This window comes from Sebastes umbrosus, chromosome 2, assembly GCF_015220745.1.
Source record: "Sebastes umbrosus isolate fSebUmb1 chromosome 2, fSebUmb1.pri, whole genome shotgun sequence".
In the NCBI taxonomy this organism is placed as follows: Eukaryota; Metazoa; Chordata; class Actinopteri; order Perciformes; family Sebastidae; genus Sebastes; species Sebastes umbrosus.
In genome coordinates, this window is record NC_051270.1 from 27,202,411 (window position 1) to 27,274,499 (window position 72,089).

Sequence of the window (72,089 nt, forward strand, 5' to 3'; positions counted from 1 at the left end):
TATATTTTGACTATAGTGACAAAGGTTCGCTTTCAAGTCGGCACTTTAATTACACAATATATAATATTTATAATATTTACTGGTGCCTTAACATGAACTCAAAAGGAAGGAGACCATAATGAGTTTGCTTTTTTAAAACAATGTCTCCCTCTGGTGCTGGTTTTTGTTACGACAGCGGTGTACATTAAAATCTGTTGTCTTACATGTGAAACAGGGACATGGACAGTTAAACATAAAGCAAGTGAAAGGCTCCATCTACTGTTGATCGGAGGTTTCTGCAGCTAAAGAGTTAAATGGTGCCTCAGTGTACACAAAATCATGTAACACTAGTAAATACTTCAACATGATAATTCTGTTAAATATTTAACTAAAAGTGACAACAAAAGAAGGCAATATCTTTTCAGATTTATTTAACTTCAATATTGCATACATACAAAGTATCTAGAAAGCTACAAAATATCTACTATTATCAAGAAGGCATCATAATTGTTACGGAGCAAAGACAAGACCATAATGCAGAACACAGAGACATAGCAGAGCTTCTTTTCTCTCCTTTGCTCCAACACTTGGATACGAAAAGATATCACACATCATCTGTACCAAGAAAAGCTAAGATATATATCATTTTGTACAAAGCACCTTTTTACAAAAAAACAAGTCTGCACACAAAACCCAAATGTGTGTATGACAACTACATGTGAGCTAAATGTGAAAAATCACTTTAAAGCCACCATCTGAAAATGGTCATAAAACAAAAAGGTACCAGTACCTACTCTTTCGACAGAATTACAAATAACAAGAGCTAAACTGCTGATATGTTTGTAGCATGATTCCTCGACTTTATTTAATTTATTTTTTAATTTTTTTAAATGTGTCCATTTTCTCTTCAAACATTCGTGCCATCGAAGGCATCAGTCCTGCTGTTTTAGTGTTGAAACGACATGTCAAAATGTACCAGCAGTGCAGCAGCAACATCATTACCATCTTATTGGGCTTGCAATATACAGACGATGTCATCACAAAACCAAGTACAACTGTATACAAGTACAATAAGAAAACATCTCACTAAGTAATCAATAAATGTGAACGGATACACAGGGTAAACATAAGGAAACAAAAAAGCCTATTAAAACTCCACAGTGTCCACAGGACTGTGGCAAAATACTGAATGATTGATTGAACTTTATCTGCATCCACCAGAGACATTGTCTGCAATTATTTAGAGCTTCTTCCATTAAAATACTTTAGATGATTATATGCTTTTGTAAGAAACAGTGAGTAGCTATGGTCCTTACGGTGAAAAGTATTAACCTCGACGGCCTCGTCCACACAGTTGTGAAAAATTAGTTTCTGAAACATGTTTTTTTAACCGCATTAAAACGGTTATTTTAGAATTTGTAGCGTAGAATTACTATTAAATAAACGTTCCCTTTTCGTTCTGAAAGATAAATTACGAGTTTGTGTCGTCGACATCACAGCTGTGTCTGCTGCATCATCAAAGGTCACATTGTGATGCTTTCACATCGGGAGAGAGGAAACCATGTTTCCAAAAACCTTTTTTTTTTAAACACTTGAACCTGCAAGTGTGCACGAAGCAAACCGCTGCAGTGTTCATACCGATGAGTTGACATCCTGCATGCAGTCAGAGGCTGTACGTTATCAGCAGGTCTTTGACCTCAAGCAAAGAAATAGGTTTTCTTCAAATACGTCAGTTGTGAAATCAATTTACAATGTGATAAAAATGAATATACTGTATCATTTATTTGTTTATGTTACCGGTTACCAGCTTTCCTCCTGCTGCCATTACAATCCTTTAAAAAGGCAATGTGGTGATTGGTTTCACTTATGTCTTTTTTGGTCTAGCAACATTTAATTTTTAATTTCTGTTTGATCTTTTTGAAGCTGGGAGTTTTAAACCAAAGGCACTTCCTTGCTACCATGCAGGACAGGACAGATGATTGACTGTATCTCATTATTTTTGGTCTTTTTACGACAGGAAAGGCAGTCAGTCTGTGATTATAGTACACTCTTAGAAAAATGGCTGATATTTTAGGAACATATTACAGCATTAGAGAAAAATATAACCTGTGTTATAACTGTTTAAATTTGCAAACTTAATTTAACATAAGTGCCTTTTCATGACAACAAAAACTGTATTTCTAGGAGTGTACCAATTATAAGAAACATAATTTCTCAGGTGTGAAGATGTACCAAGTAATATAGCGGTGAGTTATTTTTGACTGTTTGATCCACAAAACTGATTTTAAAGCAAAGGGTAATGTTAGAGTGTATTCTAAGGCACTGTACATCTACACTTTGGCAGATAGGATTGTGAATTTCTTACACAATGCAAACATATAAAGAGTCTTCCCGTGTAGAGAGATCACAGTTTAAGTGGCATCTTTTGGAGTTCTCACAGCTATAACATGTTTAAGGCTCGGGATCGGCGTAGGCCACAGAAACATGTGAACATAGTGTGAACGTGAAGGCAGCACCACTCTGGAGTTTTTACACCGCGATCCCAGAGGGGAACGATAATCTGAGAGTCTTTCAGGGGGGGCAAAGTCACAGCATACTGAACAAGGCCTGCTGTCTACATGTGATTTATAGTGTTGTGATTATTTAAAGTGTTGCTCTAAAACCACAGATCTAACAGAAAAAAAGTAAGCATCACTAAGGCAAGTCCAGGAAGGGGAGCAAAGTGCTTTTGGACAAGATGAGAGTCTGTTTTGAGTAATTTTTCGCAGAACTTTCACCTGTCTAAAACCTAAAATTTCTCCTATCAGTTGTCACAGAGAAAGCACAGAAATGCTGAGCAGGTGGTAAAACTTCCCACGATTATGGAGCAGATGCAGGCAAAATGTTTGTAGTATTTTCACAGTGCATTCATTCTGTTGTTAGTGTCTAAGACTTGGGAGTGCTTCAACAGGGATAAATATACGACTGAAAGCTGAGTTTTCCTTAAAGTAATAGCAGTAATTCTGCAATATTCATAACCGCTTGCTTCCATTGTCTATGTAGTGTTGTGTTAGTTTAGTTTCTTTGGAAAGTCTATTGGCTGTGGGTGCATGTCTGTATATCTACAGTATGTACGCTCACAAATTATGAATTACAGACACACGAAACACACTCAAACATATTACACAGACCACGTCAGGCCGCTGAAAGAAAAGGTCAGCATCCTTTTTTTTTTTTTCTTAGTCTACATAACAAAGCAGAAGAAGACGACACATATTTCCATTTACCAAATTAATCTAGTAAATTCTTTAAAAACGGCCACATTTATACCCAACGGAGACCAACTCAACATATTTTAAACGAGAATTCCCGTATTTAAACATAAAACAACTGTACCGCAATTCACAGCTGCAGTCAAATAACAAACACTTTATATTAAAACAAATTTTATAACAACTGACTTCACCCGATACCATGACCAAAAAGCATTGTAGGTGTGACTTTCAGGTAGAGGCACTGCCACTTGTCTTGAGGTTGGTAAGTCCATGAAAAGAGGGGGGGACTATTCATTCTTTTACCAGTCTGTAGATATGATGCTGGGCGCCGTGCTCACTGTTTGAAACCTCAAACACACACGCCATACATAGCAGCGTCTCCTGGGTGTCCCTATTCGTCACCACCTGCAACAGAACAGAAAGTCACTTTATAGTACTGAAGTAGACGTATTGAAGGAGTTGCCATATTTTCAAAACAGCAAAGAAAGGTGTAGAAAAAGCTCAGGGTCCTTTCTCCCGATAACAACTAGTCTTAGATGTTTGCAGCATTTTTTTAAGCGCTTTTCTTCAAACGTAAAAAGAATTTCCAATTTCCCAAAGCAGAGACGTTATAGCTGGCCCGAACAAAAACAAACTAAAACTAAATATATAAAAACTTTTCTGAAAAACTGAAACTAACAAACAAACAAAAACAGTAAAGATAAGTTTCACTTTCAGTTCCCTGTCAGAAAATATTTTAAATATAGCGTACACTTAAACGGATATCAATTGTTTTTAGGTGAGCCTTTCTTTTAGGTGGCTAAAATACATTTTGCTGCCGGCCCCGTCCACAGCAGTACATTGCGTTGCTTCCGTGCGGTAACTCCTGTCTGTTTCTCCAAACTGGGGGCGTGCCGACAGTCATCCACTGTATGTAATACACCGACTATGGATAGTACCTCATACAATCCCACTTCAAAACACCCAACTATCCCTTTAAGGTTAGGATCATTATAAATCTTATATATATTTTTAAGCTCAAGATGCTTTTGGGTCCTGGTTGTTATTTTGTGTGCACACCCCCACGTAAAGATCCATGCCTGTCTTTTTATGTATTTTTTTGCTCTCTCTACGTAGCGCTGAATGACTCTTTAAGACCCCATGTGATGGCTAATAACAGGGGTTCCTGCCCCCTCTTATCCTCCCTTTTCCCCTGCAGATAATGAGGCTCCGCACGCTGTGTTTCATCCCCTGTGGAATGAGAGCAATGTAAGAACAACGAGAGGAACTCATCTCAAAGCCCAGTCAACCTCCCCCCCCAGCCCACCAAGACACCCTGACAGCAAAGAGACGAAGAAGAAGAGGAATGAGAGTCCTGGAGAGGGATCTCGCCCTCTCGGGTCAGTGTGGTGATTACCAATAAGATAGTGAAGTTCTCCAGCACGCTGTTCATCATATATTTCTCTGGCAGATGTTTTAGTTTATGGATGAAGTTGATCATGTATTCACACATGGGAGACCGGCTTATCCGGTAGACAAAGCGTCCATTCTCAAACCGTGCATATTCAGTCTGAGGACAAAAGAGAAAAATCATATTAATTAAAGTAGCATGTAACCTAAATATACAGTAAATAGGTATAGTCTAGTGTACATAGTGTGCTCTGATTCACCAGATGAAAAGAGTTCATACCTCAACTTTCTCGACCACCTGCTTGCCAAAGGAGCAGACCTTTGTTGAACACGTAATGGTCATGTTCTCCGAGCTCTCGTACTGACTCGTGACTCCGTAGAAAGATCCAGTATCATCTTGAATGTTGCAGTTCAAGTCCGCCTGGAGCCAGAGAAAAAATATAGATCATTCAGGGGCAATTCATATTTGTATTTACTCAATTTATAGGAATAAACAACACATGCAACCACGGTAAGAGAGGTAAATAAAATGGTGAAATAAAATACGATTAGTGATAATGGTAAGTGACTAATATTTTTGTAAGTTTTGTACACCTGTATACAGTATATATATATATATATATATATATATATATATATATATACAGACAGGTGTACAGGAGAGGCAACACTTAAAATACAACTAAACTAATTATGTTTTGCTACAGCAACCTTTGTTGGATATTTCATATCCCAAGTGACAACAAGTCTGTGTGTATATATAGCAACCAATTCAAAACAATTAATTATCCAAAGGATCACAGAGAACAAATATATTTACAGCCCATTCATGTGAATTATCTGTAATATAACATATCCAATGAAACTTGTAAAATAAGTGTTGATGTCAATTAACCCCAAAACAAGAACAAAATCTGATCCATAGTAGTTGTTTTTGTTGAAAAATAAGCTTGTCAGCGCTCTCTGGTGGACAAACTGTCATGGAGACATTGTTTCCTAGTTATTGGCATTTCTGTTCTGCAGCTTCTTGTTTTGTCGGCTGACATATATACCAATATATATATATCTGCAATAAGACAATTTAAGGCTGTTTTTTTACTCCTATCAAAATGAAATATATTAAGAGTCCTCTAATCCCCCGATTTTTGAATGTGCCATTGATGCACACTATTCTCCCACAATGCAATGGACAAAGGACATAGAGGAGCTGCTTACTACTTTAAAAAATGGTGGTGAAACAACTCAAGGAATATTCCAGAAAACAAAAATCTATCTCAAGGTTTTGAAGAAGATAAATGCTCTTTTTGTTAATCAATAACTGTTTTTTTTCACCACTTGGGGGCAGAAACAACAACATTCATATATCATCACCTTAGGGATTGATATGATGTTATACTGGAAACACACTGGCTCACCGCAATAATAAAATGTTTCTGTGGCCAGGAGGTGTGTTGATGTGTTTCCGGTGGGAAGAAATTCTTTGTAAAACAGGTCAACACGTCACAGGAGTCACAGGATGTGTTTACCGATTGGCTGCGGGTATTCTCTGGCCACAATTTGCCGCCTAAACTATTTCCAACATTTGCAGATCGCTGAGCTCGGAGCGGTCGCCGTAGCTTTCCATAGACACTGCATGGTAGCTCACCCCATGCTGCACTTTGACGCTGCTCTGGTGTGTTTTTGGCGTTTGATTCTGCGGCAAAGTGCGGCCAAACTAAAAGTTGGGAATAGTTTAACTTTTGGCAGCCAACTGGGTCAGAGAGGACCCACAGCCAATCAGTTAACGGAGTTCTGTGACTCCTGTGACATGTTGACCTATGTTACAAAGAATTTCTTCCCGCCTGAAAGACGTGAACACGCCTCCGGGCCGCAGAAACTTCACCGCTGTTTGGTGCGTTTCTGGCGTCCGTGTTAACAGGAGAAAACAGTTTGATAAATATAAGTCCAATATTAACTCTCTTTTAGTTTTTGGTTTCTACCAACTCCTATTTCTTGAATACAAACTAAAAAGACAACACACTATAAAGATTAGTATAGTACATACTGTATGCAGTTAGTATGTAGTATGAAATTGAAATATCTGTACTAGAGGAAGTCAGAATTTGGAACTGGATTAAATGTGGTATCTAAAAATGTTAATATTCTTTGTCATCGTCTAATCAAAAGCTGTCGAGATTATACTTGTATATCCCATATCGGATTAGAAGATCTCGGCCACATCTGAATGAGAATGTGAATGTGTCCATATTGGAAGCGAGACTCTAAAGAGGATTAAATGAAGTTACGTTAAAAGACTGATTTACAAGGTTGAACTGGTCTGCTCCCGGAGGGCAGCCTTTCTATGCCCCGAACATCCTGTTCATTACGGACACAAAAAGAGGAGACATCCTCCTACAACATTCTCCTCCTTCATTAAGCAAAGCAGTTATACATTCATTATTGTGCAGATTCTGTCTTTCATTTGAAATTTAGATTGGTCGGTCACTTCAAAAGGAATTTGAGGGGACTTGGTCCAAGAGCACACGATCCTACTTTGTTGGCTGCCGCTAGTTAGCATTTTGCATCAGGGAGGAAATACATGCAATGTTTAAACAGCCATTAGGAGTGCAACCAGGTCACTCCTTTGTTTGGAGATATTACATTGAATTAGTGAGTGCTTTGATCAAAAGCTCTCCTGCTATGCAAGTCCAAATATAGCAGAGTGCATTCTGCAAACATTAAGAGAGCAATCTTCTCTGTGTAGACTGATTACACCCAATCACTACAGACCAACCTGAGCAGACTGTCACTGATTCTGCCATCAAACATTTCACAATGATATTAATACATAATCCAGCTGTAATATCGTATATGATACAACACTCACCCAGAATTTTATAAGGAAGAAGGAATTCTGGGGACCTTTTCCATACAGCTCCTTCAGTCCTCCTTTCTTTTCTGGGAATTTGTCGTAAATTTGACGAATGTCCACAGACTCCAGCAGGGCGTCACTGTAGGAATGATTCGTCTGTCCGATATGTACAAATAGGTGCTTGTTGTACTGAAAGAGTAAATAAATAGTATTAAAAACACTTAAAATATGGTGCTCTATTTCAGGTTGTATCTAAAATGATCTATAAGTAGACTTGGGGAGTAACGGATTATATGAAACAGAGTTACGTAATTAGGATACACAAAAGGTAACTGTATTCCTTCACTGTTACAGAAAAAAAAGATGTAATCAGATTACAGATACATTTGGTCAAAATGGGGATTACTAGCAGGATTATAATTTTAAACTACATTTAAAATAAAGAAAGATATACTATGCAGATGTGCAGACATTACAACACTTCAGGACATGAGATCAGTGAGGGAGCCGTCAGGTGGAGGTAGGCGGTGTGGCTCCTGTTAGTGGAAAAAAATGCATTCGCGGGGTGTAAATTTCACCATTACTTTGTATGTAAAGCAGAAAAGGGGAACAACATCAGAGTATAGCGCAAGTTATCACAAAGCAGAATGGTTTTTGCGCACTTTCCAGTTCATCAAGATTATTTGTTTTGCCGAGAGGCATCCCAGCGTGAAAAGACGGTTCGTAGGGAATGAGTGAACCGTTTCACATTTCTGGTCCGGCAAATATAAAACTGGACAAATCGGGAAATTTGTAGGGCTGCACCGAACAACACAACGATCAGTCGTCTCTGCATTTGTCTCAGTCCAAAAGTAAAAATTTAGCATCTATAGCAGCAATCTAACAGCACCATAAATTACATTTATATAACCACAATAACACACGGTAAAGCCTTAGAAATCTGCATGTAGGTTAATTTAATTTAATTTCATTGATATGGGTACTGCTGCTGATCCAAGTTAAAATCTGGTAACTAATGTGCCAAATGATTTGAGTTCTTGGATGATGATGATGATGACAGCATTTTCACAGCTGGAAGGCAGAACTTGCAGTGTACTGGGATGTTGTTCCTCTTTTCTGCTTTACATACAAAATAATGGTGACATTTCAGCATTTTTCTTTTCTTATGTCTTTCTTTGCATATCTGGTATTGAGGAAATCCAAAAGTAACGTAAAGTAGTCAGATTACATTACTTTTATATTATGATACTTGGATTCGGTTATTTATTAAATATTTTTAACAGGTAACTAGTAACGTGTCAGATAACACCTTTAAAGTAACCCTTCCAACCCGGTCTATAACATATCAATATCCAGAGAGCCATCAACACAGAAAGGTTGACTGAAACAAAATAAGTCAATTCTGACAAAATAACCACCATAATAAACAAGCCGCAGCGAGAATTAGATCGGAAACAATACACTCTCATGATGATAACCACATGCTACATTGCTTTTTATTTGGCTGTCTGTGTGGTTTTATGATGTACAAATTAGGAAATATCATTCTGCTCCACTAGAACCAAACACAAACTGATCCTCTCATTTGTATTAAACCAAGTCGGGAATGCCAGACTGCTTCACCCAAATACTATGAGCTTATAAATTGTGACTTTATTACAGGAAAGAAAGCTGAGAAACCACAAATCTCAGTCTATCTGACCCACATAGATCTTTCCTATGTGATAAATGAGGCAGACCCGTACAGTAAAATAATTAATTTACTCAAAAGCTAACAGTAGATGAGCATAGTTCAGCCTTCACTCACATGAAAAGCAATATTTCTGCATTAAAGGCAACTAAAAATCAAACTAAATTGACAATATTGAATGAAAGGTGAGTGATTTATTAAAAGAAACATGTTTACTCTATTCCTTCAACTTTTCATCTGAGAATATCTGGATTATACAAATTGGATAAAATTTGTGGTCCGTTAAACCGCAAACCCACGATGCATAGCAAAAAGCAGAAAGAGAAGCGAATCAGAGAGGAACATTTGATTTTCAGAGGTTCGTTGCCCTCGTCGTTCACTTCAGTTTAAAAGCTCACAGAGCAGCTTCTCCTAGCCTTCAGGGCAAATGCAACAATTTCAAGCATCAAGCTGAACATAAGATTAATGGCTGTTGTCATGCAGTAGTGATACCAAAACAAAAGGAAAAATGTGGACAAACGTTAAAAAATTGCTAAAACAAATAAGAAATGTGAGACTTGGAGCCGCTGATTTGTCGACTCACACTCGGTGAGTCTGTGGATCGTCTTGCTGAGCTGAAGTCTGCAGCGTAAATATAGTTTTGGCATGCCTTTTAAGGAACTGATTAATATACAGTCCTTCATTATATCTGCAGGTTTTCATGCTGTGTGTCCCTACAGGCCAGGCTTCGCCCCTCTCAGCTTGTTTTGGCCTCCTCTCAGCTGACTCCCTGCCTGGGAAAATGTCCCAGTGTATTCACAGAGGAAAGGACTGGATGATAAGAGGTGGGAATGAACACCATGAGATAGTGATGTATTTCATGCTTTAGTATAACGCTCCACTCACTGAGTCTGGGTCTCTCTGTTGCTCTAGGAAGGCGGAGAACTCCACCAGTCGGAGTTTAGATGTACCGATGGAGCGGCCCTGCCATGCTGGTGCCGTGGGACCTGGAGCTGCTGTGGTCTCGTAACCTGCAGTTACAGCAGAATAATCAAAGATTCGTTCTGTCTGTGGGTTGTCTTACAGTACAGCAAGAATATGCTCATTTTAAGACACTGCAACAAATACGACTATGTCATATTAGAGGTACTAGGCCTCATGCAGGAAGTGATATATAATAAATTCACCAAGGTGTATTGGTGTATTGTGGTATGTGTATTTTATTGTATTTCCATATTTTTAGTGTATTGTGATTTTACCATACAGAAAGCTGCATATTTTAATGACACTGTACATGTAAAAGTCCAACTAGGTACAAGAATTGAAAATGATCAATAGCTATAAACTCTCTGTGCAGCATCAGTTTCATGCCCTGTATTGGAACTATGTTAAATTGTATCGTCCCTACTAAATAAAAATCAGAAACAGATTTGCTCTTATTACTGTTTGTTGTTTGTTCATGTTTTGTTAATACCCATTGATTTCTGGGATTCAACAATGTTTTCTTATTTTTGCTCTTCTCTAATGGATGGACCACACTAAAACATTTTTCAAATCTTAACAGATGCTGAAAATGTGAGAGACCCCACACATAACGACATGTTATGTTCAATTTAACAGGTTTGTTCCTATAGTGTGTGGTGAGCAACGATTTGGCCAAAACAGCAGAACACACACTAACAGATTCATTCATGAACAACAAGAGTCCCGACTAAAGAAAACGGAAATCTCGCAATCAAACGTGACTTTAGTGTAAACAAACATGGCGGACGACGGTCAGGAAGAATTAGCGATGTTGAACTGCCTGAAAATTCACAAACGTTTTTACTACTTTATGCGTTGCATTTTGCATTAGCCGCGGCCACTAGGACGGCGGTGGTTGCTATTCCGCTTCACTCAGCATGGTTCTCAATTGGCTGTCGTTCTTTCCCATGGGGACCGCGTCATCGGCTGTCCTCGGGGTTCCACACACACACAACAGGATATGCAATCGTAAATATCGAACGTTGTTACGTTCCCCCGTTTACCATCCATGGGATGGAAGGAGTAACAATAAAATTTAAACCCAGAACGGGCAACGGATGTGTGCAAACAAAAAGTTACATTTTTGCGATTTTAAATCGGTGCAGCCAGGATGGACTTCCGAGCCGATCGGGGATGTAAAAAACACTCTTAACATACCTCACACCACAAGAATATCTGGAAAGATAATCTTTAGAACCATCAAAAAATCGGGGCTTTCCTGACCATCGTCAGGCTGGAGGAATCAAGCCCAAAATCGGCTTGATTCTCGTGTAGTGTGTGCCCGGCATTAGGTAAGAGAAAATCTTTTGTTTTTTGTTTTCACAGTCCCCAAGTTGTTTGTCCAATGGAAGAAAAAAATGATTAAAATTTTTTGTGTTTACGTTTTGTCAAAATACCATTTTGAATTAAATATTTTCTTATTCTACAAACTTAAGAAAACATCTTTGTTTGGTACAGATTCACTGAGCTACACTGTAGATAAGGTGGATAATCTGGATAGGTGGGTTCAAAGTATCAAAACCTGCTTTTATTGTTGTTACTATCTCCCTCTCTCTATCAACACATTTGTTTTACAGTGGCAATATTAAAAAGTCAAATTGGTGTGCTGTCCTAGTCTTTCCTTTTATATTATCTACATTAAGGATCCAGCACCTTGTCTTCAAGGTGTAATCGTGAGTTGAGCGCGTTGTCCGAATTTTTACAGCCAGACAATCTGCCAATTCTCACAATAAAATTAAAAGATCACATTTAACAGTGAAGGAGTTTTTTAAATGCTTTGTACTGACGGTTTGTTCTACAGAACCATCTGAGAAGCCGTCCTTGGAAACTGTTTGAAAAAGAGCAGGCACTACAAAATACATGGCAAGTTATTGGATGAACCATGTGTCAAATCAAATCAAACTAACAATAGAGAAACTAACTGAAGGCCACAAACACAGCCTTCAGTGACGTTTTTTGCTTTTCTTTCAATGAAGAAATACTCTCTAGTTCTGATATAACTGATGTTACGCTAACGTCTTCAGGAGCCGCCATCGTTGTTTAGAACGAACCCTCGCCTATGGTCTCACCGGGTCTCACACACCTAAGTCATGTCAGTAGCTCCTCACAGGACGCTGATTGGTCCGTGTTCTGGCGAGCCGGACACAAATGCAATATTTGAAGCCTGACAAGATGGATTTTGTTATGACATTTGATAACCGCGATTCTTGCGTGATTACGTGACATTGCGAGAATCCAGCTGCTGTGCAAGGTTAATGTGGAGATGAAGCGAGCTTGAATACAGTAAATAGTCTGCACATTTTACTATGATGTGCACGTTATTGGACTTTTGTCCAATGGACTTTTGGACTTTTGTCCAATAACCAATTTCAAACTTTTCAAATTTAGCAATTGTATAAAGTGTGATGTACGTTTTGGGTCATTTTCCCTTGATAGTTATTTAATCATGAGGTGAATTCTTACTTGAAATGGATGTTGTGACTGGCTGGATGGGATAGGCTTGCTGGGTGAAAGGCTTAATACTGGAACAGAGAATGACAGACCCATTAAAAAACATTACTATAACATGCTATACTGAATCTATTGCTTAAAGAGAGTTTTTTTTTGTGGATTTAAGTGCTCTTTTTCTGATACTTACTCTTGTGAGGATCCTGGCTGACCAGCAGTTATCATACCCTGCCATAACTGGAGAATTACATGTATTAATGGACAACAAAAAAACAAACAAAAGCAAGCATAGAATTGTGAGCAGCTGTTAGCAACAAGATCAAAATGGATCTTAGCTCCGTGTTCAGTGGATGTAGTTATCTTGACTACCACTCCTTTTGATCATGTGCTTATCTGATAGGGGCAGTTGTGCAAAGCTGTAGTGTGTAATGTGATTTGGCCCGGGCGTCAGCGCGGTTGGCCCCATGGCTGCCCTGGGTGAAGCTGGACAGGATGGATCAATAGTGGGGTGCCGACAAGGCTCTTACCCCTGCTCCAGGGAAGGCTGGACGCGGGATGCCTGGCAGGCCCAGCTTGTTGTGAATAGCCGTGGCAGAGACGATCTGAGCCGAGGACATGGAGGCCATGCTCTGGAGGGCTTTGTCCTTCACGGCTTGGTCCTTTAACAGCAGTCACAAAAGGCTTAGCACTTGCACGGAGGGGGGAGGTGGGGCATGATGCAGAGGTGGCAACAAACAGACTCCAAACAACACACTAAAAGCACCACCGACCTCTTTCACAACCGTAAACTGCAAGCAGGTTAAAAGAAGATGCATGTGCATCACTATTTAAGTATTTTTACAGGAATGTGCCGAACAATGAGAATTGAATTCCAATATACAATGCAATAGCTGTGGTATGCACTTAAACGAAAAAGTTTGCTTGTTGACTAATCCACCAATAAAAAACTCATTCAGCAGCATTTCTATCAAGGCTGGATTTGTCTACATGTCAAAACATCTAAACATTGTAAAGAATGTCTCAAGTAAAAACTGAAGGACACCAATCCCACTTGGTTAAGAGACTTTCATAGCTCCAGTTAGTTCCCTTTTCTTATCAGGATCTATCCAATTATAAATGGTAAATGGCCATGCTTAATTAATGGAATAGTTACACAGAGAGCCGGAAAAAAAGCCTGCAGAAGTGCACCGCACATTGCATTTTGTTTTGGACATAGTCATTTGTTACTGTGCATTCACAAAGATATTTAAAGTCACACTGAATCTGGTAAATTCAGTGTAAATACTACAGCAGAGTGCACACTGGGGCAACCCATACACACTAGCAAACCCATGCAGACTCACTGGTGGCAGAAGCTAAAGGTAGGCATGCTGGCAACAGATGCTGGTGGAGCAGAGTCAAGCTACAGTATGATAATAGCATGATGACACAAAGAGACACCACTAAACAGGGAAAACACTGGGCAGCAGCTACTGGGTCACTATGGCAGGAGCACAAATGCAAAACTAGCAGCTGAAGGATGAGACAGGCTCTAATAAAAGAAGAAGAAATAAAGACTTACCATGCTCGTAACCTAAATGCGAAAACAAACAGGGTTGTATTGTAAATGAATTTATTGTGAGTAATTCATCATTTTTAAACTGTTAATTAAGTCTGCATGAAAAAGTCTCAAACATCAGTAAAAACACACTTTAATTTGAGAGATGTCCAGCCTTCTTCACACAGTACAACACAACACAAATGTGCAACAAACACTTAATAACAAAGGATTATGAAAGTTGTATTTACAAATTATCCTTGGTCTCTGTGGCGAATGTCTTGCTCTCTATAATTTTCACAATCTGATCAGTAGTCATCACTCGAGACAAAACAACAGAGCGGTAACGTAATGACCGTAATTTCACTAAAATGCCACAGACGAGACCAGAAACAGCAGGTTTTCATTGATGCCCTCAGAAATGAAGGGCACACTTGTATTTCTCTTTGCCCCTACACTCTAATTTGCTTTAAATGAGAAAAGACAGGGATTCATACAAAAGCTGTCTGTTTTTCTTCAGACAGCCGTCTGTGCCCTTGAAAGACCAGGCAAAGCTGCCTGTCTCTCAACACACACACACACACACACACACACACACACACACATACTAAAACACACACACACACACAGATTAATGAGGGGTCATTAATTCGTGTTGGAGCAAAGTGTGAAAGTCAAAACGTATAGTCGGCTCCCCAAGAAAAGAAGAAAATGGCACATGGGTGAGAGCGTCCTTTGATATACAAGCATTACATCACAAAATACCTTAAATTACAGGTCAATATTATTCAAGATTACTTCTTTCACAATGCTTTCCTCCCATTTTAATCCGCCATTGTGAAAAGCTTTCCACAGTGATTTTAACAGAATTCACTATTGCTGAAATAAGTGACAAGAAGGCTCTGAAATGACGACATCTGAACTGGGAGGAAGGAAAGCGGCTGACAGCCACGGCATTGTGAGCATCTGGAGTTATCAACAGATTGAAGGGGGAACAAGAAAGCAGAGAGAGCATCTCAGAAAGAGTCAGCCGTCAGAGCGATGTCCTCGGACCTTCAGCTCTCAGCCACTCACCAACAGCCAAGGCTAGCATGCTTCCCAACATTTGTACACTTTGAATGTGTTTTTACTAAATTATTACAAATATGCAGAGAGTAAAAATTTGAGCCTGACAATTAAAATAAACCAGGCCGATATATTGGGAGACGCAAAAAATATATATTTTTGACATTTATTAGAAACAGTGTCATGATAACAGTGTGTAGGGCTGAGTATTGGAAAGAATCTATAGATATGATACATATCATTATACAGAGGTTATGATTCAATATATTGCGATACTGTAAGCAAGGCGATTTATTGCATTTTTTCTAAATCTAATTTTAGGAAAACTGTCATAGTATGAAGAACTGGGGCTGTCAAAGATAACACGATAATAACTAGTTAACGCAAATTCATTTTAACGCCAGTAATATTCTTTGACGCATTAACACAAACAATTTTTCGGAGGTTGTAGTGGGCTCAGTTTTAAAACCTAATGAATCCATTGGTACCAACCATGTCATACTAGCTTGTTGCCAAGGAGGCTAAATTACACTCCAAACTTGGTGAGGAAAAAACTGACATGGCTATTTACAAAGGGGTCCCTTGACCTCTGACCTCAAGATATGTGAATGAAAATGGGTTCTATGGGTACCCACAAGTCTCCCCTTTACAGACATGCCCACTTTATGATAATCACATGGAGTTTGAGGCAAGTCATAGTCAAGTCAGCACACTGACACACTGACAGCTGTTGTTGCCTGTTGGGCTGAAATTTACCCTGTTATGATTTGAGCATATTTTTTATGCTAAATGCAGTACCTGTGAGGGTTTCTGGACAATATGTGTCATTATTTTGTTGTTACATAAAGCAATTATATTTGCCCAGTCCCATCTTGATAAGAGTATTAAATACCTGACAAATATCCCTTTAAGGTATATTTTGAACAGATAAAAATGTGTGATTAATTTGAGATTAATCGCAATTAAATATTTTAATTGATTGACAGCCCTAATATTCTGAAAAGGTTTTGTTTGTCTTTATTTGTAGGAATTTCAAGGAATCACATCATCATGTCAGTTGGCCCATCATTGAGATATCTCAACACATTTTAGATGGATTGCAATAAAATTTGGTAAAAAAAACATTCATGGATGAATCCTCAGAATGAGACTTTTCTTCTGGCGCTAGCGCATGAGGATGACATTTGTGGTTTGAGTGAAATGTCTCAACAACTGTTGGATGTAATGACTTTGGTGATCCCCCGACTTTTCATTTAGCACCATCATCAGGTAAAGTTGTCAATAGTAAACACTATACCTGCTAAACATCAGCATGTTAGCATGCTGATGTTAGCATTTAGTTCAGTTTAGTAAGAAGTACTGCACACTTAAACATGATTTTTGAACTATAAACTAAATGATATGACTGTACTGTGATGTACTGGTGTTAATATGGACATTTCTTACCAAATTTATAAGAATAAAATAAATAAAAATGTGTAAATTCAAATTTAAGCACTACTATTACTGTATTTATGCTTCTATTACTGTTTTTGTCACTGCTTTTATTTATTTATACTTAACTACAATGAAGGAAGCCTGTGAAATGTCATTGCACCTGAGTATAATGACAATAAAGATCATTCTGATTCTTCTGATACTGAATTGGCATTTCATGAGTTAAAAATGGCTCAACACGCCATCTACGGTTTTAAATCAGCCCTGAACCTCACAAGGCCAATGCTGACATAGAGTCGGCAGGTTGGGACTTATCTATGTGATGAAGTTTATCTAAAAAAGAAAATGTTTACGCCCTCTAATCAGAGGCCGGGGGATCACTGAGCAACTCCTGCACCCCAGTTATCCAATTTATTTATCAGCCTCAAAATCAGGCATTGATTAGGCTCTTAAACTACCAGAACCATTCCCAAGAGTGCTGGATATTAATCCATTTTATTATTTTTATAAAAACAAATTCACTATTTTTATACTACGTCATGAATATGATGAGCAAAAGCCCGTAAAGAAAAGAGAATACATGTAGATGAGACCAAGTGGACAGGACAGTGGCAGCATGTCATAGTGAGGGTTAAGAGAGATGGACTGAGAAGGTGGAGGGGGATTAGAAAACGTGATTACAGATTACAGTCAGCAGAAAATTTGGGTTAGCGGGAAATCAGAGCACAAGGCATTCACTCTGTCACCACGGGAAACAGGAAGTTAAGTCGCACAGCAACCAACAAGCCCAAAAGCAGAAAAGCGCATACCTTTAGCTTGGAATGAAACTCACGAGATTTCCTTCTGGCAAGAACCTGAATGTGACTAGACACCTGCGGGGTAGGGGAGGGGAGGAAAACAAAGGAAGAGCCTGTAACCATGGCAATGAAAAGCCCCCTGCAACTGGGCAAAGCCAGACGTACCTTAATGGCAGCTTGGATTTCTCGAACTTTCTTTCTTGCTAAGACCTGTATGTGACTAGACACCTCCATTAAAAAAAAAAAGAGAAAACGGAAAATAAAAAAACAAGAAAAAACAAAAAAGAGTACAAAGTGGATTATACATTTCTTTGTTTAACAGACACTTGAGGGAGAAATGGTGCATAACAGAAGCATCTCTGAACCACACACCAAGCTAACAGCCAATAAAGCGTTATGCTGTGTGTTGTCGTCACTTAAGTGAACTGATTAAGGAGGATGCAGGCCCCTTTAGCACACATTAAGAGCACCCAGATGTGATCCGCTGTGTGCTGAATGAGAATTGGCTAGTCTAGTATTCTTACGGGAGCTTGGCGAGGCATTTCACCGGCCAAGTTTACCCTCCAACGCTAACATGGTGCAAAATTATTTAATATTCTCACATGAAACATTCAGCAGTGCAAGTAGCAGTTAGAAAGAGGAGTAATGTGTGTCTGACATGATTCACCCAAATCACACCAAAGGTGAGTTTTCTAGCAGGAGCGGGGCGATTTAACAAGTTAATTCATATTTACATTATTCATAACATATTTTCTTGCTATTCAGGTTGATACACAAACTTGAGGTGAAACTATTAGGAATTAATAATCAACAGAAAATAAATCAGCAACTATTTTCACCAGTTTTCAAGCAAAACTGTCAAATAATGTGAGGATTTTCTGTATTTTATATCATTATAAATTCAATATCTTTGAGGTTTGGACTGTTGGTCGGACGGAACAAAACATTTAAAGACGCACGTTGGGCCCTGGAAAATTATACTGGCCATTTTTCACTATTTTCTGGCATTTCATAGACAAAACAATCAAGAATATAATCAGCAGATTAACTGATAATGAAGATTAGGGCTGCCGCTAACGACTATTTTCATTTATGATGAAACTGACAATTACGTTGAATTGAAAGAGAAAACTGAAAATACCAAAAAAAATGTCCTAAAGCCCAGGTTGACATATTCATACAGCTTGTTTTGTCCAAAATCCAAAAGTTTTGAGTTTACTATCATGGAAGTCTCAGAAAAGCTGTAAATAGTGAATCGTTGTTGTTGTTTTTAAGCTAATTTGTCAAACGATTATTAGATTATCAACATTGTTGCTGATTAATTTGATCTTGATTGACTTGCCATTTCAGCTCTAATGAAAATACTCGTTAGTTAAACAACACAGCGATTACACACACACACACACACACACACACACACACATACACATCATGCATTTAAACTAACAATAGAAACAGATGTGCGTTTCTTGGTGCAGCTGTAAACAATTCTCTCTTTCTCATTCTGATTCTGTGTCGCGGAGAAGAGAAACCAAACGGCCTCTCTGCTCCAGACTGATCAATTCACACACAGTGATCAAATGTCACTGTAGACACTGGCTTGTTTATCATTGTCATTCAAGTCAGTGGTCATACGGGGGATTTCCTGTTTAGTCAGTGGGTTTCATACTGTTACTGAAGCTCACTATCAGCTAATTTGAATACAAGAATCAACTTTATTCTTTGACTTATTTTAGTACTATAATTCTTATGAGATCTACATATAAGAGAACGATTAAGAGCCCTGAATACTATGTTATTTATATTACATTTACATGACATATTACAGCACAGACTAATAAATTTATCACAGCTTTATTCAGAAATCAGAGCTGGACTCTGTGCACTGCAGACTCAACTCTTAGCACGGTGTGTTGCAGAAGATGAGATGCACTCTCACCGAATACTCTCTTTGATCAGAGATCTATTAAGGCTTCCACCTTCCTATTAATACAGGCTTCCACTCCAACCAAGTGCACGACCTCCATGATTTAGTCATGAGGAGGAATACTTGCACTGTAAGCTACTGTGGCTACTCTTTTGAAATGCTCTCATATGAATTGTACGTAGCTGCTTTACTGAATAAAATGAAAGGCTACATTTTAAGTAGATGTTAGCTTTTAAATCTACAGTTCTTATACAGTTTGTGTACTTATGAGAGACAATTTTGGGAATGTCATAATCCAGGGACATCTGTTCATGCAACACAGCAGTGACGGGGGACTTGTCAGCCTCAGAAGTCCCCTCGACAGCTAAGCATTGTGTTATTCTCTGTCTGGAAACAAAGGCAGCAGTCTGCACGCATTCAGATTTGACAGCCCTCTGACACTCATGCAACAGAGACGTCGCTTCTCTCGTCTTACCTGCTTCCGAGTCCTCGTCTTCCCGGTCCGCAGCTTGATGTATCTGGCTATCAGCTCATTTCGACCTGCGTGAAGAGAAAAATTAGAAATGTGTTGAATGTTTTAAAAGAAAAAGACGAAACATCTACAACAAACAACGTGAAACATTTAGAGATATTAATAATATATTAAATATCAAGTTAGGAGTGGAAATATTTTGCAAGAAAGACGCACAGAAAAAACACATCATGGCCATGATAACGTAGACTCATATAGGCTGTAATGGTTTACATGCTGAGCAACACATCTGAGTTTAGGTTTGACAGCAAACACAAAAATGAAACTAGAGCTGCAACGATTTATCAATTTGATCAATTGTCAACTATTAAATTAATCACCAACTATTTTGATTATTGATTAATCTGTTTGAGTAATTTTGGGCTTTGGGAAACATTTTCACCATTTTCGGAACATTTTATAGATTAAACAACTTATCAATTAATCAAGAAAATAATCAATGATTATTTTCATTGTTGATTAATCTGTTGAATATTTTCTCGATTAATCGATTAGTTGTTTGGTCTATGAAATATCAGAAAATGGTGAAATATGTTGATCAGTGTTTTCCAAAACCCAAGACGACGTCCTCAAATGTCTTGTTTTGTCCACAACTCAAAGATATTCAGTTTACTGTCATAGACGAGAAAATAAACCAGAAAATGTTCACATTTGAGAAGCTGGAATCAAAAAATGTTGACCTTTTTTCTTCTTAAAAAATTACACAAACTGATTAATCAATTATAAAATAGTTGGTGACTGATTTAATTAATTAATTAATGAATCGTTGCAGCTCTAACGTAGACTCATGTAGGCTGTATGCTCATGGTTTTAGTTTATCTACAACGGACAACATGAAACATTTAGAGATGAGGAGGAGTGGAAATACTTTTGCAAGAAAGACATAGAGAAAAACCACATCATGACCATGACCACCTGTTGTTGTTACAAAGACTCATGGTTTTAGTTTTTTAACACTCAAACACAAACACACATGCTGAGCAACACATCTGAGTTTAGGTTTGACAGCAAACACAAAAATGAAACATCAACCACGACCAAAAGAAAATGTAGATTATGTGCTACAGTTAAAGAAACATAATAATGAAGTCATTTTTAACCAAGTCAATAATTTCCTTTGAACCTCTGAACTAGGGGTATAAGACAATATCGAGGATTGCGATATTTTATTTTGTGATACTGTATTGATTCTCAAAAACACTATCGATTTTTGATTAATAGTTTACATCCAAAGATTAACTCAGTCAATACTTTATTTCATTTGCAAAGATATGCTCCCTCTCAAAGTAGAGCTATGATTTTGGGTGTTACAGGGACTGTGATAAATGCAAATACAGATCCCACTGTTCTGATTGCATAAAAAATTAACTTTTTTACTATTTAATAATTTAATATTTGATGCATATGGCGGTGTGTTCTTTAAAGTATGAAAGTTTTCCTAATGAGGTTTAGGTTTTTAAAAAAAATCCCAATACGTCACCTTGATTACAGTATCACATTATATCGCAATATACTGAATCATAACCAGATTCTTGCCCATACACAGCCCTCTGAACATATAAATTGTGAATAATAAATATTTAAAGCTGGCTGACTATGAGTGGCTTTAGTCATAATATGAGTCACATATTCGTTCACAAAGCTACAACTTTTCTAGGAAGTGTTCATAGAATCATACATGAAGCTATATAGCAAACAATAAGGTCTATAACCATATTTCAGGTGCATGCAAATTAGATGTGCATCTCCTAAACAAACCAGATCCGGTTTCCATGTGAGAACCATGTTGGGTGAAAAAAAACTCGCAGCAGCACAGCCTTTCAAATTAATCTAATTCAATCTCATTCTCTTCAAAGCCCGACGCTTTGAAAGGAAACAGACCTAGCTGTTCATACTATTACAGAAAATAATGGCAACTGAATATATTGGGTTTAAAACAGTGCAGCTCTGACTAAATTATAATTAAAGCATAGCTTTGTAGAGATTTCCAATTAACAACGGCTCCAAACATTCTTCTGCCCTCAGCTCTGCTCTAATTGCTGTAGCAATGCACATGACCCCTGCTTAGCCCTTTCATATGGTAATAACATGCCGCCAACCAAAACTATTACACAAATTATAGGTAAGGAGGCACTCTAATTATGTGTCCAGCTGTAGCCAACCAATGCCATGGATCTGCTCTTCTCCTCTATGAAATGCACCCATCCCTCAATATAATGAAACATTTTTCTACATTCACATCATTATCAATTAAAAGGCCTTACTTTTGTTGTGACACAATGGGACCACAACGTACTGCACGTGTGCTAATAAGCCGTATCTTAGGTAATCAGAAGAAAAGGCATTTCCCATGAATGGCAGCACATCACGGATCACAAGAGTGCACCTCAAAGGTAGACAAGAGCAGAATGTAGGAGACATGTTGCATAAATAGACAAGAAAACACTATTAGATGTTTCCATCTGCTTGCTGTTTGTATAATGGAAACAAAAGGTGGTGAGAATGAAGCATCGTCTTGTGATGTTCAGGGCTCTTGTGTTAAATGAAAGACATGACTGATCTGGGTAAAGCAGCTTGAATTACAACCCCCAAAAATCTCATTATGTTCATATAGTAAAGCTGCAACCAACAATTAATCTACTTTAACTGTTTGGTCCGTAAATGTCAGCAAATACTGAAAAATGACAACTTCTCAGAGTCCGTGATGACTTCAAACCTGACACTCAAAAACCCTCAAAAGATCTTCTTTCTGTCAAGATTTCTGTCATAGAAGAAAACCAGAAAATATTTACATTTGAGAGTCTGGAATCTGTGAATTTATGCCACTTCTGCCTAAAATTCGATGATAATCGATTCGATTATCAAAGTTTGTTTTCTTTAGAGCTGCTACGATTAATCGATTAGCTGTCAACTATTTAATTAATCGCTAACTATATCAATATATATATATATATATATATATATATATAACATCAATTAATCGGCTTGAGTAATTTTTTAAGAAAAAATAAGTCAAAATTCTCTGATTCCAGCTTCTTAAATGTGAATATTCTCCGGTTTCTTTACTTCTCTATGACAGTAAACTGAATATCTTGTGGATAGCACGAGACATTTGAGGACGTCGTCTTGGGCTTTAGCTTTCATTTTCTTCGTTGTTCATTTTTTCTTTATCAAATAATCACTTTATCAACTAAATGTTTCAGCTCAAGCAACAGGTGTCCTTCACTCTCTCTTTATTTAAGCTAAAGCTCGATGGATGCACGAAAAGTTTACAAATGAATTTGCATTTTATAGATGCATAATAATGGTTATGCATATAGCTGGAAATATCCATTCATTTTGTTGCTCTATAACTTCACTTGAAACTGTTATATTCATTTTGCAGTAAAGTTCTTAATTAAATGAGAAAATACTCAATCGACCAGCCCTATTCTTGACCAGTAAAAGGTACAATCTGAGTTTAATTAAAAACACAGCGTATAAACTCCTCAACAACATGAGATCTTTGATACCTGCAGCACCTGGCTGCGTGCCACACCTCCATATTATGTTGCTCCACTGAATGAAGAGGGGGGAGGGGTGGGCTTTGACGTCGAGCTGCAGTTTGTTAAAGGTTGACCCCGAAGCTGTTTTCACACTGAATATTTAGGTGAGGCCAGCCTGAGTGAACCCGGCCACGTGACCTCACAGGACAAATAAACAACATCTGGGGATTTACGATGCCAGCCTGCCCGTCCACAGGGCCTGCAGTGTAAACTCTACCAGATGACGCGAGGGCCTGCACTATTTTCAATCATTCACACACTGTGAAAACATAAGATGACAATACAGGCATTCATGCAAACTCCTGATTCCTAGATCAAAGCACACAAATGGCCAGCTGAAAGCTTGCTTACTGTTGAATAATTCATTCTTTTCACCAGGCTGAAAAAAAAAGAAAAGCTCAGTGGGTCCTGGCTGGCTTGCATTTCTTTTTTTCTTGCCTGTGTTTGCACTGCAAAACAACAATTGCTGAAAAAATGTGACCGTCCACATTCAGGACTGAAAACGCTTCTGACCCAACTTTGCTTTTTCCACCTGATGTTCAGAAGGTGCAACATTTTCCCACAAACTAATAAAGAAATTGAAAGAAATTTAAACGTTGATATGCTGATTTTATCATTTACGACATTAACTTTAAATCTGCTTTCCAAAACTTTTAATCAAAACCTGATCAGGAACAATGTTAACAATTTTATTCTTACACGTTTGTCATTTATTCTTGTTTCAAACAAACATTTCAGATTCTGCCATTTTTTTTAATCTCATTCCTCATTCCATGTGCAGTGAGTTCACATGAATTAAGGAAAGTTTGTGCACTCGTCATTTTATCAAATCCGCTGAGTGATTCTGCAGCACCAGCAGCACATACAGTAGCTGTGAACATCTCTTCATGAAAATACTGTTGATGAGTGTCACCAACACTGCTGACATCGGAAACTCATTTAACATCTTACAGTATGTTTGTTGGCTGTTTCTTAGCTGACAAACTAACAGAAATCCAGATTGTTGTCCCAGAGCGGATCCTGGACCTGCAGTCACTAATGTGATTAAAAAAAATAGCACTTTAGTGTAACCTTGTTGAGTACGATTCAACCAAGATATAAGCCTCAGATATTTAATCAAAAACAGAAAAAGTTCCAGATCTTTTTAGTGTCTCCACAAAAACATACATTAAAGAATACAGTGAAACTGTAATAATAATAATAATAATAATAATAATAATAATAATAACAAAAATTTGTGCATTTACAGATAAAAAAAATGCTGCTTTTGAATATTTTGGGATATTTTCGTATCCGAGTTGATCCTAACGTGAGATCTATAAGCTTCTGCACATCATAAAAGGGATTTAAATCCATCTGCAATGGGTATAAAAGACACATTACCTAAAGTTGTTGACATCTGAACACAGCAATAGATTATTATTTATTTAATGTCAGATTCAAAAAAGACAAAGTGATTTCCTTGATTCTTAATGTGAAATATATGGACAGATTAACACACTAAAATGATCGGTGTGTGGAATTAAATGGTAATGTAAAACAATATGACATATGACATACAAATTGACAAACAATTTAAGAAACCATTAATTGCAGTAAGAGATATTTAATAAGAACGTTTTGGTACACAGATCTTCATTAAGTATTTAAGAAGGCAGTGTGCGGGAGTGTTTTGTTCTGTAGTGTCGACCCCTGGTCTTCTCCTACGCCATCCGATCTACCGGTGTGCATAAACTCTGCTCTCTGAAGAAAGCATTAATACGATTTAGTTTAATTCTATAACATTTTCATTGACTAAAACTAGATTAAATTATCTGTAGTTTAGTCAACTAAACCTCGACTGAAGCCGACATTAAGTGACTAAACTAATATTTTTCACCCTTCATATATTTGCTTAAAGATTATACATGAATACATTTGAAACAACTGAAATGCAGTATATTGTATCATTGGTATGATTTCAAGAGGGTTTTTAGAAAAACCTGAAGATCTAAAGTTTGAATTTGAAGAGTTATCTTTCGGTCGATCCCATCTACTTTTTGCCTTGATGGTTTTTCTCGCATTAGTTTTGAACACGACTACAACCGAGTCTGTTTCTGAATGTTAAGTAAAGCCTTGCCTGGAAAGGGCTGAGAAAATTAACTCTTTATGGGGTGTTCCTGTCACTCAAAACAGCAGGAAAAGGATTAAATATTTATATATTTTGACCCCTGAGCAGATTTGTGCTGTTAAGCAGCTGGAGGAACCCTCCACCTGGCCAGACTGAACTCTCCTCTGAATCTCAATGACTCTGGAGGATCTGCGACATGTGAAAGGCACTCCAGCAGCAGCCCCACAAAGAGATGCTGGCTCAACTTTCTCTAGACTGTCCCCAAGTAGCCGATTCCTCATTCAGTCAGAAATCCAATTTGGCCCTCAGCATCCTTCCTCCAAGGAACCTGGGACAGGCTCCCTCTGTTGTGAATAACAATGGAGTGTATTGTCACAGTCCACTGTGGACCAACCTCAGAGATACAACCACACCCAGAAATAGCTTCCCATGCAGTCCCTTAAGACCTCCAGTGTCTAAATCAACTTTTTATGAACTCTACAACCGTGACAACACATACAGCAAGGAGTTTTTCTATTATTCTGCCACCCTGCCACACTTCATCCATTTAAATTTAAACATTAGTTTGCAGTAGTCTCTCACAAGTTGATCAGACTGGAAGAAACATCTGACCTCTCTCTACTTGATCGTAACTGAGCGGCTACGTAAGCCAATAAACAGGTTGCCACATATGACCAATATTTATCATTTGTGTATTACTTCACTCAGGCTGTGTACACACACTTAGTCATGTCTAAGAGGCCCTCTCAGATGACTAGTTCACACTTAATGACTTTAACCCTGATTTTCCACTCGCCAACAGTTTTTTGGAGCTTCCTGACAAAAGCTCCAGATCAGAGGCAAATTGTCGTCGGCTCGGTGCTTGCTGTTCAAAGACGTGAGCTGAGAGGCTCGCTGATAAGTCACCTAGCAGGCTAAATGTCTGACCTGTCGAGGAGCTAACGTGAAAGAAAGTGCAAGACACGGGTTGAGGGGAGACCGGGAAGAGGGGTCACCTGAGGAATTCAACACTAACAGCTAAATTTAGAGCACTTTATTTTACAAAAGAATATAATGTTTTGTTTTCTAACTGTATAAAAGCACTTATTGAAATTTTTTTACAATGTTGTGTTACATCAGATCATTGATATTTATTAAATTTGAATTTTTTGAATTGTATTCATTCACCACATGATTAGAATCTTTTTCTGATGATAAAATGTGTTTCAATCCTAAAACACAGAATTCAGAAAAAATAAAACAAAAAACAAATAATTTGGGAAAAAATAAAACTGAATCTGAATAAAAAAATAAAATGGATTTCATAGGGCCCTATATGAGGATACGTTGCTTCACTTCATACACAGCAATCCCATTCAGACTGTCTTGCTACAATTTGGCTGCATTTTATGTCAATTATCATTCACAATTGTGGGCCACTCAAATAACTTGGCAAAATCCAGGTAATGACACCACGTTTGGACATTTATTGAGTTGGTCCCGAATGAAGACAGCCATCAGAAACACAACAGAATTAGGTTCTCGTCCTTGACTTCTTTCCTTCTTTACTTCCAACTGCAGTTGGAAAAAAGATGCAATCATCTTCTCTACTGATAAATGTGTGATTCAGTGAAGCTATTTGTAAAATGCATTTATACCCTCAAATTCTGGAGCAACTATGTTCAAGCATTAGTCATTTCAACTGTAAGAGCTATTAGAGCCACTACAGGGCTGTTACATTATTTTATTCTCTCTCTCCGTCTTCCTGTGGATGTGAGGACCCTCGCAGCAGAACAGAAATGTAAAAGAAAATATGGATTTTTCCAATAAAGGAAAAGTGTGAGCCACACCGTTTACTCTAAAGACAACATATGTTTGGTTTACATTGCATTCTGGTTTATTGAGGCTTCTCTCAGTGAAGAAATTGGTATATAGTGACATTCCTACAATGGATTACAACCTGTATGAAGCCTTTGCTCCTCAGTTCTGAGGGACTGATACCAAAACGTGACCTTTACTGTTAACTGATAAACGCTCGGTTATCAAGCTCTATTGTTGCTGCGCGTCTCAATCAGCCTCTTATTATTAGCGATGTGGTAATTTACATGAACACACAATTTTTTTTGTCAGATTTGTAAGAATTTTGGTTTCACATGACATAATTCTGCATTTGTGTTTTTGTCTGATGTCACTTATGTGCACTAATAAAAGGATTTAGCAACATTTGAAGTTTCTGGAAAAAAAAGATAATAATAAATATTCCAAGGGACGGGTCTTTTTTTCAATTTAATTGTTTGTTGTTCATTTGGCCATTAATATTGAATGTTGTAGAGAAATACTTAAAATTTTAAGGCAGGTTGTCAGAGGCTTTAACATGGTGTAAAAATACACCCCCAGACAATAACATGTACTCAGTAATACAAAGCATTAGAGCTCCAACCAACGGTTATTTTCATAATCCATTCATCTGGTGATTATGTCCTTGATTACTCTGTTAGTGGTTTGGTTGATTTATTATCAGAAAATTGTGGAAATTAGATATACTGTATTTGAATGTCTTGTTTTATTTGACCAACAGTCCAACACCAAACGATGTTCAGTTTACCATGATATACGACAAAGAACATCAATTAATAAAAAATAGTTGCAGATTAATTTTCTGTTGCTTAATCATTTCAGCTCTACAAAGGATTTTTGCAAAGCTTTTACAAATCATGTTGAAAGATTTTGTGATTGATATTCCTGTAATTTAAGTGACAAACATTTCTGAAATGCCTCTTTGCTTTTAGACATCTTAAATGTGCTAAAATGAATAATAAAGATCATCTTAAACCATCAGGTACAGAATAAGAAAAAAAGAATCCATCTTTAACCTGCATTAAAAACAGGTTTTACAAAACCAATGTAGAATAACATAAAAGAGAAGAGCCAGGCAAATCCATACCACAGATGAATTGTACATGTCTTGTTTTTTTCATCTGACTACATTTCCATGATAACAGTAAAGCAGCATTGAATCAAACACAAAGCCGTGTCATTGAATTCACCAGCGAAGCCTCAATGCACCTGTGCAACATAAACACTGAGGCTAATTTAAGTAATGGCATATTAAACAATTTAACTGGCTTGGTTTCGTCCTCTGAGCATCAAGAACAATACTTTACTGCTCCAGTTTATTTTTACTTTTCCTCTTTTTAAAAGCATCCATTTCCTGTAACAGCACTTTTTTTCTAATGCAGGCACAACCACAGTCACATCTGGCCCAGCACTCTGCCATGAGACGGCGCTGGGCCTGGCCGAGAATCAGTCGGCAGATTGCCTACATGTGTGTGGCTGTCTCTCTCTCTCTCTGCAGGGCCGGAGAGGGCAGCCTCACAGAACAGAGAGTACGCATGTGACGCTGCCCGCACTGTAAGGACACATCTATCATTAACCCTTCATGCAATTCTGAATTTTCGAATCAACACGTAATACAATACAGTTGATGATGTCAACTTGGGCTTTAGGAATTATATAGACATTTTATAGACCAAGTGAGAAAATTATTGGTAGGACATTAGTTGCAGCCCCGACCTACAATACGTCACTAAATCTTGAACAATATTAATTTCTACAGTGAGCAAATATTTAATATGCTGCTGAAACGATAACTCGATTACTTGTCAACTATTAAATTAATCAACAACTATTTTGATAATCAATTAATCGGTTTCAGTAACTTTTAAGGGAAAAAAAGTCAATTCTCTGATTCCAGCTTCTTAAATATGAATATTTTCTGGTTTCTTTACTCCTCTATGACAGTAAACTGAATATCTTTGAGTTGTGGACAAAACAAGACATTTGAGGACGTCATCTTGGGCTCTGGGAAACACTGATCGACATTTTTCACCATTGTCTGATATTTTATAGACCAAACAACTAATCGATTAATTGAGAAAATAATCAAGATTAATCAACAATGAAAATAAATTTTTAGTTGCAACCCTAAATACCATAATCATTTAGTCAATTGACAGAAAATTGTCAACAACTTTGAAAGTAAAATTTCAAATATTTTCTGGTTAAACATGAGTTTTTAGATAAATAATAATAATAATAAAATAATAAATAATCAATTGATCCAAAAAAATATCAATAGTTAGTTGCAGCCCTAAAATCACTTCAAACAGTTCAAAATAACCCAAGGAATCTTTCTGCAGGATCACTTTTTAATAAAAAACATTTGTGTGGTTTCTTCCACTTTAAAGTTATGAAGACCAAAGCCCAGTGTGTGTGTGTGTGTGTGTGTGTGTGTGTGTGTGTGTGTGTGTTGTGGGCCAACACAATGGCCCCAGCTTTCCTGTCATCCGTGATAGATGACTCAAGGGTCTCAGGCAGACATTAGCATCACAATAGACTAAACCAACAATATGAAGGCATTCGTCCCAGGTTTTGGGAATAGCAGGCAGGGGCAGGAAGCCTTTTACTTGCAACATCAATAGGAAACCACTGCTTGCCAAGTGGAGGAGAACCTGTGACTTGTGGCTTGAAAGAAAATTGACAGTGCCCTGTTTTGGAGGGAAAACCCCACGCTATCAGTTTAGCATTGTGTTAGCCCTGGCTGAGAGGCCAAAGGCTACGCTGGCGACTAGGTTCCCGTGTGAAGAATGATTTCACGAGAATGAATCGAGCATAACGGGGGCGGTGAGGTGAGAACACAACATGTCAGTTATGTAAGCTTAAACAATTACAACTAAACATAAAAAGGTCACCCAGACCCTGCAGGTGTTTCCTGAAATGTGGCGGCAATGTTTGTTTTTATCGTGTTTACAAGTACTTTCTCGCCGTTTGGTGATAATGCGGGTCAGAGCTCCTTCAGCAGTAAACTATCTTGTGGAAGTCAGAAGATAATGTCTGCTGATCGTAACATCTGACTCCGGTCCACCAGCTGTTTATAATAAAAGTGCTTTAACCTCCCGTATGGTTGGACCCTCGCACCGGAAGCTTGGGTTCCATAAGAAAGACTTCAAGGCCAGACGTTGCATGCGTGACGCCACAATGATCACAAACACTAAACCTATTCTCTGAGACACAATAGAAATCCCTCCTCCTCCTCCTCCTCCTCGTCCTCCTACACACACACACACACACACACACACACTATGCCAATGCCTGCGGGCTAAAACGGAAAAGTTGAAGCCCATATATCTTCTCATTAAACTGGATCTGCATTTATGTATCACTTATTTGATTCAGTCACCAATTACTGTATGTAACTATAATAACCAGGAAGTATGATGCACACATATAAATATAACTTTTCATTGTAGTATGTTTTTGGCTTTTAACTCGAGATTTCACTTTTTTGGATTCAGTGGTTATTATGGTAATCTTTTTTAACGTTCTCTAATTTACACATAAACCATGTTTTCATAAAATTCTCACAGGCTCTTTCAGTTCTGGTCTGACATGTACATGGGTGTTCCTCCCATATCCACAGGAAACAAGTCTATTCAGTCCTCATTTAGACAAGAAAAGCAGGGACATAAAAACAAGAGAGCCTACAATTAAGAGTAGTTTATTTCCGAGCCTGAGAGTTTCTGAACAGAGGACGAACAGAGGCAAGACAGCGAGTGGGGTTTTCTGCTTTGTGTGTGAATCTATTTTTTGACGATACATTTTCCATACACTGTGATTTTAAAACCGGTCTCTATTTTATGACCACGGAAGCACTGCCTAGGGCTTTTATTCTTTGTCATATGTACTTTTATTTGCACAGAAGGCCTTTTGGTCTAATAAAACATCTTTCTGGTGAGCAGAGAGCTGATGTCATCACAGCACTACAGAGCACAAATGTGCAAACTCATTCACCAGGTCATATTGCTTCACTGACCAAGTTTCCTTCGGAATTCAGCACAAAATGTTAAACAAATTTCCAATAAATCAGCAAAAGAAAATGCATATTGAATGCGTCATTTCCATCCACCACTGTTGTGAATATTAGGAGTTGGAGGAATTGTAGTCTTGCATAGCTAGAGACCTCCACAGCGCTGTGTCAGCACTAAAGAAAGGTCACACATTATCATTCTGGTGTAGGGGGAAAAACATTCTGTTTTTTTGTATTTCTTTAAATCATTCATAATCGTCTTGGGCTGCTGCGACAGTGCCCTTGCAAAATAGTTGGGCTTACTTTTTTGGGCATCGAAGCTTTTGTGAAAAACATTCTAAGGTATTCAAAAGGTATGCAGCGCTCGGGACAGTGCCGCTGCCACACTACTGTACACACACACAGGCACTTCTACACACAAGAAACAGCGTTATCCGTCAAAGTATAACAATAATAATTCATGTTAAATATGAATAATGAATAATGTTGTGGGATTATTCCTTATTTCATGGGCTATTTTGGGATTTATACTTCGAATACTGATTTTGGAGGTTATTTACCATGGCAACGGTCGAAGTTTCAAAGCATTTGGGTCAGCCCTACAAAATACATAGAGCAGATAGCGGAAAAGGAGGAGAATGCCGCGTGAGATACGCTGCCAATGGTAGACTTATACCCACAGTCTACATCCGATGAGTCAAACTAGTGGGGCTTTTCCATTGGCACTTTTGGCCATGCCGAATCAAACCGGGGCATTGCGCCTAGCTGCACCTGAGGTGGACTATCTCTGCAGTCGGGCCAAAGTGCGCCCAACAACCCCAAGCGGGTTGCGGTGACACCTCGCCGACCACGGCCAACCCGTGACCCGCATGTGTTGCGAGACTCAACTCATGTATGTGCAGGAGACGAGAGAGAAAGACGCTGTGTGTTCAGCTCTCAGAACTTTTGTAGCTTCTAACTGAATCTTTGAAGTTTAGTTTCTCTCCCTCATCCCTCTTTGTACTTTCAGCTTTATTTTACAGTGTGAGAGTCGTGTCAAGATGCTGCTGATGAAAACCCAACATTTCCTGATATTGCTGCTTCATAATAAAAGTTTTTAAATAGCAAAATAACTTTTATAGGAAATGAGATGTATTTATCACATTAGCGGAATTAGCGGAGCTTTGTTAGCAACTATTCTTCAACAAAAACTAATACTACAGGGAGGAAGAGTAGCAGCAAAAATAATGGTGGACTTTTATTGTGAAGAATATAGGAAATGAAATGTGCTTATGCACCATTTTACAGACACTCCTTTGACCACTAGTCACAGCCGTGGTTACACACCTTCAAGCGGTAGCCCTGTTGTGATGGAGATGCAAATCCCCTGCCGTGCTGGGCCAAGTCAAACCGAGTCAAGTCAAGCCAGCATGTGTGTATGGAACAGGGGCTTTGGTGAATTGAGATAAACAGTTGGTTGTCGGGTGTCATTAAACAACGGCGGAAGAAGACGGCGCAACGAGATGACGTAATTAAAGTAGTGCCAGTCAAACCTAAAATTATATATTTGTGTTTGTTTTACGTATTGATTTGAGGAACATTACGGTCTTAGACTTAAAGTTAGTAAGTATCACTCAGGGTTTAAAAATCCAGCCACGGCACATTTAGGCTCTCTACATAATGCAGTGTGCAACTGTAATTAACAGCTCTTTAAAAATCCATTTTTTCTCTGGACACCAAAAGAAATCAATACTTAACTTCAAATGACCTTATTGAGCTGGATAAAAGGCTTTATTGCAGGGGCTGGGTCAGGAGCGGTTGAGCTAATGTGTTAGTTGAACAGTGGGGGATTAAAGGTGAGGTGTTCTCTCAAAATCTTACAAGACATCACAAAGCAGCAGGTCACTAACCTGAGCCTTCCTGGAGACACTGAGAGGATTACAGCAGCCAACCTCTGCTGAACTGTGCCTGTGTTCATACGGGGCTGAGGAGGCAAAGACAGCCTCTTTATCACTCAGCAGGTCCAGCCCATTCTATTTCCTCTCTCCCGGCTCTACGCCTCTCAGACGAGGCTGAAACCCGCTAGTCCCAACTCTGTGCAATATACTCACAGGGGACCAATTTGCACAGGCAGCCCTTGTCTGAATCACTCTATCAATTAGGAGCCACTGTGTTTATCATCACATACATTATTGTAGAGGCTGGTCTGGCCATTGTGTTGAGGTGTGCCTCTCAGGAGAGGGAAAAGGGATGAAATAAACGACCGGGGAGTGAAGCCACAGTTGGACAGGCGGCTGGACTAATCTGAAAGGACGGCTGTAATTATGAGTCTCCTGAGGAACTGGCTGTGTGGCGAGTCCCAATGTGTGAACATGGCGCTAACAGTCAGGAAGGTGCACTGCCCCCCTTCTCCACAACAAAGTAAGACACTGAGTCAAATCAATATTTTCAATCTCTCAGGATCAATTCAGCATCTGAGCACAAAGGAAGACACGTTGGCTGTGACCAATATGGGTAAATGAAAAGTCAAACTTTGTGGTCATGATGGGCTCTTCTGTCTCACGTTCTTTTGTAATCATGAGCACAAGCTGAGGGAGTCTGGGCTGAAAGTTGTAATTGAATCCAAGTTTGGAAAGAGAAATACCCCCGATAGTCACGACATAATAAACATGCACTTACTATTACATTACAAGGGTAATAATATGATTGGTCACATATTATATTGGGGGTCAGACCATAGCACAGCATATGATAATTTGATGGCTATGGTTACAGTCTTCCTTTGTTTCCAGGGATGCTGTTCAGTGTTGAGAGACCTTTCTCTATTCCACAAATAGCAGAGAAAGAGATGATGATGTCTCTGTTAGCGGTGGAGTGTAGTCAATGTGCACTGGATGAGAGAATAACACTGGCATTCAGATTCCATTCATATGTTGATTACACAAAATGGTCCCATCAGTGTGAGATGATCTCATCAGAATAAAAGTGTTTCATCAATGGAATATGATGTAATCAGCACGAAACAGATGATTTCTTGAAGAGAGCACGAAAGTGACACTGCATCTTTAAGAAGCCCGGAGTCTCGCTGTGTTTTAGTCAAACAAAAGCAGCCAATTGGGAACGTGCAACCTGAAACCAGAAGCCCGACTCAGAGGGCCTCACACACAGACCTCAGAGCAGGGACACACCCCGTGTTCTCCTGATTCAGGCAGGCAGAGAGCCACGGCCTGCTATACAATCATTCAGTGCAAACACTTCCACATAGACGGTCAAAAAATCACAAACACAGACTCACTGGTCATTTTGTCTGGCTTGTTTCCAGCAAGACAGTTCTAGAAATACATGCAGTAAAAAAAAAATACTGGGGCTTCATTTCTAAAATATTGAATCATAACCAAATCTGTTAATTTGGGCAACACATTTAAGGCCCTGAAACACGCCTTATTTTTTCGCTGTCCTGCCCGTAGTCTGTCCGTGTCGGAGGTTTTTCAGCCGAGTCAGTAGGTTGAATCGCCGGCGGAGCATGTCGCGAGAGAAATCACTCCGATTGGCTGTTAAGCTTAAACAAATCAGTGCACAAGAAGAGAAACTGAAGTGAGGAAAGCAAGAAAACGAGTAAAGTCGAGAGGGCACATACAGAAGGCTCTTCTCATTTTTCATCATCTCATTTGATCATTCCAATACACGGATATTTTCACAACAACATGGCCATCTGGAATGAAGCTAAGTGTTGAGTGAGAGTGGTGTGAATATCGTCGGCAAACGCCGCTTAGTTTCATATACGTATCATAACAACGGCTTGTATATCCGCCGTCCTCGCTCTTCCGGCTTCCATTTTTGAATGAGGAATACAGACTACCGCTACCTGCTGGAAGAGAGAGAGTTATTTCCTCCCATGCAGAACGTACATGCTAACTGGTCGTTGGCTGTAGTCTTTGCAGTGTGTTCAAATGAAACTTGTCGGCCTTCATTGCCACTAGTTCTTTGATGTCGGTTTGGTGTGTCTGGATGATCTGAGGTGCGGTGTCAACTCTAAGTCTATAAACTTGCTACTTCAGATTCGTTGCAGATTCCGTAGTGTGATAAATATGACTACAACATATCCACTATGCAAGACAAAATACTGAATCTCTTCCTCTGAAAGTCATCTTTTTTTTTCTACAATCAAATCCTTTCCCAGTAACATCTCATCAAAGACTGGTCAGCAGCATCACTGCTCACACCTTGAGCCCCTCCGTCACCACTGTTCATGGTGCGCAGCCCTGTGAGGCATGAAACCCCCGACAACATGAGGCTGTGGGCAGGATCTCGCATGAGCCACAACATGTTATGCTTGGTCACCACAACATGGACATGAGTTAGAGCTGAAATCTGCTCCCCTGAACAGACCGCCATCAAATAATATGCACTTCAAAATCAATTCTGCTGCTCAGCAACGGAGGAGTTTCTAAACGTAGATCCATTTTGGGGCTGAGTCTCATTAATTGCACGTTCTCAGAGCCACAGAAACACACATGGGTCATAAGCTAAAGATATGTAGGAATCAAACAACACAAGCACGGTGAAATCCACTAGAACTCACATCATCTACTGCCCCAGATGTTTCCGTCAGCTGTTGTCCAAACAGCCTGACTAGTGTCCACTGGGCATTTCAGACCCATGTGTGCAACTCATTTGCAGTGCAAAACAACAGGTGCAGGAGGACTGTCAGCAAAAGGTTTGTTTAAAGAGAAAAGATCACATAAAAACATACAATATTTGAATGGCACAGGTCAGCTGCTGTTCCTGAATAATGCATCAGTCCAAATTAAAGCGTGTTTCATACCACTGGAGAGACAGGAAGACAAACTGATAGACCTTTCATACTTTGCGTATGACGCTCTCTAGTGAACATGCTTTCAGATGACGTGGACTATTCACATGAGACCGCTGTCACTGGTTAATCTCTGGAGGTCTGCGGCTGTAGTTTCCATACACATTGCTGCTGAATGGAAGAATTACATAAAAACAGACCAAACTAAATTGAGTCTGTTTAGTTTTTATCTCTCACATGCTCTCTCGCAGTCTCTTGGTCTCTCTCTTCTCATTAACAACATATCAATAACGTCAAACAAAATTCCTACCCGAAATAGAAACCTGTTGAGTAGAGATTAATAAATGTGTTCCACTCTGTTCAGGAGAAGAGTCACAAAACCAGGTCGACTCGTACTTGTTGACCCATTCGCATGTTCGAGCCCTGTGTCAGGTTGAAAAGACATCTCCATAGCGACCCACGATAAATACATAACCAGCATGTCACAACCCAACTCTAAAATCCTAATTCAAAAAGACCTCTTCCCTCCCTCATCATACCTGCATCAATACTATTTACACTTTCGACAGTTACTCCTTTACAGGAAGACATAAAATAATTGGACTCTTTTTCACTACCATGTGTGTGAAAACACGGTAGTCTTACACTGACAATGGCAGGGGAACAAATGAGGGATTATTCTGGAGGTGTGTGATGCCTCTCCTGCAATGAAGTTCCTCACACTCCATTCTGCGTGAATGTAGGTGACTCGGAGAGCCTGAGCTGATCCCAGAATTCCTCATTATCCGCCCAGCAGGGAGGATCAGGTCCGCTCGCTCTGTCTCGGAGCATGCTCGGCCCGGTGAGACGAGCCCCGGAGGAGCACAGCGCTGGGCCATCGGGGGCAAGCCAGGTCTGCTCATTATATCTAACTCATCCTTGGCATCTCTGCAAACCAAGTGCCACTTAGTTCCCACAGGAGGGGTCTGGGCTGGATCACTGATGAGATGGCAGAGCAAACAGCAGAGTGGTAATAGGAAAAGCTTTAAATCAAAAGACACATGCGGACAGACGCATAGTGTCCAGCAGTCCACCTACGAGGGGAATATTACAACATATAGGGAAATCTCACATTGGTGACGGCAGTCCATATTTTCAGGATGAATATGCATTTAACAGTATGATTGCTGCTACTGTTAATCAGAAGCAGATTCATAACAGATATAATGACACAAGCATAAAAAGTACCTTAATATTCCCATGAACAGCGACTATGTCTCCACCATAAGCGTTCATAAGCATCAAATACAACCGGTGTACTCGTCTATTCAGCAGCAAAAACAAGAAAAACCCTACACGGGTGTGGTATAGCCTACAAATAGAGTATGTATTTACATATTTATTTGTCAGTAGATGGAATAAAAATCAGTTCTTCCCTTTTTTATCCAACAGTAAGTGAGAAAAATTCACCAATGTCATTTAGCTTGCGGGGCAAGTGCAAATACATAACTCAATGAATAAACATACAATTTGAGTGAAGCGTGTTGTTTCATTTATCAACTCTATTTCTGGGATAAATGAATGCAGCCTAGCACAGCAGGTGAATTATGCAAGTAGGGAGTCTTAGGCCTTTGGCTAGCGGCCAAGGCCCTCTATTTCCTTCTACTTTTTAAAATATTCTCCCAAGTTAACTCTGGGGCCGGGGCAAGTGCCGGCTGATGCGGTCTATGCAGATGTGGTGTCTTCCACTGCAGTCACAATTAGCCTCAGAGAATGGGCACAGCGCCAGCCAACACTGGTCTCAGCACATCTGAAACACTTCAGGTAAACACCACAATAAGCTAAGAAGCAGAAATTAGAAATTGTTTTGTACCGCAACACAGTTGCTATAGAGACTGTTGCTAATTAACTGCACTCTACCCCAGGATAACAAAGGGCTTAAGGGCACTCAGGGCAGCTCCTCTTGTGATGAGCTCTGTGTATGGAACACTATGCCATCCCCAGGGTCGCTCAAATACAAAATACCGGTCTCCTTATAGCCAACTTTCATCTCAGATGCCATGAGAGGTTTTGTGTGGTGTCGGTCTGTGGCTGTTTTAAACCCTACAGACCTGGATTACAGCCCCATATCAGCCTCACCATGATTAGCTGAACACCTTCTCTCTTAAAAGACAAATCACTGGATGTTTTAGGCAAATAAATCCCTTGTAGCAGCATGGAGGACCACTCATTGGTTACTTATCTCTGATGGCAAATCCAAAGAAGTTCACTGTTAGCAAGGAGCACTGCACAAATGGAAATCCTACAAAAAAACACACATTCACGTGGCAAACAGAGCATCTTTGTTTCTACATAGGGCATGCAGCCAGGGTTTGGATTTCATTTAATAGTTTCCAGTTGCATTCTCTAAATAGTAAAGCTGCCTTTATACATTTGACTGTATACATTATTTTATCATGATATCAACAACACATCATACTCCTCTGTCACATTGTTATTCTATTTCACAAATGTCTTACACAACTAAATTTTAGGGGTGGGGGAAAAAATTCGATACGGCATAGTACTGCCATATTTTGTGTGGCAATATTGTATCAATAAACGGACGTCAAATATCAATATTATATAAACTATTAACCTCTTAAAGGCCACTATTCACTATTCTGTCTTTCGGAGGTTGTAGCGGGCTCAGTCATTCATGTGAAAGTAGAAAACCTAAAACATTTATTGGAATGTCATGTTAGCTTGTCGGGAAGGAGGCTAAATAACGCTCCAAAGTTACACTAAACCTCTGACCTCAAGACCTGTGAATGAAAACTCTGAGATGAACAGATGTTGACAAACTGCATAATTTGCAGTTGAAAAAAGGTAATAAATCGCAATTTATCGCAATATATCTTATATTACAAAACACAAGCATATCGCAAAATGTTTAAGATCGTATCGTGACTTAAGTATTGTGATAATGTCGTATCGTGGGGCCTCTGGCGATTCCCACCCCTACAAAATGTATTTTGCAATTAAATACTTAATACTGATTCTTATTTTTACAATATATTCCCAAACATCTGATCAATCATATAATGCAATGAGAGTGGAGAAGACGTTTTTCATCCTTACAGGGAGATACTTTTTGGATTAAATAGGAAAAATGAAACCATTTGTATTGAACAAAACATGTTCACATAACATTTGTTTGCTTATATTTTGACATAAAGAAGAATAAGGAAATGGACAGCTGAGTCAAAAGCAACACCAGTAGGCATTTCGTAAGATTTGCTCATAAAAAAACTGTAAGGATAAGTCCCGAGGAAAAGAGGAATTGAGTCACATTCCAAGCATTCCTCGAAAGATTCACAACACTGAGTTCATTTTTAACACAGATGTAATCCACACAGCTGGCCACTCCCTACAGCTAAGGCCCTTTTGTCTATGATTGATGGGATATGGCTGCAAAACTTAAGAGTGAATGTAGCAATCAACACTCAATAATGATTGTCCTGATGCCTCCAAATGTCACCATTTATAGCAGGCTATTTAAGACCATAACACCATCCAAAATACATTGTTCTGTTCCTGCTCTAATTTTATAATGTGCTCTAATAATAAACCCAATCAGTCTATTCAAAATAAAATATGGCTGCTTTTTTTTTTCAACAAAAAACCCATGGCACCTTAACACCCTTCCTAGCTTTGGGGGATTGTCACAGTTCATGGCATGATGGGATTGGCACTGGGATGCAGCAACAGTTGCAGGGCTGAACAATGAGCTTTGTCCCCAGAAAAAGGCCCCATATATCAGACTGATACCAATCTGTCTTTTGTAACAACAAACTCTGATACGCTAAAAAAGAGCACTGCATCCATAATTCTGCCTTTAATCTAAAAAAACATTAAAAAAAAAAATGTAGCTCTTGTTTTTCCACAGACAACAGCTGAACACCAGCAGTCAGCAGTATTGTCATCATTTTGCAACATGAAACCACGCATTACGTTTCCCTGACTGCGTCTCTTCAGTTTGCACACTTGAAGATGTAAGAAAATCATTTTATTCTTGTGTCAAACAGTTTGGACTCAGTAATGTCAGGAAAGACAGCCCAGTGTTTCTGCTACTGGTGAGACAATGTGTAACCAGATACAGAGCACATCTGGCAGGGTAAACTCTGTTCAACACTACAGTTGTCTCTTCAGCAGATTTTAAGGTGGATTCAACACCACAAAAACTAAACAGTTCTTCACGTTTTGTTATTGGGGTTTTTAATCTATCAGAAGCAATGATCTTTGTCCAGAGAAAGAAAACTTGTTTCAGTTCGTGGATTATATCTTTTTGTCTATATGCCATTTTCACAAGGTAGATTTCCGTATGTTGTCTTTTGCCTCAGTTTACGTTAAATTAATACCAGTTACAATAATTTTCAGTTTATTTACCTAATTGATTGTAGGATTTTAAAAAGAAGCACCTACAACCTACATTTAAAGGGGCTCTGTGTAAGAATCAGAAATTGCTTGTTAATAGTAACACCTGTGGCTGTAAAAGTCAACGGCAGTTGCTCGTGCTCTCACTACGTGGACGCGAGCGAGCATCGGTCAAAACAGTAAGGCAACACACATGAGACTGGGGCTGGTCATTTGTTGGCGTTAGCAGTTAGTTGCACACTGTTAGCCCTGTAGCGGAGCACGCATGACCCGGAAAAAACAGCATGCATTCTTCACATTAAAAGCAGTCTACAGGCTGATAGAGGAAACCCAGAGAGTCGCAGAAGGTCTCATTTTTTAGGTTAGGTTACAACCTGTCACACATTGGCAATAAAAAACAATTTAAAAACGTTTATATGTGTAAAAACTTACATGCAGTCCCTTTAAGGTCTTGCATTTTGGTATTTGATGCAGTAAATGTAAGTATGAGTCACAGTGAGTTTCTACTTGATCCATAACTTGTCAAAAAAGAATAGATTTAGAAGAACATTTAACACTTTTAATGTCCCAGTCAACCAGAAAGCTGAACCTTAATATCATATTGAGGATGTCCGCTGCGTATCAGCGAGGCCTGCACTTAGCACTGCTCATTTATAAGTCTTAAAAAAAAAAAAGCCAAACTGTCGTGCTTTAATCCACAGCAGAGGGACAGCTTCTCTGGCAGCCTCGCTCTGTGTGGGGACGAGGGAATTGGGGGAGGAGACGGTGGGGAGGGTCCTGTTGTCTGAGCCCACATCTTTGTAGTGGCAGCTGAGGGGTTTCACTGCAACTCCTAGAATTTACATTTCGTTTGGCCGGAGCGGGTCACATGACAGCTGCAAGCGAATGCTCTGAGGGGCTTTCTGCTTTCACTTGACACTGACTGACTGGCTGTGAGACGGTCCAACACCACAGAGAGAAAATATTCCCTCTTTCCATGACATCACCCAGCCAGGAATGGGGGGAAACAGAGGGAGGAGAGGGGGCACAGCTGGTGGAAGCCGCAGTACCATCTGCTACTGACTAATAGTTCATGCTGCTTTACTTATAAACTTGCACTTCTGTGAACCAGAATAGTGGCTGTATGGTCACCATCACATCCATTTGACAGCCTTCTAATATTACATTACTGAGCACAGCCGTCTATTGATTTTTCTTTTTAAAGGAATAGTTTGGAAAACATGTTTATTCACTTTTTGCCACGATTTAAACGAGAAGATCGATACCACACTCTCGTCTTTCTGTTAAATATGAAACTACAGCCCGCAGAAAACACAGTCCCACGACAACCACCTGTAAAACCGCAGATTGTCATTTTTACGCTTTCTTTTTTTGTATGGATTAAACAAACGAGACACAACATGTTAACTAGTGAGCTTTAGGGGGGCTGGTAGGCAGATTTTATTACCTTTGAACAATGCCAGGCTAGCTGTTTCCCCCTGTTTCCAGTCTTTATGCTAAGCTAGGCTAACCTACTGCTGGCCGTGACATGAGAGGTATTGATCTTTTCATCTCCTTCTCAGCAAGAAATCAATTTAGTGTATTCCCCAAAATGTCAAACTATTCCTTTAAGCTCCCTCAGTTTTCACCTTAGAAAAACTACACAGATAACGCTTGGGTTAAAACTCACACATCCACCCGTCTGTACTCACCATACATCTTTCCCTCATCAGAGAGGATGATCTTCCTGCGTCCACATGGAGGATAGATGGCCAGGGCCTCCTGGAAGCTCTGTTCAATATCAGGGCTCCACACCCCCTCGGCATCGTTGTCCATGGGCTTGTCTGCCGAGTCGCTCATCCTCTCCATGTCCTCGGCAGGGCTCTCGCTGCCGCTCCAGCTGCTGGGATCAATCGTGGCGGTTGGGCTCTCCAAGCTGACGCCTGGAGCAGACTAGGGAGAGACCTGGAATTCCCAAATAAACAAACACAACCAAACGGTCACTCTCCACAACAGAACAACGGGCATCTGCTTCCAAAAAAACCCCCACAGTACACACTGTTAGTTGAGAGCACAATATGGAGAAGAAGCAGCCAAACAAGCTTGGACATCGCCAAGAATGTTGTTGACTTGATTTACAATGGATGTTATGGGTTTAAACAATTGAACATTTTCTCTCATTGATGTGTTGCACTTCCTTTTTATGAAATGACAGGACACAGTGCAAATGGTTGCATTTAAAACTTGTTTAGAGATCACATACATGCTTCAGACTATGATGAGAAATGCAACCCATGCCTGAAAGATGAGGCGTATAGCCACAAAACACTACACAGTTTTAAAAAGTCATGGAGCGATTGAAATTCACCCTTATCCTGCATCTGTGCAGTTGCTTTTAAATTTGTATATCTTAACAAGCTGTAACAAGCTGTGCCCCATCAGAATTAATTAGTCACCCTAAAGTTGATTCCTGGAGCAATAAATCTGGGTGGGGAAATGAGAAAGCAGCATTTGACACTCGCCCAACAGGTGAGACCGTGGTGGTAGATGGCAGCTTCCAGGTGTAAATGTGTGCAACTCTGTGATTGTGAAGAAAGATATTTCTTCAAAAAACATTCATGTTCAGCAAGACGATGCTGTAAAAATGAAAGTAGAAAAAAAAAAAATCATTGTGGCTCACGTCACCAGTCGGCCACAGCCGTCACACCATGACGGAATATAAAAATTAGACACTCGAGCCACACAGAGAAGCCATAGGAGGTTGTTTAAGAAAAAAGAGGAGACCTGCAGGCATCACAAGAAAACTACTGTTTACAGATTGTGGCTCAATCCAAGAACCAGCCCCCTTTGTGCATCTTACCAAGCTGCTCACACAGCTGGAGAAAGTCTCATCTCACCGGCGGCTATTGACAAGACCAACAAGCTCCTGGGTGAATCTGCAGCTAATAAGCTGAGGACTGCATCATTATGCAGTGACAGCTTCTGGGGCAGAACACGTTGCATGTCCAGAAACATAAAACAGCAGACTATCCCACATTTTATGGGAAATGACGATTACACACTAAAGCTTCATGAATGCTGGACTCCAGAGAAGCATGTGTGTGGTAAAATGAGATTCAGCAGTGTTGCGGTCAGTGTAAACTGTGTGGCCTTCATGAATGGAGAGCATTCTGCACAAAGTGGTTTTAGCAGCCGCAGGGAGTCCGACCCAGGACTTCAAGAGACTTTGACAGAGTTTATTAAGGTGGTTAAATCACATAAGAAAGAAAACATCAGAATGGATTTAAAATGTTCCGTGTTGAGTGTGTAGGGAGAAAATAGCTCAGTTGTCATGTAGAGGTTGAATTTATACTTGTATGTGACTTGCATGGCAGAAGTGTGCTGGATAAAAAAAACAAAACGGACACAGCAGACACACAGTTCTGTTTATAGTTCATTGGGCATGTAAAGCCCGCATATACAGCCTGCATGGTCATATATTTCGGGAGGCACGCCAACGCTCTGCATGGACCCTTATGGGCAGATCACAACATTTATGTGACGCAGTTTCAGGGTTCAACGTTAATGTTTTTTTCACTTGCCCGGTCGGGCAGAAATCTACTTGCCCAAAGTCAATTTTAACTTGCCCCTATACAATTAGTTTTATTTCTTAGCAGTTATCAATTAACAACAAAGACTATAGTTAATTGTCATGTTTGATCTTTTTTTTTAAGTAAATTAATCTGGAGTTTCACACGACCTCTAACGCCACCCAACTAAACTCCTGTTTCCAGGATAATTAAAGTGCTCACTTGCACTTCAGCTCATAAGCTTTGTATTTACCCGCTGCCATTTTCTCGATCGTGCCCGATCGGTATAATGCATGGGAAACTCTCAACAGAGATGAGAAGGAAGCGAGATGGCTCACTCCTTCGCTACTTCCATCAACAGCTCCGGAAAAAAACAATGCGTTTAATTATTTTTTACTACTTGCCCGATCGGGTAAGTGAGTTCCTAGATTTACTAGCCCGACTTGGCATTTTTTGGTAATCTCTATTGTTGAGGGCTTTGCGGCCATACCTAAAACTATACTTTTGACTTTACGAGGGAATAAGTGCCATCATACTATAAAAAGTTCGAAAGAATATAAAAGTTTTCTCTGAGTTTTTGTTTTTGTCAGATTATCCTGCCAATGCTGATTAGAAAGCAGATTAGCATCTTGAATGTGTCCATGCAAGGAAAAAGAAAAAAGAAAACAAACTAGTAAACTCAAAGCATGTGAGACAAAACTGTCTTAATATGGGTAAATAAATAACGTATGCAGGGGACTGAATGTTTGAAAAAGCTTGTGGCAAGCAAGTTCCGTCATCTCTCAGAGGGAAGAGAGCAAAGCAACAAGTGGATCAGACATCTATGAGTAAACAAAAGAGGAAATTCTCTTAACAGGCTGTATACACAAGGCTTGTTTCAGCTCTGTTTTTCATTGTCCAATGCAGCGGTCTATACTGTAACTGCTCCTGCGTCCCTCACACTGTGCAACCTGAAGTGTTATTTTAGGCTTCACGTCTATTTTTTCACATAAACACAATAAGTACATGATTGTATATCGGGGCTGTGAACTCTCTGATTGCTCGACATGCAGCACTGTGACTGAACGGATCCAGTGTACACCGTGTGATGTGTTGAGGAGCTCAACACGTCTTGTATAATGAAGCGACACTGCGCTCCGTTTTGCTTACGTGCAAATCAAAGCCACTCTAACATTCAGTAACATGTCGACGTATGTTAAAGCGACGTTTTTATCTACAGTGTAGCTCAAGACAAACACAGAAACAGATTGGACCTTCAATGTAAATAAATCTCAGAGTTTGTGTAGACTGTCAAACTGTTACTGCCTTAATTCACGATCCAAAATGCTTTTATGTTTCACTTCCTTTACAAACAATTCACTGAGGTTTCTCTCTTTTCTTAATCTCTCCCCTCTTTCCAGACAACTGCTTCCTCCCTGAGCAAGATCCCATTCAAGCAGCACAAGCTGTCAGGAAGTGGGAATAGTAGCATATGTTTCTTCCAGCATGTCAGTTCATGAGGGGGAAAGGGGGGATGGGAGCAAGCTGTTGGGGGAAAAAAACTCCCAGAGAGCGGAGAGAGCCTTTACTGAATTCCGTTTTTGTGTGCTGACTGCTGACACAGCAGAACTAACTCACAAACTGATGAGGGAGGGGGGAAAAAATCCCATTTCAACCACTAACAGGCTGGGACTCTTTCTAGATGTGCTGCTCCTCTCATCCCAAATGATGAACTGTGCTCATAATCACTTCCAGCTTACATTTTCACAGCAAGATGAGGTTCTGAAGAAAATATTTGTTTCTATCCTCATCAAGTCCAAACATTAAATTACAGTGGTATTTGTACAAGCAACTTTGCATAGATATCTGTTTCTGTAGAGTTGCTGCCAGTATGTTTCAATAAAGCTTTAATTCCTCGCAAACACATTTCAACAGCTTTACCAAAACAACCCAAGGAAAAAGAGAAATATTACAGCTAAACCATAAGTCTACTTTTATCCATAAGTTATAGGGGTGGGGGAAAAAATTGATAAAGCATAGTATCGCTATATTATGCGTGGCAATATTGTATCGATACACGGACATCGAGTACTGATCTATTATTATATAAACTACTAACCTCTTAATAATCCGCTGGCCCGCCTACGGCTATTCTGTCTTTCAGTAGTTGTAGCGGGCTCCCTCTTAAAGGTAGTGTGAAGATACTGGTATCATATGAAACTAGAAAACCCTGGGTTTGTCACGTTAGCTTGTCGGGAAGAATGCTAAAAATCGAAGTCGTGCTAAATTTTGGCAAGGAAAAATTTGCATGACCATTTTCAAAGGAGTCCCTTGACCTCTGACCTCAAGATATGTGAATGAAAACTCTGAGATGAACAGAGTGAAAACGGTATCTTATTAAATAAAACAGATGTTGATAAACTGCATAATTTGAAGTTGAAAAAAGGTAATATATCGCAATATATCTTATCGCAATACTCATCATATCGCAAAATGTTTAAAATTGCAATAAGATCGTATCATGACTTACGTATTGTGATAATATCGTATCGTGGGGCCTCTCTGATGATTCCCACCCCTAATAAGATCACAAACATTTTTGTATATCCTTCTAAATCTCTTATTATTAAATATATGTAATTTTTTTATGAGCACTGGTTCTCTGTTTTATTGTTACGGTAAATGCATTGTATTATTAAACCTCAACTCCACCTACTATTCAATCAATAAAGGCTATATCTAGAAAGGCTATGCAACACCTCAATATAATCATTTTGCCAAAACCAAAATCGGTTTCAGAGAGCATCAAGAGAGGGGAAAAAAAGTCAAGACAGCAACAGATAAACATTAATACTTCTCTTCTACAAAAATTACCCCATAAACTCTGTTTCTCCAGAGGGCTTTTCTCTAATATGAGATCAAATATGTCTTCAGGATGCTGATCATTATCGGAGGGAAAATGAAACAGCACACATAACACAACAAACCTGACAACATTGGATAGACTTTCAACTTCCACCCCACTCTCTTCAAAACAACAACTGTTAAATTTGTATTTTGTCATAACTTCCCAATGTGTAATTATAAACTCTGACAAGGTTGGGGCAGTGGTTTAAGTGCACCTGATAGGGCATCAATGAAAGGCAGGGCAACAATCCTGAGGACCCCAGGGGATTGAAGCTTTCAAGATAACTTTGAAGTGAAGTAATAAAGGTTTTAACTACAAGCCTCACTTTTACATTTTGGCGAAAATCCACCCTGCTGTGCGTCGCACATAACCTTGCATCTATGTCCTTCAGGTCATCCAGAACTCCTGGCATACAGTAGGCTTCACATTTCCAACTCGATTGATTTCCTACAATTTCAAAAGGTTTCTGAAATATATTTGCAAACTGGTACTTTTTTATCCAAGCAACACAAAGCCTCAAAATATGTCAAAAGTTTGCTTTTGGTTACTTTTTTCCTAACAAATTGGTTGATTTGACCTTTTTCTATCTGCTTCTTTGACATCTTAGTAATGTTTCATGACTTGAATTCAAATATGGTGGACTTTTAAATAAAAAAAAAAAAATCTTTCTTAAACACCTTGGGAAATCATTTTCAACAAATTCCCAAAAAAAAGTTTGAACTGAAACTAAATTCATTCAACTTTAACTTGGTGGCTGCAAACAACAGATGTTTGGAGAATGTGCAAACTAATCATTTATATGACCATGAATAAAATATGGGTGCAGACTAATGCAACAATTAAGCATCCATAAATAATTTATTGAAGGATTTAAGCATTACTTGTTAACTTATATTATAAAAAATATAAATTGTTAGCAACATGATTCCTACAAAAGGTGATGTAAAGCTACATTTGTTAACATTAGATGATGTTCAAATTAATGCAGTTCCTTCATTATGAATTGACAATTGACCCACTATATTTTGTACTGCAGAACCAGTTCTTATTTCGCGTTCGTGGCGGAATATATTATATTGTTTGGATGATCTGTGGAATTACTATTCCACCCTTCATTGATGCTGCGCTGTCAAAACTTCAATGTCGTTAATAAAATGTTAAATTATTACCAATATATTATGGGATGTGGTGGAATAATGAAGGACGAAAGGGATGTGGGGTTATTTAGGTGTGCAAAAGGTGTCCTTTTTTATTGATCTATTAAACTGGTAACCCTGTTATCTATATCTTCTTGTGTCAAATGAAGATGGGGTTTGTTGACTTGTCCTCATACAAACACTGAAAAAATACAGGATAAAAGTCATCCCCATCTTCAATAGATTACTTTCTTAGCATCCTGTGACATCAATTGGATGCTTTTGCCATGTGCAACATGTGAATAACGGCAGAGTTGTCAATGAAGACGGTCTCTTAGCGCCTCAGAATCTGTGGACTAATTATGTCCGTCAAAAGAAGGTATGAATGTCACCCATAGAAACACTTGTGGCTTACAGATAATTGCATACTTCTGTTTTTGCAGGGTGTTCACCATAGAAATGGTCTTATTTGTGAGATGCGGGGTGGAGATGGCCTGCCATGCAATAAGTGAATGTGGTAGCTAAGCAGAGTAGTAGCTGTGACATGGCATTATGGGAAATTACACTTACCGTGAGATTACATAAACCACTCACCAAGCTGGAATCCAGCTCCTTAAATTAAGAGAACCCATTTCACCCATCAGACAGAGCAAGGTAATGAAATAGCAGATGAGAGGTCTCAAATGTAATTTTCCATGTGGAGTTCTTTTGTGCCGTTATCTCAGAGGGTGCAATAATGATTCTGTGAATGACTTTTGTGCACCCCATAATGGCCCACAGTAGTTAAGGCCACAGTGTGTAAAACTATAATTACCATGTGATTTCCAAACTCAACATTTTCAGCTTGTTGTAAAGACATATCCTGGCCTTTGCATAGTTACAACAGCAATGCCAAAAATATTCCATTTGGAGCAACACGTAACCAACTATGAACATTTACAAAGACTGAAATTTCATTGAGTTTCTGTCATTAAAATAAATTAATTACCTCGGGAAAGGCATCTTTATGGAATGAAGTCTTTGACAGCAGGTCTTTGAGGACCTTGAAATGCGGTTACAGGGCAAAATAAATTAAGCAAAAATCTATGGAAATACTCTTTGAATTTAGTTTATTTAGAAAGATTTACTACACAAGGCTAAGTTAATTAATAAATTAGAAGTTAAGAAAAAAAATTTAGCACTTTTAACCTACTGCAATTTCATTTCAGAATAAAAATGGGATGGATGGCAGGGACATTTTTAATTACCGCAGTCATGTCAAAAACATTTCCAAACAGACTAGAATATGTCACCAAACGACGCAAGAATGTCAGGACAAAACTATTGATTCTGTATTGGATTTTCTTTTAGGTTTCATGAATAAATCTACGGGTTTGGAGTACAGATGAATAAACAAGGTTTTCAATACCAATTTCCGCAGGTCCACTGGAGAGGCTAAAAAGCTTACTTATGCCGCCTCTGTTATTGGCAGTGGCCTAGTGTTTATTTCATGCCTCTTTGAACCTGCAGGCTGAGATGCCGTGAATCTGTCTGATATCATCCCACTCAAATGTGAGGCCTGGATCCCAACGCCCAGCAACCATCAGGCCACTGTGGGATCAATCTTTGTTTGCCAGAGAATAGGATTGATTTACAGGTTCTGTCAAAGCAGCCCTCTCTACCTGCCTGAGACGGAGAAACAGGTAGCAACAACATGACCTGGACAACATCAGATATGTCGGCTAAAGGTCTGAACAACAGAGGCAAAATTGACTGTAAATCTAAGACACAAAAATGTCTTCTGCGGATACCCTGTCCTGCCAGTAATACCAAAACATATAAAAATACAATTGACCATTCAAACATGAAATGTAATGAAAGCTCAGAAGACATTTGCCTATCAAAAATTTGCAGTGCATTCCAGACAGCGTGCGCCCATGTCACCGCGGTGTGGAGTGCGAGCGGAACACATAAAGCTCAGGAAATTAAAGCTGTAAATAAAGGTCCGTCAGATAAAGGATCTCCTGACAGTTATGAGAGCAGAGGAGGCCGAGAGCTGGCCGCTGGCTCATTCAGGACGCGTGCGAAGGGGCATGAAAAAACAAATCACAGTGATGAGCATGAAGGCCACCATTTGCATTTAGCTCTGCCAATTCACACCGACTTTCATCTCTTTTCTTCTTCTCTAGCGATCATTTATCCCCATATATACTTCTTTCCTGTCTCTTCGCATCCATCTTTTCCTCTCCTCTCTTTTTTTCTCTTCTCAACTCCTGCATATCACACTAGACTGATCCGTCGTAAAACAGCCTCCTAATAAGAGGTGCTGTGCAGCCAGGAGAAAATGACAAAATCTTTACCGATTATGTATAATGTTACTTAGTTTTGGGGATGACTGAGAATATATTTACACTAGGACTGTCAAAGTTAACGCGATAATAACGCATTAACGTAAATTTGTTTTAACGCCACTAATTCCTTTAACACATTGACACAGCATGCGATTTTTAGGTTGTAGCGGGCTCAATTTTAAAAGGTAGAGCGAAGATAAGTTTGGTTTTAATTAGTTATTTGATGCTATAAAAAGGGGGCGTGACATCATGATTGACAGCTGTGATTGACAGCTGCTCCGAGTGAAAACATTGAGAGGAGATGTAACTTTGACTTTAACTCACTGTGCATACTTTGGCCCCAAATGACATCAGCAGCGCAAGATGGCAGCGCCCGTATCCGGGTTATTTTGGCTTTATATATTTGTAGTGTGAGGAAGTAAAGATGCGTCATTCATCTTTATATACAGTCTAGTTATGTACAAAAACTATTAAAAACACATAAATAAGCCTCGCCGATGCACTGGGTGCCATGTTCCTTTAAACGTGGGCACTCTCATTTGGAGTCAATCTCACATACACCATCCTGCTGACTTAAAGGTACAGTGTGTAGGATTTGGCGATATCTAGTGGTGTGGTTGCAGATTGCAACCAACTGAGTACCCCTCCGCTCACTCCTCCCTTTCCAAGATTGCGGTAACGTGAACCGCCGAGTGCAAAACCGTGGTAACGCCGTTCGCCTTGGTCAGAGGCCATCCTTACCGTAATAAAACACTACTATAGGAGGCTGGCGATGCTTCGGTTTTGCACTCTGCGGCTCACCTTACCACAGTTTCACAAGCGTGTCGGAGAACTACCGTGGCCTTCAGGTAACGTAAAAATGCAATAGGCTCTCGCTAGAGCCAGTGTTTGGATTGAGCAACATGACGGACTCCGTGAAGAGGACCCGCTCCCGATGTAGATATGAAGGGCTCATTCTAAGCTAACGAAAACACAAATATTCTTAGCTTCAGGTGATTATACACTAATGAAACCAAGTTGATGTACCAAGTCAATCAAAATTCTGAAAACATGACGGTATTCATTTTTCTACAGTACTGCAGGAATCGTAGGTGACTAACGGCGGCACAGTCCTGCACAAAGCTAACAGCTAACCATTAACAGGAGGTGCCATTGATTTACATTATGATGCATTCAGGCTCTATTCAGTAAGAATTTGTATCGAGAATACTGGCATTTCACTGGTATTGGCATCAACAACTAAATTGCTGGTAGGGTGACATCCCTAGTTTTAGAAAACTATTTAGCCTTTTAAAAAATGAAAACATACATAGTTGTGACCTGAAGCTTTACGTCTTTAGCAGGAACAAACGATTGTGTGCCACAGAGAGACTGAAGCACGGTTACGTTCTCTTCATGCTTTTTGTTGACATACAAAGAATTTTGAACATAGAATATCGGCAAATTATCTTCCAATCTGATAAAATACACTGTAAATTGGGATAATGAAAGATGTATTGTTTGTTGACAGCACAGCTAACCTTTGTTGATGGTGTAATTATAAATCAACGAGACTCCTCGTTGAAAATGTCTACTATTTGGGTCTATTAAACAGACAAAAAAGTTTGGACAATACAGTTCCCCATTGCTGTGTCCCGGCTCGGATTCCAAACTAATTTACTGGGCACAGCCTGCATATTAATGTTGGGAGCTTACCCTCCAGTCTATCTGTGCCACCACTGAATCCAGGGCACCTTCAGGGCACAGAGAGAGCCTGCCTGATCTGCGTCAGCCATGATAACAATACAGCGGCCATTGATGAAAGGTCTTGTGGAAATTTATTACAAGCAACGACTGGGGAATACGGTGCCAGAGAGACTGAATAACCCACATTTGAATACAAGCCACAAATTATAGCTACACAGTTTCAGTAAATGAAGTGACTGTGTGCCTTTGTTCCATGGGTTTCCTTTCACTCGTGGAAAGCTGAACACCACTAACGCTACTATGGCCAGCACTGAGAGAGGAAGTTGTTGAAGCCGAGATTTCCTGCTTTCATTGTGGTTAAGAACTCAAAATGTTTATAGTGGTTTCAGAAACTGACTCATCTAATGAGTCATGGAGAACATATTGCTTTTCATCTGTGTGTGATCATGAGGCAGCTCATTTATTTGTCTTTTTATACCAAATAGGAATAGGTAGAAAAATACACGTCCCAGCGACTTAATAACTTCTGAGGAACTATACATCAATTATGAGTGGTTAAGACATTACGCTGTCCAAATGCCTCTTTCCAAAAATGAAGGAGACGGCCATATGGTAAAAATTACGAGTCTGTAATATTAAAGTGGTGAGCCTTCAAAGGGTCAGAGAAGCTCAATCATTTGGTGCTTTATGTGAAACTAGAAAGGCTCAAACATGACTTTTTTCTTTTGAATGAAAAGGCAAAGTCCGCTACTACTAAAGCAAAATGGGAGTAGACTTAAACACAGTCTTCCATAAGTATGCACAAGGAGGAAAAAAAAACCTGTGTTGCACTTACTAAGGTGGTTGACAGGGCCAAAGTGCATTCGGTAGCTGGCAGTCATTTTATGGCTGCAGTACTGAAGCAGATTTACTTAGATGACGTCAGTGGCTTTGAGCCAGCTTTTCCTTTTTGGTGGCACTCTCCGCTGGCCTCAGTGGGCCCTGCTCAAACTGCTGAGCAGCAGCACATACTCTAAAATTCCCTTTCTAGACCAGGGTTTACCTCAGGGCACACACAGCCTGGAAGCCTGCAGGAGTGTCCTCTTTGTAAAGCATGCTTTGACCGCGGACAACACTGATGTTTTGATGTGATTCTGCCACACATCACATCTAATTACACAATTAATGACTCTGTGTCCAGATTCAATTATCACAGATCTTTTTCTAGCCAGGAATTTTCACAACAAAAAAAAATAGCCTAATAATATTGTGTATTATCATTTCAATTAAAATGTGGGATGCATAATGTGTTCACATTCCCAAGAGGAATTTCACAAGCCCCTTACTACAAATAGAAAACATGCCTAGTTGCACGTACATTTCTATTTTCAGTCAGGTGAAGCCTTTATTTTAGAGCTGCAACGATTTATCAATTAGTTGTCAACTATTAAATGAATCGCCAACTATTTTAATAATTGATTAATCGTTTTGAGTAATTTCTTAAGAATATTTTCTGGTTTCTTTACTCCTCTATGACAGTAAACTGAATATCTTTGAGTTGTGGACAAAACAAGACATTTGAGGACGTCATCTTGGACTTTGGGAAACACTGATCTACATTTTTCACCATTTTCTGACATTTTATAGACCAAACAACTATTTTTTTAATAGAAAAAAATAATCGACAGATTAATCGAAAAGGAAAATAATTGATGCATCAGAACTCCAGTCCAAAAATAATCTATCTTAAACTAATACTAGAGGAGGCAAATGCTATTTTTTAAACGAGATGCCATCCTGAGAAAATAAATACATGACTGCTGTAAAGCACCTGTTGCATGCAGCACGGACTACACAGGTGCTTCTCTCCAGCAGTCAAACTCTCACTCACAGACTGTATCTCTTCATGTGCTATAATTAAAAACAGTCAGGAACCATTTGTGGTTATTCTAAAATAATTTTAAAGGCACAGTTCAGGATTCTTTCTTTGATGTCATTCTGAGATTTTAGCATCGCTGAGAGTATCAGCGTTTTTTTGTCAGTCCAGCGATGGATATATGTTCCAAACGGACATAGGCTTCAGGCTTCATCCTTACACTATGCTAAGTATATCTCTAAGTGTCATAAGTAAACACTGTCATATTCTGTCATTACTGTATTCAAAGACTGCACAAAATGATATGTCATTGCACAAACATGGAATGAGAATGCATTAGGTAAAGAGACGTGATGTGCGTACGTGTATGATGCCGGGCTCACATGACAAACAAAAGCAAGAATTGATACGTGCCATGTTTCCTCGTAAAGCATAAAACAGCAAAGACAAAATGTTTGGCCAAAATATGGTTTTCTGAAACTCTCAAACAAACAGTATGGACAACCGAAGAAAAGAAGAGTCTCACTCTCACTCCGAGAAGGGACACAGTCCATTCTTTGCCTCACAAAAGCACATTATTCTGTCCACACTTCACAACCGATAGACTAGACTCTCTGTGGTTTTGTCCTCAGAACTCAACAAGGCAGAAAAACCCGAACAAACAATGTATTAAAGTTAAACGTCGCCAATATATCCACAATCAGCATCTGCTTATATTTCACCTGTGTACATAATAATACAATGACATTATCACAAGTTAAGTGTCATTTTTTGCTCATGCCTAATTCCTAAGTATTTTAAAGTTTAGACTGCTCCTAATATACAGAAAAGACACAGGCTCATCATAGCAGTGAACATATCTGTGCACTGTGTTATGCTCAGTGGTGCCCCCAGACATTTTTCGTATAGGGGTGGCCAGATGGGGCCACGGAAAATCTTGGGGTTACACACCGAAACCAAAGGTCAAACTAAATTTCATGAATTCTATTATGCTGTTGTATATAGGCTAGTTGAAAACTATGTCAATGTGAAAGTTAAAGGTGCTAAATACGAGATTGGGAGCATTTCTTTTGCGTCAACGGCTCGGCTCGGCTTGCAGCTAACGGTGCTAACAGTGCTAAATACGGCAAAAATACTGACAGAGATAACAGTGGTTAACAGCTGTAACCGCCGTATGAGAGCAGTGCAGAGCGGCAGCTGTGAGCTAGCCAGTGGGGCACGCTCACATGCACTAACATGCACTAAAAGCATGCGCAGCCAGCCCCGCTACGTCAACAAAGCAACAAGAAGCTCGGATTACAAGACACATTTTTGCTTAGGTAGACATCACTCCTCTATATCTTTACAGAGCAAATAGTTGTTTGCGGCTATATTATTATTAATGCTCTGGATGTCCAATTTAGCACCTTTAAGGAATCGCATCACTGATATACTTTGGTTTCTTATTTTACAGTTAATGTTACTAAATATCCGATGTGCATAGACCAATACCGGTACAGTTAACATTTTGAGTTCCATAACAACCTGTTTTAAGTGTTATGTATCTGTATCTACATGTGTTAAGCAATTCATTGTTCTTCAAATAGGCTTGCTCCTTAATAAGACAAATATACAGCTTTATTTTATTTGAAGGAATACATTGATTGTAAGGAAAATAAACATTTACTGGGCAATCTCTGCACCCATCGGCCCACGACGGATAAGCCTCTGGGGGCAAGGGGCTATAATTCTGGTGTTCCGGTTTAGTCATCGGATATCCGGGCCAAGACTTCCTTTTCCGTGCGCTGCTTATTGTTTACAGTCCGATTAGTAACTTGAGATGCGAGACTGGAGTTGGAGTCGACAGACGATGTGTACGACCGGATTGTTTCACAAGTAGCCGGTTTACAAGCTAATTTAAAACAAATAAAAAGCTAAATCATTTCGGCCAATTCGTTCCTCCAGTTTTGCTCTCCACACGGACTGTTTACCTACATTCAACCAAAGCCTGCTCGAACGTGATTGGTCAATACTACTCGGACTACAAAACGGACACCAGAACGCTTCCGGTACCAAAATCTTGTCTCGTTGCCTCCAGATTCTACATACAGTATGAATGTAGAATATGTTTCTAGAGATTATTTACTAAGAACAAGCCTACTTACATTTAAAAACACCACAAAGAAACCTCCCATACTATATGCATATGCGACTCAAGAGAGGTTGTATGAGGGTTACCGTGGCCCCCACACCCCCGGGGTCGCTACTGTTCCATCAAAAAGCAGAGGGAGTTTAGTAACTCCTAGTTTCGGAGGTAAAGTCTCTTTCAGTCAAACAAAGACAACATCCGATTCTTGCACAAATGTTATGCAGGCTTCCGTCCAACAGGTCCACTGGTTGCATAAGCTGAAAACAAAGCATCTATTTCTACCCCGTATTTTTTTTTTTTTCTTCCGAGCAAGCAGATTTACACTGTGACATGTCTGGGGTTACGCCTGACCGCATTCAGACTGCTTCCTGGAAATGATAACAAGCCCTTTCACGTTAATTAAATAAAAAATGTTTCATCTTTTTGTCTCATGAGTTACATAAAATGATTAACAGCAGTTACATTATAAAAAGCAGAGAACTTGTGCACTCGCCATAACCAGCTGCTTTCACATTAAGAAACAAAACAAGGTGGGAGGCTGTAGGAGCTGCCGCCAAAAACTTGTAGTAGTAGTAGTAGTAGTAGTAGTAGTAGTAGGGACTGAAAGTGGATTTTGTTCAAGCTTGTGCATGTCTTTTTCCCCCCCATGTGCCACATCTTTTGCCAAGTTTACAATGATACAAAACAGTAACTTTCACAATCTTATTTTTTTTAGAGAGGCGATTTCATGAAACACAACTGAAGCCATGAGAAGTCAGAATCAGTGTGACTAAATAGACAGCGATAGACTGAGATGTTGAAAAAGCACAACTGGAGAGCTCACGAGAGAATGAATGAGGTTATTTCATAATTCTCGGCTTAATTAATGAAGTATAAATACACCTTGACTGAATCACATATCTGAGCTGTGTAAACTGAGTCCTGATGACCTGACTGGCCTGTTTGTTCAAACCAAATCTGACCATTTGAAGCAGCACATATCCAGTACCAGTGCCAGGGGGGTAAAAAAACAAGTTGAGACCAACCAAAGTCTGGCACAAAGAGGAGATCCTTCAGTGTTTGGTGCAAACAGGGTATACACCCACTTTTTTAAGCCAACTTTACCTGATAGTTTCTCTTTTAATGCAAATTTTAGTTCTTTTAGTGTTTAGTGTGAATTGTATTTTATCTCTATTTGTGTCTGTGTGTCTGCAACTTCATGTTCTTGCTGCTGACCGTCTTGACCAGGTCTCCCCTTGGAAAAGAGGTTCTTAATCTCAACAATGGGACTAACCTGGTTAAATAAAGGTTAAATAAAAAATAAAAAAAAATACTGTTGCTAATGAAAACTCTTGGCCTTGTTCTCATCCTTCCTCTTTGCATATGTTCCCACTAAAAGTCACAGGGATGAAATCATTGTAAGGAGTAAAAACTTTGTGACACACACAGCTGGCATATATAGCTGGAGGGGAGTTTTAGCTGAGCAGGCATTTCCCAAAGTAGAGGAAGCAAAAGGAAAACAATGAAGGAAAAAAAAACTAATAAAAGCTGCATTACCATACATTTAAGCTCATTTTCATCCTCAACAATAAGCTTAAAAGGGGGCATTAATATTACCCTATTTAAAACCACCAAAGTATGCAAAAACTTGTAAAAAAAAAATGCAATTAACTCACTTAATTGTTTTCCTACTAGTTTTGTGGACATAAGTTCCTATAAGGGAGGAACACACAAGAGGAGCTTTAAACAATAAAAGAGGTTAAGCTGTTGACAGTAATGGAGCACAAACACACACTGCTAGAGACAAACAAGCATTAGAATAATGTACTTACACAAAACTTCGATGGCGATTTAAAAAAAGGGGGAAAAGCCCGTGAAAACGTGTTGAAGCAACAAGTCTCTCTTCTTCTTCTTCTTCTTCTTCTTCGAGGTGGTCCGATATAATGCTCCTCCGGTGAAACAACTCCTCGTCTGAGCCAAACTACGGAGAGAAAACACCAGCAGCAGCAGCAGCGTTTATCAGCCGTCATCTTGTCCAAAACATTAGATATTCGTGCGGTTGTATTTGTTGTTTAGTTCATCCTGAAACCCCCCGCTGGGACTTCAGTGGAGGATCTGACACCGGACAACACGGCCTCTCTGAGGCTCTTTATAGAGCAGAGAGGGCGTAGGATACAAAAAATGTGAAAAATGTCAAAGATTTTCGCCGCTATGTCAAAGCCACACAGGCTGAGTGTTCAAAGTGAAGCACCCAGCGACCATCTAGCACGGAAACACACGATGGGAGAGAAATAGTAAGTAAATAAAACGACATTTGTAATAGAATTTGTTCAATATTTCCCAAAACAACGTCAACTAACAAGCTCACGAAGTCTAGAACCAGTTTGGATGCCTAGCAACTAACCATGGAAACTTACCTCGTTATTGATATCTCATATAAGAAATGTCCCTTGTTTGTTTGTAGTAAAATGGGATGTTGTTTCGGGGTTGTTGTTGTTATTTTTTTAATACTATGTCAAGTTATTCTGGTGTTTTCTGGGCCAGCCAGGAAGAAAGGTGTAGTAGGTGACTGACAAGAAGAGATGCGAAGAATGCTCGGAATGAGACGAGGAATGAAATGAACGCAAGAGAGCGAGTTGGCTGCTCCGGGGCGGAGCGACGAGAGGTGGCGTCATCATCCCGACTCCGAGCCCGGCAGCCAGCAGCCAGCAGCCAGCAGCCAGCAGACAGGCCTGGGCAGCGGGCAGCAGAGAGCAGAGAGACAGGAGGGACAACCAGGAGGAGGAGGAGGGACAACTACATCCCGGGAAACGACGCCTTCAGGGACAGCTCAGACATTACAGCTCCACAAGCACCTGAAGCACACTTGTAGCAGCATCGATCCAGCTGTAGTTATCAGTTACAGTCATCAATACAGAGCAAAGTCCCTCTCAGACAGTGGTGGAAGAAGGATTCACATATTCCACTGAGATTTTGAGATTTGGGGCTATTTTGCTTTCAGACTAGTGGAAAGAAAACATCCAAAATACACATTTAGGTGTTTATTTTACTACACTTTGTATTTACGTTTGTAGATTTCTCCTAAATTCACCAAAATTAGTTTCAAGTTTATTTGTCATATGCATTTAAAAGTACAGTGTACAGTGAAATGCAATGAAATGCGTTTTACCCTGGCTCTCTCTCAGCCCTTAAAATCTATAAATAGTACACTAGATAAATACTACAATAAATAAGACAATACCTGAGAACAAAATTATTATTACCATTACATAATGCCACATTTACACATATTTAAACTTAACATTTCAGAAAACTTGTAATACAAAAAATAAATTGTCTTCAAGCAGCAGTAGGTAGAAGTGGAGCTATTTTTAACTGCACTGAGCTGGAGAAGCCTTCCAAATTTCGTTGTACCATGTACAATGACAATAAAGATTTCTATTCTATTTTATTCTATTCTAAATATGATTTTATTTTATTTTTTAATTCAGATATTTCACTGGTCAATTTTGGGCTATTTTGCTTTCATAACATGTCTGCAATATCATTTTCCACTTGTGCAATTCGGTTAATAGTCTGTTTATTGTCAATACTGTATATACTGCTCCTATTTTTATACTTCCTTCTATTTAAATGGTTCATATTTTGTTATACTTTGTTTAGCTCTTTTTTACTGTGTTAGCTGAATCATCTTGTTTTTTGCACTATCCCCTTTGCTGCTGCACACTGCACATTTCACCACTGCGGGACTAATAAAGGAATATCTTATCTTATTTTCTTTCAGACTAGTGGAAAGAAAACATCCATAATACACATTTAGGTGTTTATTTTACTACACTTTGTGTTTATGTTTGTAGATTTCTCCTAAATTCACCAAAATTAGCATTACATAATGCTACATTTACACATATTTAAACTTAACATTTCAGAAAACTTGTAATACATAAAAAAAAAATTGTCTTTAAGCAACAGTAGGTAGAATTGGAGCAAATATGATTCATATTTTATTTTTTTATTTTAATTTTATAAAAACTGTCAGTTTTGGGAGAAGTCTACCTTTGATATTTTAATGTCCCATGGAGCGGGATGGGCAGGGTTAGAGGAGAAGTCAGGTTAGCTGTGCAGCCCCCCCAAAAGTATTCCGCTATTATTGTCACTCCCTGCCCCAGGGCCTCAGCTGGTAGTGTGAGTGTGGTCATGGAGAGCTTTAGCCAGGGACAATACACCAACGCAATTCAAAAGTCAGTCACTATGACCATTAAAGCTGCAGTGGGTAGAAATGGAGCAAATATGATTAAAAAAGTTATTTTTATTAAACCGTCACTATATCCTGACAGTAGTGCATGAGACAGGTCATCTGAAAGAAAAAAAAATCATGTGCCTCTGTGTCATCCGGTGCTCCTAATGGCATCTGCAAGATTTCACAGACCGGAGAACTAACAACCAATCAGAGCCGAGCTGGAGCCTGCCGTCTCTGAGCAGCTGTCAATCACTCACAAACTCCGATCAAACGGTCAAACTAGGCAGCGCTGATCAAATGTGAATCAATATTCTGTTACTATAATGCCTATTTCTCTGTCAGAACACTTGAATTACAATATGCTGAAAGTTTATTATGTATCTATTTCTATATGAATTTTACCTTTTTTTGTTGAAACAAACAGACAAACAAACACACAGGACAGAAAACATAAACTCCTTGGCAGCAAATAACTAACGTATCATAATAACATAACACAAAAGTCAACCATCTGGCTTGGCTGGTCAACCACAGTGCACTAATGTGAGGGGGAAATCAACATTTTGAAGTGCTGTTGGTTGTAATAGAAAAATAGTTGGGGGGGAAATTTGTGTATTGACTTATAGTAATTTATCAATTTATTTATATGATGGCTATTGTTTTAAATAATCACATACTAGTGACATATTTGCTTCACATGAGATGGAGAAGTTTCCATGATTTCACCTTACAAATATTCACACAATCTCAAGACACCATCACTGCTCTGTTACACATAAATGACAGAGCTATAACAGAGAAAAATAGTGTGCTTTTAACTTTAATTACCTTGAATGGTGGACTGACCAGGGGCATTCGTGTTTGTTTGCTAAACTGACACTTGCATATAAATTATATCGAAGCAAGCTTTCTTGATCCATAGACGTAATGTGAATTTACGAAATATACCAAACAATGTGATTTGCTGTCATGGTTTCTCTTCTTAATCACATCCTTAACTCATTCCTTATGGCTCAGTTCAGGGATAAAACATTTCCTACAGGACTTAAAGGCAGCAGCTGACTTCACAAATCTGGTCAAATTCAAACAAAAGAGAGGAGAGGAGTGCTGAAAGCAGGCCTTCGTGCAGACTGGGTGTGGAGAAACTTTGTAAAGTCATAATCAAACAAACTGTGGCCTCCAACCGGGTATCATTGTAAGCATACAGATACATTTTAGTTTACATGTCATCTTAAGAGCTATTAAATCTATATTCTTTAAATAAACTATGTTCACAGATCTGCTATACATTTTATTAAAGGTTGAGTTGGCCAGATTTAGCCTACAAGTGCGAATTCAAACACTTACAGACAGAAAACCCAGTCAAAGACACATCTGTGGTCCTGTCTGAACAAGTCATCCATTAGACGCCAGTGTTTTGACACCAATCCTTCAAAAGAAAAGGATCTATGAAGACGAACGACTGCCCCGCCGAGGACATCCATCAACACCTGTTACCACCTGTCTGTGCACGTTTAGCTGAGAGAGAAACACGGCGAGGTGTATGATTTAAATGTTCTTCATACAGGATTGTATTTTTTTTTTTTTACTGTCTTGTCTATTTATTCCATAATTTGTTGAAAGTGCACTTCATGGAGCAGTCATAGCAGTTATTAGCAGTGGTATCACTTTCTCTATTGTTCAAACCTCAATAACAAACTATTAATCATCAAAAGGCAGCTCTATCTAGGACGTCTTTAATGAGAAATCCTGCTTTTTTTCCCCAAAGATGAATGCAGTAACTCCAGGAGCTCAGATGTTACAGTGGTAATTCATTAGCTGACATTGTTTGAAAGCTACATATTAAAAATAATCTCTCGTCACGTGTGTGAGAAATTGCTCTCATATGAGAAGTCTTCGTGTCCCAGAGGAGACTGTATTTTGTAGGTTAGTGAGTCACATGATTACAGTTAAATTATGGGATATATGAATCCCTAATGTTCTTTTCTCAGTGTTCCCTCTGCAGTTATTGTATTTCATCATTCCTGCATGTGATGGAGGAGAAAAAAGCCAGCGAACTGTTTACGCCAAAACAAATAGCTCACCCACCAAGCCCACCTTATGCGACGACACTATTCATGCACAGCCACTCAGCTGTTGTGTAATCGGGTGTCGCCACACAAAAGCGAGTACTGTAAGCCGTATAGGTGGCAAATGAGACAAGACAGATAAATGTGAGACAGAGTCACGTGTTTGAATGCTTGTTCCACTTATTATACAGGTGGTGGTTGAGGTCCACACCTCTGTAAACACACACACACACACACACCTCTGTCAGCTTTTTACTTCAACACTTATTAAAAAGTAAAACAGACAGTGTCGTTTGAGTAAAATTAAACTCAATATACTCAAATATTTCACGATTTATAGTAAGATCATTTTATGTAAATCAAGGAGCAAGATCTTAAAGGAAGCATCCATTTAATTGTTATTGTAAATATTCTAACTATAAGTCTAGATGTTAGTTTAAATTCCTGCAAGCCTATTTGTAAGCAAAGTAGTTTGATGAAGACATCCAACAACAGTAAGATTTACCACTGTGTAATTCATCTTTTCCTTTTTGAGTTTTTGAGCGCACCAGTTTAGGGGTTGGATTTGATGGTTATGGTCCAATTCAACTTTATTTGTCTCTGTGCAACAGGTGCAGTGTTTCTATGTAAGAATACTAGCTGGCCCTTGATTTACTGTGTGGTAATGTCATTAACCCATTTGTGCCCGCAACTGAAATTTTTAATTTCCTTTGGTGGAAGTATTCCCTGGGCCTGCCTAAGCACAAATGTGAAGAAATGTTCAAAATCGGTCAAACCGTTTGGCTGAAAAGTGAGTTTTTCTTAAAATATATATCTAGTTTTTGGACACATGGGATTGCTGTTTTTGCAATAAACTGTATTTTATGAAAGAAGTAGTCCCATGTGCCCATATACAATATAGTATGATCACACAATCAAGTATTTGGTATCTATGAACTCATAACAAGTTGAATACCGAAGATATGCACACATATGCAGTGTAAACAAAATATTTCATATGCAACACATTGTGTGTGTTTTTCCTCATTTTTCATAAATCCTGATTTTGACTATTAATAAAAATGGGATTTTTCATGTGATCTAAAAATTGTCAAAAGTTTTACTGTTAGATACTTGCCCAAAGTATGTCTGCACCAAATTGCAAGACTTTTGACCAATCAAAACAAATGCTGTGGCATTTTCCTTATCAAACTAACTATAGTCTTTGGGCACAAATATGTTAAACATTAATATGAATGAATGGATATCCAGAATATAAGTATAAAACTGAAAATAAAGAAGGCGTTAAAACTAGATTTTAACATAGAACCTCAAAATCAGGTAAACAGGACGCACTTTGCAGTGCATATTTTCAAACTAATTGTTAATTAAATTGTTAAACCTGGAGCTTCTGGGGGCCATGGCGGAAATTATAGCTCACCCATTAAGCCAGCCTTGGAAGGACTGACCAGAGGACCTGCCTTCATAGACTGAGTCCGCCACAGAACCAGAGGGCCAAACATCCACTAAACATTGTTCAAACAGTCCTCACAAACTTAGAAAGTAAAAAAGGAACAAGAAAAATAAACAAATCAACAAAAACAAATGACATTTTAAGAAAAATAACTCCAATACATTATTTAAAGATATTATTGATAACATTTTTATGTAGATGAATAATAAAAAAAACAAACAGACATCCACAAGGCTTCGTAGAAAGGTGCCGAATAAAAGTATGGCTTTTCCTAAAAATAGATTATTATGATGGTGAATTAACTAATAAGGCTTGTGAGCTAATAGAAAAACGACTTTGGTATCACCTGGTATCTCTGGGTCGCCAGCGATCAAGTTGCCAGTTTATGTGGAAAAAACAGATTATGTTACATGAATCTTGAAACACCACCGCACAAAGTAACCTAAATTTGTAGCTAATGTAACAGCTACATGACTTCATTACTCATCACTTGACATGACTGTCTGTCTGAGTCTCACTCTACTCAACCATAAACTATGCAGGTTGTGTAACGAACTGGCGACCACTTGTTGTGAAGTGAAAGCAAAGGAACGGGACAGGGAGAATGTGACATCTAGTGGCTGAATGTTATCAATGTTATCAGTGTTATCAATGGCACCTTTAACATTTTCTGCTGCACTTAATTAATCAGTGTAGTTAATATGTAGCTTAAAATGATGCGGTTGCAGACACAAATTTGTTTGGTGTCATACCTCCCCCCACCCCCCACCAATGCAAAAATTAAACCTAGGCCATGCACGCTCAGACTACTCGTGCATTACTCATATCTACACTCTCCTGTATTACACTACTGTGTGTACACTTTGCCCACAAATGGTCAACAATTTTTTCCCACACAGAACAAAAAAAGGCTAATGGAGCCGACCCTGTCATGAAGCAGCCTCACAGTTGTTCAGGAATAACAAACACGTTCTGTCTACACAACAGGCTGCTGTTTTCAGCTGCCTCTGCCCTGATTTAATTACCTATATAATAGTATCCCTTACTTTCAATAACTAATGAGTATGTTGGGCCCAACACCAGGTTACGACTTAGGATGGAGCTTTCTCGTGACACCCTACAGAGTACAGTATGTCTGCTTGTATTTTCTTGTGTTGTGGGACTTGAGCCTGCACAGGTAGTCTATCAAAGACTACTACTACTACTGCTTTGATTAAACAACATCAAACTATGTCATGCGTTGCCTCATCTGAACATGTAAGCCATGTGTAGTCTGCATGTAGCTACTGATGTTGAAATGAAAGATGTATGCACTGTGTTGCATGGGTCAGACCCACCTTGCTTCTTTTTTATGCATTTATACATTATTCACTATGTATATATCAGGGGTGTCAAACATACGGTCGAGGGCCTGGACCGGCCTGCCAAAGGGTCCAATCCGGCCCACTGGATGAATTTGAAAAGTGGGAAAATTGCAGAGAAGTCATTAAATCCAATTTTTCCCCCAAAAAAAGCACCGCTATTGTCCACCGGAGGTCGCGCTGCAGGAGCCGCTGGTGGAAAATGTTGGGTTTTCCAAGAAAATTGCTTATTTCTTCACAGAGTTAAATGGGAAGCTAGTGTACTTGGTATGTTCACAGCACCTTTCAGTGCTCAAGGAATATAATTTTGGCAGCACTATCAGACTCTTTATGGCGAAAAATAAAAGAACTTGCAAGGACAACTCAGTGCAGAGAAGATAAATGAATTGTTGGCAGGTTTGAGGAAACAGACGTCTGTTTTTAGTCGTAGTCGAGAGACCGGCGAGACGTCTCAGGCTGTTCATCATCTGTCTTTTAAATGGATTGGTTTTAATTGTGAAGGTTTTCCGAATGTACTTCTTTACACTAAAAGAAATGGACACATTTGGAGGTGCTGTTATTATGCAATGGTTTTACTGTTCCGGCCCACTTGAGACCAAATTGGTCTATATGTGGTATGTGAGTTTGACACCCCTGGTATATATAGTCCATCCCTGTTTGGATTTTACCATCTGCAAATCATCTTTTCCTAAAAAAAAACATTAAAAAAATAGATAAAAGCAGAATCAATGCCAAACCCTTTTATAATCTTTTTTTTCTCACACTAATGCCTTCACTCTGTGTCACTCTCAACCTTAATGCCGTTTTCAGCTGAGATCAAATATGTCAGAGGAGCCAATTTGGGAGCTTGGGGACGCCGCAAATAATAACAGCTTAATCATTAGATGCATGCTTCAGAGAACACCAATCAGCTGCTGTGAACCAGTGAAGATATGGTTTCTCCACTCCAGGTTGATAAGGTTGGTCTGTGCTATAGAATCGCTTTGATTTGACCCTGCTGCTCCGAGCCTCTAAGGGAGGCCACGGTGCAATAGAATTAACCTGGATTAGTTCATTTTGCTCCAGGTCTGCCACTGGCCTGGCCTGGTCTGGTTGAGTCTGGCCTGCAACCTCCTCTAATCAGATAGCCGTGTAAGGCCAGGTGCTTCTCTGGCTCTCTGCTTTGACTGCTCGGCCAGCCGCGCTGATTCGCTTTATTCAGAGATAACAGAAGCACTAGTGAGGGCCACTTACTGGTTAAATGAATAGGAGTGGGGGAGCCCGCAGCCCAATCAGCACAGCTTCTGATTATTTCATACATTGTGTTTAAGTGCATGTGTTGTGTTTGTTTGTATGAGCAAATGTGCCTGAAAAACCCAAATAAAGTTTTAAGTTTCTTACCATATGATTCAGAACAGCTAAATTAATTTCATGTTTAAACAACAAACAAATGACACGACAATAGTATGAATTCTCTATATGTTCTACAAATATAAATACCCTGTCAATTTGGAACACATATATTTATTCATTTACGGCTAACACTGCTGAGTATCATACACATTTGTGATGTTTTAATTGGCTACATGCCAGTGGAAGAACAATCCACTCAGCACTTTTATTAATGCTGCCACATGGTCAGTTTAGGACTTTAACATGCATAATTGTTGTGTATTGTGGTGTGTGTATATGTTGGGTATTGTTGTGTAAGGTGTGTGTTGTCTCGAGGTAATTTCCGTTATGATTTGACTCTATATAAAAATAAATTGAATTGAATTGAATTGAATTGAATTGAATTGAATTGAATTGAATTGAATTGAATTATATTGCAGTGCCAAAGACACATTACCATTTCATACAAGCGAGGTGTCTGGAAATGCGCCCTTGTGGCAACTTAGAAACCTGTTTTCTGTTTCACTTATCAGCTCATACATATTATAACATCTTTAAACTGCTCCACTTACTCTCAAGTTTCCATTCAGATATAGACCCTACGTATATTAATTTAGATTATGTAAAATAGAGGGGAAGAAGGCTTCCAAATTTCTACTTTTTCCACGTTAGGCTCCTTTTTCATTGCCTTCACTGCCTGAGTGAGCACTGATCTTTAAAATGCACATATTCCTTGTATTCTGAATGTATGCTACAGCCTCTTTGATGTACAAGCAGTTGACCATAAAATATGGTGAAATTTTACCTGTATATTCAATGCTATAAGTGCCACTGCAGCCTAAGCTGCACAGTGTAAAATCCCAATTTACACTCTGATACTATAAACATTTGTTATTTGAGCTACATGTACTTCCAGTAAACGGATTATCTTCCTTTTTGGATTAAAAGACTTAGTCTGTTTCTCACAGTAGGCATATTTTTTTATGATTTCATGCCATCTGGTTGTGTTTTTAAAAGATTTTCTGTTTCCCGAAGTTGTCTCATAATGTTTCTCAGGGACAATTCTGGTGAAATATGATTAAACCACTTTGAACAAATTGTCCCATGAAAGAAATTCAGCGCAATTATTATGCAGCAGGATTTTGAATTCAGAACAAAAAACTATTGTCGACCAATTGTACGTCTACAAACGTTTATTATGTAACTAAAGCTATTCTAAAAGTCTGTGATCTCAGTCGACGGTTTTATACATTTAATATGAATGCAGCATAACAAGATCCTGCTGAAATTATTGCCATTTTTCCAGAGAGCTGATTGGTTGCGAGGCCGGGTTTTCAAACATTTTTATCTGATCCTATAAAAATACCTGCTTCATAGTAGGTTCGCCACACATTTTAAGTTACCATGGTGATCTAAACTGGTCAAAATGAGACATGTTCTGAAAATGAAAGCTCCTGGCAACGACTTGTTGTGAAGTAAATGGTATTGGAACTGGCGAGGGAGAATGCGACATCTAGTGGCTGAATGTTATCAATGTTATCAATAGCACCTTTAGAACACTTAATACATTTTTCAGCAAGATTTTTTAGAGTGCACTAACGTTTGCTTGGTCCCACTGCTTCATTTTTAGCATGTTGTAAGTCTGCTGTTATTGGGAAAAATCTAACCTGAATATAATATAATAGCCATTGTCTGTTATAATGGAGGTCTTTGAGCGCCTGGTTTGCAGTCACTTGTCCAGTGTTGCTCTTGAAGCCTACCAGCTTGCATATAGGCCAAATGGGTCTGTCAATGATGCAGTGTCATTATGTTTGCACTCAGTTCTTCAACACCTTGAGGCACCGGCACTGCCACTTATACATGGATTCTGTTTGTTGATTACAGCTCAGCATTTAGTACAATTCTACCATCCAGGTTGAATGATAAACTCCTACAACTGGGAGTCCAAACATCTTTGCATCAGTGGATCTTGGCGTTCTTGCAGAGGAGGAAGCAGGTGGTCAGAGTTTACAACAAGTTCTTGAATAGAGTGCTGCAGGACTTCCCTTGTCCGGAAGTCAATGGGTTTTTTGAATAGGTTTTTAGTTAGATGCCTCAAATAAGGTCTGTGGTTAACACAAGCTGAAGAGATTTTAACGTTTTGCTCTACGATATAAAATACGCCAGTAAATATCCCTCTTGTGAATTTTGAAGCTCTTACGTGTCTTAAAAAGGCGGTTGGTAACAAGTAGCTAAAAGAGATGTATAATAAGAATAATAAGAATAATAAAATGGGAAGTCATGCGACCATGGTGTAGTTCGTTTATAGCCCAACGTTAGCTTTTTACTTCAGTAATCAAATCATAAAAGTGGTATTCATTTGTGAAGATTATCTTACTGAACCAAACGTATAAGTATCATGAACGTTTGTTTGCCACAGAGTTCATTTTTTCTGCAATAATCCAAAACCCAATGAAAAAACCCATTGGCTTTTTGTCGAGGGAACCAGGGCGATGCTGACTTCCTGTTTAGAAAATACGTCATCCCTGCACCACCCTATAGGCTGATGGTTATTCGCCCCACAGGAATGCATTGTGTCCCTACTGTGTGTATATGAGTGTATTTCCAACTCCCAGTCTATTATGTTGTTTAAGATGGTGAAGATACCACCCAAGGTCCCGAGGTGGTTAGTGTATGTGATATGAGGTTTTGATTTGTTTTTGTTTAGTGTGAGCTCACCAAACTACGTTGAAATGGCAACAAAGTATTGAATCCTTTCCTGGTCTCATGATGCTGCGTCACCATGGTAACCTATGCACCAGGTTACAAGGATGAGATCAAAACCATTCCTTTACGGTCCTTATATTAAAACAAAATGATTGCCTTCAAATCAAAGTGAAGAGTAATGAACAGGATCGTAGTGAACTAAAATGGACTTTCAGACTGGCATGGTGACTTTTCTGGCCATGATGATTTATTTTATGGAAGGTATAATAAAATACAACCAGTTGCCCTCCACTCTGGTCATTAAGCAGGGCTCCATTAAAAAGCAGGTCGGTCTGTCGTTGACCATTAATGAATACAAATGACTGTCGCTCCCTGTATTTGTGCAGAAATGTATGACAGTGACTGGTTCAGTGTATCACGTTCAATATTCCATCAGTGCAGACTTTTAATATATATAAAATATGAGGTGACTTTGTGATAAAAAAAAAACCCTGTATTTTTGTTAATGAAATGACAAATTCAAATGTTCTTTTTTTATGTGAATAAATGTAGAAATGTATTTATACATCTGATGATTTTGCATGGTTAGTTTGTACAGATGCATGGGAAGCTTTTTGGGTATTTGCTCCAGCATGTATCGGTGGAAGGAAACAGTATATTAAATCATTTTCTTTTCTGTTTGAGAATTGACTGTGAATGTGTAATTATAGGGGCTGTACATCAATTTATAAATTTGAGATTTAAAATTAAATGATGCGTTGCAGCATGAAAGTACCCAAGAAAGCACTGTACATACCATTAAATATGCTATACAGTATGCGGAGGTTATAAAGGATAATTAGGTCACTTGATTAAATTACGTTCCAACAAAATCCTCACAAGTTTCAAATGTTTCACTATACTGCTGCAGCATGTTTTTTATCACAGTTTTAAACAGTTTGCATACCTGCTAGTCGCCTACAAATCTCTTTATCTCTGTGGCAGCTCAGTTGTCTACTCAATAGAAGACTCTGCCAGTAGGACACAGACATTGAAGACAGATTATTGCATAACCAATGTTTAAAATGTGATTATAACCAGATGTGCAGGCAGATTGTATCTGAGGCAGAGGATTTTGTGATATCACACAGATGCATGCTTTTAGAACAGAGCTTTATGTCCCGCCATCAAAGAGAATCAGCGCACCGTCGAATTTCTGCCATCTGGCAAAAAAATTAGTTCAGAAAAATATTCAGAAGGCATGATTCCTGTAGAAACGCTGGTTTTAGCTGCTACTATATGTTTATAGTAAAGGCATTAAACATATTGTAATACACACAATCTCAGCAGTGACATTGATGTACAATCATTTTAAAAAAAATTTAAATGTGCATGTTCAAAGATCTCTGATGATAGTGGAGAACAGATAACATTTCTCCTGTTCTGAAGCCTTATAGCACAAGTCAATAACAAACCCATACAGTACTTCCTGAACCAAACTACTCATCCTTAGTGTCGGTCCTGCTTACGTCTCTGAGGTGTTTTTCTTAACTGCTGCCAGAACTGCTGTTGTCCTCCATAAAGGGCAGGCAGGGCTGTGGTCTTAGCATGTGCAGGGAGGCTTATTTGATATGAATACAGAGGTATATAAAGGCAGATACAGGAGTGTAATTACACCTAATGGCTGGAAATGCTCCTGTTCAAGACATCTTGGCGTATGATGTCTGATTATGGGTGATCATTTTCTGCTTTTTGGTGAAAAAGCACAGCTCCCAGGTCCTGGGCTTTACTGATGGTTCAGAACAATAGACTATTGAAGGGCATTGTCGCTATCCAAGCTTAAATGTCAGAGGATGAGGCTGGCAAGAAATCCAGTTTGTAGTAGCATCCTCAACCAAAACTAAGAGCAGCTGCTATGATGCTATGAACTGGAACAACCTTTCCAACATGAAATATATATATATATATATGTGAAGAGATTGATTTATCCTAATAATGAGCTCAAATTCTATTGATTCAGAAATGCACTGCCTTATTAAAAGAGAGTATGATACACTGTAAGTAGAAGACAGTACATTACATGACTGACAGCAGTGGTGGACTAAGCATTCAGGTCCTCTACTTAAACCTGCAATATCATATCATCACCCTTTAAAAGCCTCCAAATGGTGGAAAAATGTAGCTTTGTCTCTACTCCTGATCATTAAAGTGGTGGACAATAGATAAATATAAGTATTCTTTGTTGTATTCTACACATTTTTCTTATTTCTCATTATTTCTACTAAAGGCAAAATTGCCATAGGAGAAAATCTATTAGTTAATGCTGCTGAAAGCATCTCCAGAGATGTGTGATGGTCTTTAAAGTCAATACAGAAATCAACAAAGAAAAAAGATCTATATTGCCTTTTACCAATGAAACTCCTAAGTTGCCTCTATATATGTGGAATGCTATTCAAGTGAAGCATGTTTCCCATTCATTCACCATAATAGTGATTTAAGCTTTACCCATTTCAGAGAGCTTTTACATGTGATTGTGTTGTTCAGTTACATGTAGCTCTTTCCAGGAATAAAATGCCATGTGTGTAACAAAAGCAGTGTTTTCATGGTTCTGCATCACATGTACTGTAGTACTTTCCAAGTTTTTATTCAGTTGCTATTTTCAGACATGCTTCTTCCGTCTCGCTCGCTGGTTTCCAGATATTTCAAAAAGTCAAACAATGCCAGACCTACAGCACAGATCTCTTCGAGACATTTGAGAGAGGTCTG

The 72,089-nt window shown here is 39.0% G+C and overlaps 1 protein-coding gene and 1 long non-coding RNA gene across 8 annotated transcripts; one reads left to right on the top strand and one right to left on the bottom strand.

Moving 5' to 3' along the window:
• Positions 1-393: 393 nt before the first annotated feature.
• tead1b (TEA domain family member 1b) lies at positions 394-58,104 on the bottom strand. 7 transcript variants are annotated; one of them, XM_037749126.1, is made up of 14 exons: positions 57,977-58,104; positions 42,287-42,539; positions 19,852-19,916; positions 17,615-17,677; positions 17,462-17,524; positions 14,175-14,186; positions 13,141-13,272; positions 12,804-12,850; positions 12,629-12,687; positions 10,049-10,173; positions 7,489-7,662; positions 4,903-5,043; positions 4,630-4,782; positions 394-3,638 (listed from the first exon to the last, which is right to left on the bottom strand). In XM_037749126.1, the coding sequence occupies exons 2-14, from the start codon at positions 42,441-42,443 to the stop codon at positions 3,525-3,527; spliced, it is 1,305 nt and encodes a 434-aa protein (XP_037605054.1). In that variant the 5' UTR covers positions 42,444-42,539; positions 57,977-58,104; the 3' UTR covers positions 394-3,524. The 7 variants fall into 7 exon arrangements, with proteins under 7 accessions (XP_037605054.1, XP_037605062.1, XP_037605069.1 ...); XM_037749134.1 differs by lacking the exon at positions 17,615-17,677; XM_037749141.1 differs by lacking the exon at positions 17,462-17,524.
• Positions 58,105-58,107: 3 nt separating this feature from the next.
• Positions 58,108-59,129, top strand: LOC119476000. Its single transcript, XR_005203931.1, has 2 exons — positions 58,108-58,438; positions 58,689-59,129. It is a non-coding gene; the product is annotated as an uncharacterized LOC119476000 (long non-coding RNA).
• Positions 59,130-72,089: the final 12,960 nt, after the last annotated feature.

Coding starts and splice junctions, on each gene's coding strand:
- tead1b (XM_037749110.1), bottom strand. CDS start 42,443: ATGGAGAGGATGAGCGACTCGGCAGACAAGCCCATGGACAACGATGCC. Junction 7,663..10,048: donor AACAGAGAGACCCAGACTCA/GTGAGTGGAGCG, acceptor TTACTCTTTCAG/TACAACAAGCACCTATTTGT. Junction 5,044..7,488: donor TCTTCCTTATAAAATTCTGG/GTGAGTGTTGTA, acceptor CTCTGGCTCCAG/GCGGACTTGAACTGCAACAT.